This window comes from Hemitrygon akajei, chromosome 2 (genome assembly GCF_048418815.1).
Source record: "Hemitrygon akajei chromosome 2, sHemAka1.3, whole genome shotgun sequence".
Lineage (NCBI taxonomy): Eukaryota > Metazoa > Chordata > Chondrichthyes > Myliobatiformes > Dasyatidae > Hemitrygon > Hemitrygon akajei.
Window position 1 is genome coordinate 125,958,422 of NC_133125.1, and position 72,089 is coordinate 126,030,510.

A 72,089-nucleotide genomic window follows, 5' to 3' on the forward strand; every position below is an offset into this window, starting at 1 on the left:
AAATGAACAATGAACCCACAAGTACTATCTCATCATTTCATCATTTTCCCTCTCTTTTTGCACTACTTATTTTTATTTTTTGATATGAATTTATTGTAACTTATTTTTTATTTTGTAGTGAAATGTACTGCTGCTGTATGCAACAAATTTCACAACATATGCTGATGATATTTAACCAGAATCTGATTCCCCTGTAAATGCCCACAAGAAAATAAATCTCAAGGTAGTTTACGGTAACTTATACATACTTTGATAATAAATTTAAGTTGAACTTTGAACTTTGGATTGAAGTAGGGGAAGGGCAGTTGGGGGGAAGGGTTTTTGATAATGTGGAAAAGCAATGGGGTTAATGTAGATGTGTGCGTAATTATCCCAATAGATTCTGTGGGCTGTATGATTCGATAGATGCTGCTCAGAGTATATCAAAGTACATCAGACTAAATTAAGATTCATCAAAATGAATAAAGCTACTCAGTGCATAAAGGCAAGTTACATATGGGGAGTGTCTGTACTTCCAAAAGGTCACCTTTAAGAGTTTGCCCTGGAGTTGCAGTCAGGAAGGAGCCAGCTGACTTGCAAATATGTTGGCTCCCACCTGAATGTGTTTCAAGCAGTTCCTGCTCACGTCATCCAGTATCATTCACACCTCACTGCTTCCTGCCTAACACCCCTTCAAAGGGATTATGGCAATGGGAGGTCATGGCTTGAAGCAACAAATTCCTGTTGACAAACACTACTGCACACGAGGTGCCTGCTTAATAGTATATCCCTTAGAGGAAAAAAAGGTGACTAGTCTTAGATCTCTCAGCTTAAAGAAATCATGTTACAATGCAAACTGCCCTATAAAACATAATGCATTAAAATGAAAGCTTATCTTTTTTATTTTTCAATAGATTAATTCAAAAGTAATTAGAAGGAATGCAATATTGAGAGGAAGTGGTTCTAATCATTTACCGATGTTTAATTTTAATTGATCAGTATTAGCAATAAAGGAGTGAAAGCCTTTCTTTAGGATTAGTTTAAGAAAATCATTAATGCAACATCATACAACATTTAAAAATGTTGTTCCCTGCCAGATGGTTTAATGTTTACTGCAGTTTTTTTATGCAGAATATGCTCCAGTGTTGCAGATGGCATTCACTGATAGGACAATTAGGGATCTACCCTATGACCTGGCAGGTTTTGGTGAAATGAGCACTCTTAAATTAGGATATTCGGCCCTGTGGATTTTCAATATCTTGAACAGGTTAACGCAGCTGCACTCACAGAACTGAGAGTGGCAAAACAAGGCTTTCTTGTTGACAAAGAGGGCTGCAGATGCTGGAATTTAAAGCAACATATGAAATGCTGGAGGAACACAGCAGATCGGGGAGCCTCCTTGGAAGGAAATGGGCAATTGACATTTTGAATCCTGAAAACATCAACTATTCATTTCTCTCCATAGCTGCAGCCTCACCTGCTGAGTTCCTCCAGTATCTCAGCCATTTTTTTTCTCTGTGCTAATTGTGTACAGGTTTGGCCACAGGAACCCACTCCATTTTAGTCAGTCAGACTGACAAGCATTGACCAGGTATCCAAGCCTTGGAATTTCTCATCAAACTGCCAATGTTATTCTGACTTTGAGGTGCCTACAATTAACTGAAATTTGGGCATTCATTTTCTTTATATTGGACACAAATTTCAGTACATAAATGCCCATTTTTAATATCTGTCACCAACATGAAGCAAGAAATGATTTTATATATAAAACTAATCAGCTAAGCAAACTTCATAACATGCAGATGGAAAATTGTGGGATTGCTTTTTGTCCACAATGAAAGTCAACGACTTGCTTTGGACAGCTTTATTCATATACCGAAATATTTATCATCTCCATGAAAAAGAGAACTAAATTCTTTGCATGACTTTTTTCCCCCCAAGCAGGTAAACTTTTATCTTTGTCATTCAGCATTCTCTCCATGTGCCCCAAGAAGTGAGGTTGGAGAGCTTTGCTTTCAAATCATTCCATGATGATTCCCTACTCTCACCTCATAAATTCTTCCCACCATACATTAAGTCCTGCCATTTTCTCTCTATAAACACAACAGTGCTTCTCACTACCTGCTCCCATCACTAGTGCTGTGTTCAATGCTGTTTATGTCAAGTTCATTTCCTCTTCAGCATATCCACTTTACCACCCCACCTTTTCAAGCTTTCTGAAGATCATTCCCCTACAGTCTGATTGTATTGTCTCATATATTGATTCCTGCACATCAAGTTTACTGGTTGTCCACTGGACCCTAAAATGGAGTCTGAGGTATCTACACCTTGACCACCTCCATTAAAGTGAAAGGTTTTGTTGATGCAACAAGTTAGTTCCACCATTTCTAATCAAACTACAGAGTACAGCATTAATGACATGACTCTTAGCAGTGTGCAGGAACAGAAGGATCTTTGGGACCATGTCCATAGATCCCTCAAAGTTGCCAGGCAAGTTGATAGGATGGTTAAGAATGTGCACAGTGTGCTGGCCTTGAGGTAATATTGCAGCTCTACAAAACTCTGGTTAGAACACACTTGGAGAGTTGTGCTCAGATCTGCTTTTGCCTTATTATAGGAAGTACGAGTAAGCTTTAGAAAGGAGATTTGCCAGGATGCTACATGGTTTGGAGAGCAGGTCTTTTGACTTGGCAAATCTAATGATTGGGCTTCATTATTCAGGGGATTGAGTTCAAAAGCCGTGAGGAAATGTTGCAACCCTATAAAATCCTAGTTAGAACAATCTTGGAGTATTGTGTTCAGTTCCAGTCACTTCATTATAGGTAAGATGTGGAAGCTTTAGAGAGGGTGCAGAGGAGATTTGCCAAAATGCTGCCTAGATTAGTGAACATGAATTATGAGGAAAGGCTGAGTGAGCTAGGGCTTTTCTCTTTGGAGCGAAGGAGGATGAAAGCTGATTTGAAAGGGGTGTATAAGACAAGAAGAAGCGTGGATAATGTGGCCAGCCTGCACCATTATCCCAGGGTGGAAATGGCTAATATGAAAGGGCATAATTTTAAGGTGATTTGAGGAAAGTATAGGGGGGATGTCAGAGGTAGGATCTTTGCATGGAGTTAAGTAGGTGCATGGAACGAACTGCAGACTGGTGGTCAAGGAAGATACATTAGGGACATTTAGGAGACCCATAGATAGGTGCATGAAAGAAAAATGGAAAGCTATGTAGGAGGGAAGCATTAGATTGCACTTGGACTAGGTGCAATGATAGGTCAGCTCAAATCATGGGCCGAATGGACTGTATTGTTATGTACTGTTATATGTAAACCTAATTTTCTAAAATGGTTGAATTGCAGTGAAATGAGAGCCCACGTTAACCAAATGAATTGGCTAAGTTTGCTCACTAAGACTGCAGTAGAGGAAATTTGGAGCACTAGTTGTCCATCGTAAGTCAGGTAGATGACCATAAGACACAGGAGCAGAATTAGGCTATTCAGCCCACTTAGTCTGCATGGCTGATTTATTTTCCCGCTCAACCCCATTGTCATGCCTCTCCTCCATCACCTTTGATGCCCTTACTGATCAACATCCTATCAACCGCCATTTTAAATAGACCCAATGATTTGGTCTCCACATCCTTCTGTGGCAAGGGATTCCACAGATTCACAACATTCGGGCTAAAGAATTTCCTCCTCATCTTCTGGTCTAGTGGGTTTCTTTGCGTTCTAAGGCGAGTCGCCTGGTCCAAGACTCCCCCACTGTTGGAGACCTCCTCTCAATGAGAAGAACTGTGAAGTCACCAGAGAAAGTGTGAACAGCTTGGCTGTGGTGAATAATGTGGAACCCACTCAGCCCAGCTAACGTAAATTTGAAATTAGTAAGTCAAATGCAACCCAATTATCAAGATGCTCAACAGACAGGAGTAAAAACTGATAAGGAAGGGGAAAAGCAATCTGCATAAATTTTATTGGGAAGACAGTCAAGGAGTTTGCTGAGAGGAATGTAAGCAAAAACAAAAAAATGTGCTAATAGCAAGACGTAAGAAAAAACACCCAGAATGAATATGGCCAATGCTAATCCAATACAAAATCAGTGAAAGGACAGCAAAGAGATAAGAATGAGAATAAAAGCAATTAGAGCCAAAGCAGAGGGTACACACAAGATAATCAATATTCTGTAGGATTACTTCCTCCCTTCTCCAGCAGTGTTTACCGAAGTAGAATTAAGGGCTTCAGTTTGAATGAGCCACAGGAAGTAGACAGGGTAAAGTTCCTCAAAACTATTCATTGGGGACTGATGAATCTCAGAATTTTGGATGAATGTAGAGGAAGGAAAACAGAGCACTGATAAGAATTATTTGGGATCTTCTGCTAAGTATTAACACATTCAAAGTTCTCTTATTCTAGGCGTAGGATATGATGAAAAGTTTTCTGAGGTGCAGGCTCATAGCTGGAAAGGAAGACATTAGAGATCTAATCTTATAGAGGTATATGAAAAATAAATAGCATGAAAATGTAACTCTGCAATGTTTATTTAAAAATGTGAGAACAGAAGAAAGAGATTTGGATTCAGGATTCAAGATTCAAGAGAGTGATTTCAAAGCTGATAACAAGATATTTTTTGAACAAACTGTGATGAACACCTGCTTGTCAGGAGACCAAGTCAAAGACTTGAATGTCAGCAAGGCCCTGGAATTGATTGTGGGTTTTGACAGTTATGGAAAGGGAGAGCAGATTCAAGTTCATGATGTCAACATCTTGCAGGATCTATCTTGGGACCCAACACATTGTTGATGCTGAAGAAGGGATTGCCAGCAGCTTTACTTCATTAGGAGCTTGAGGAGATTTGGAATGCCGCCGTAGATTCTCACAAATTTCGACAGATGTACGGTGGAGAGCATTCTGACCTGCGGCATCACAGCCTGATATAGAGGGTCCAATTGTAGGATCACAAGAGGCTGCAGAGCCAGATTTATCACAGGTACAACCCTCCTCACCATTAAGGACATCTTCAGGCGTGCGTGTCTCAAGAAGGCTGCATCTATATCAAAAGATCCTCACTATATAGCACATACCTTTTTCTTGTTATTACAATCAGGGAGAAGTACAGGAGTCTGATGAGCCACATTCAAAGTTCTAGGAATAGTTTCTTCCCCTCTGCCATCAAATTCCTGAATAGTCCATGAACATTAATTCCTTCTTTGTACTATTTCCTTCTTTTTAAAACTGAGAGTAATTTTATGTCTTGCACTGTACTATGGCAGTGAAGCATCAAATTCATAACTTACATATATCCATAATAATAACACGAAAATACAACTGCAGATGCTGTGGATCAAAGAATACGAACACAACGCTGGAAGAACTCAGCAGGTCAGGCAGCATCCGTGAGAAAAGAGTAGCCAACGTTTGAAGGGTCTCGGCCTGAAACGTTGGTTACTCTTTTCTCACGGATGCTGCCTGACCTGCTGAGTTCTTCCAGCATTGTGTATGTATCCATAATAATAAACCTCATTTGAATTGAACTGAATTGACTTTATTTCTTATGTCCTTCACATACATGAGGAGTAAAAATCTTTACGTACAATTGTATCAGCGTGAATTAATAAGTCTGATGGCCTGGTGGAAGAAGCTGTCCCAGAACCTGTTGGTCCTGGCTTTTATGCTGTGCAATCTTTTCCCGGATGGTAGCAGCTGGAACAGTTTGTGGTTGGGGTGACTCAAGGTCCTTTGGGCCCTTTTTACGCACCTGTCTTTGTAAATGTGCTGAATAGTGGGAGGTTCACATCTACAGATGTGCTGGGCTGTCTGCACCACTCTCTGCAGAGTCCTGTGATTGAGAGAAGTACAGTTCCCGTACCAGGCAGTGACACAGACAGTCAGGATGCTCACAATTGCACACCTGTAGGAAGTCTTCAGGATTTGCGTACTCGTGCCAAACAATTTCAACCACCTAAGGTGAAAGAGGCACTGTTGTGCCTTTTTCATCACACAGCTGGTTTGTACAGACCACATGAGACCCTCAGTGATATGTATACTGAGGAATTTAAAGCTGTTCACCCTCTCGGCCCCAGATCCATTGATGTCGATAGGGGTTAGCCTGTCTCTATTGAGGGCAACAACCAGCTCCTTTGTTTTGTGTCATTGAGGGAGAGGTTGTTTTCTTGACACTACTGGGTCAGGGTAATGACTTTTTCTCGATAGGCTGCCTCATTATTATTTGAGATTAGGCCAATCAATGTAGTGTCATCAGCAAATTTAATTAACAGATTGGAGCTGTGGGTGGCGACACAGTCATGGGTATACAGAGAGTAAAGGAGGGGGCTTGACAAGCATCTGTGTTGAGGGTCAGAGGTGAGGGAGCCCACACTTACCACCTGCCGGTGACCCGAGAGGAAGTCCAGGATCCAGTTGCACAAGGCAGGGTGAAGGCAAAGGTCTCTGAGCTTCTTGTCAAGCCTGGAAGGAATTATGGTGTTGAATGCCGAAATGTAGTCCAAGAACAGTATTCTCACATAGGCATCCTTCTTTTCCTGATGTGTACAGACAATGTGTAGAGCTGTGGCTATTGCGCCGTCTGTCGATCGGTTGTGTCGGTAGGCAAATTGTAGGGGGTCAAGTGTGGGCGGTAGCATGCTGCAGATGTAGTCCTTGACCAGCCTTTCAAAGCAATGCTTATTACTGGGGTGAGTGCGACAGGACTCCAGTCGTTCAGACCTGTCACCTTGGCCTTTTTGGGTACTGGAAAAATGGTGGATAATTTGAAGCAGGAGGGCACTGTACACTGGGAAAGAGAGAGGTTAAAAATGTCTGTAAACACACCCGCCAGTTGGTGCCGCATACATCCTGAGCACCCACCCTGGGATGCCGTCCGGTCCCGCAGCCTTGCGACTGTCCACCCATTGGAAACACCTGCGTACTCCAGTCTCAGAGCTGACTAAGGTGCAGGTCACTTCAGTGGCTCTCCTCGGGGGCTCAGTGTTGGCAACATCGAACCAAGCATAAAAAAGATTTAGCTCATCTGGGAGAGAGGCAGTGATGTTGGCAGCACCATTACACTTAGCTTTGATGTCTGCGATGGTGTGCGGACCATGCCAGAAACTGCGTGTGTTGTTGGTGGAGAGTTGTGTCTGAATTTTGTCTCTGTATTGTTGTTTCACTGCCTTGATGACGTTGCGCAGATCATAGCTGTATTTCTTGAGCTCCTGCTGAACACCGGCAATGTAAGCTCTGTCTCGCGTGATAAGTGCTTTTAACACAGAACTGTTGATCCAGGGTTTTGGGGTTGGATAGACCCTGACTGATTTCTGGGGGACAACATCCTTGATGCACTTCCGGATGAAGCTCATGACAATATCCGTGAACTCGGAGATACCCTCATCACGAAAGACAGTGCAGTTGACATCATCAAAGCAGTCCTGTAGCTTGGAGACTGATTGGTCAGACCAACAGTGGATAGTTTTCACTATGGCTACTTCTTGTTTCACCTTCTGCCTGTACATTGACAGAAGCAAGATGGAGGAGCAATCCGACTTTCCAAGCGGCAGACGGAGGAGCACTTTTTAAGCATTGTGGAAGGGAGAGTAGCAGTGATCAAGTATACTATCTCCCCATGTGCTTATTTGGTTGTGTTGATAAAGCTTCAGAGAGACTTTAGGCAGCAATGATCTATTAAAGTCTCCGGCGATGATGAAGGAAACCTCTGGGTGTACAGTCCCCAGGGTGCTGACGGTCTTGTACAGTTCCTTGAGAGCCAGGTCAGTATCAGCCTGTGGCGGAATGTACACCGCTGTGATAATAACAGCCGTGAACTCCCCAGACAGCCAGAAAGGACTACACAGCAGCACAATCTACTCCAGATCAGGGGAACAAAAGGATTTGAGGGCATGCACATTCCGGGGCTCGCACCAAGCATTATTGACCATGAAGCGTGCCCCGCCTCTTTTACTCTTCCCAGAGGGGTTTTCAGACATGTCCACCCGGAACAGGGAGAACCCAGAGGGCTCAATGGCATGATCCGGTATCTCCTCCATCAGCCAGGTCTCCACAAAGCACAAAACATTACATTCCTTTGTTCCTGCTGGTGGGAGATTCTTGCTCTCAGTTCACCCAGCTTATTGCTCAGGGACTGAACATTAGCCAGGAGTATGCTAGTGAGTGGCAGCCAATTAGCCTGCCATCTCAACCTCACCAGGACACCAGCCCTTGTCCCTCACCTCCACCACAGTTTATGACCCCAACCTACACCTCCTCCCTCATTACCATTCAGGGTCCCAAATAGTCCTTCCAGGCGAAGCGACACTTCACCTGTGAGTCCGTTGGGGTCATATACTGTGTTGGTGCTCCCGGTGTGGCCCCTTGTAGATTGGGATTGACCGTAGATCGCAAGTCTGCTTCGCCAAGCATCTACGCTCTGTCCGCCAGAACAAGCGGTATCTCCTAGTGGCCACCCATTTTAATTCCCCTTTTTCTCGTTCTTCCATGGCCTTCTGTGTTTTTCACCATTCAACTTTCTAGCTCTTTGCTTCATCCCTCCCCCTCCAAGTTTCACCTATCTCCAGGAGTTACCTCATAAATTTTTGCAGCTATGTTGGAAATTCCCTGTATACAACTTTAAATTAATTAATATTTTGACCCTGAATGATAATAACTGTATATCTGATGTCTATTTTTGAGTAGGATGATACAGGGGCTAATGAAGTAAATTTCAATGATTCCATCATTCCAGCTAACTGAGTGTGCAAGAGTGCTCCCTCCTCTGGACATCTGCATAATAGCAGTTGTATTATTCAAATCGGAAAGTTGACCATAGAAGGAATTTGGGAATTGCTACTAAATACATTGCACCATCAAAACCATCAAAGACTTAAATCTGACCTGTAAGTTACTATGCTAATAAATTGCTTCCAGTTTGATGTTTTGCATTGCTTCTGATCTGAAAATATTGAAAGCTAATGTGTAAGTAATAAACCAGAAAAGATGGACACTAATTTAGAAAACTATTTTCAGATATATTATTTGCTATAATTTGTACTTCTTGGACAAAATGGCACATGGAAACTTAGAAATTAGTCTATCAGCCTGAATGGTCAAGTGGGCTCCTTGTCAAGTAAAAAGCAAATTTCACAATGAATAATGTGCATTTCCTTTTAAATTATTCTTTTTCACCTACTCTGCAGTTTCATTTGTTATTTTAATACGGATTCAATTGGTCTTTTAATGCTGCATTATCTCTCGAATTCAAGATCCACCTTCTATCTGATGTTCTACATAATTCATAGAATATGAAACCTCGATGACAGCAAGAAGAAATTCCTAAGCATGTGACCTTCACATACTGTATTTTTGTCCTGGGGCATGAAAAAAAATTACTTATTAAAAGAAGTATTTTAAATGCTGCTTGAAACTTGAAAGATTTATGTGTACAGGATGCAGGGTGAATTTCAGCTTTAGGGCCACATTGGAAGGAATATTACAGCGTTAAATTTCGTTTGAACCTTTTGTCCTTGATGCATGTGTTTCCTTTTTTTAAAATAACTTGATCAGACACCTTTGACTGCATAGAATCCAGTTGAGCAAGTCTAGGGACTACTTTGGTTAAAAAGACTGTTTTGCTGCTGGGATGATGAGCGAGACTAAAGCAGACTAATTCTAACATTTTGCACAAAGTTAAGCGACTTTTTGGGAAATCCTTTTTACAAAGTGTGATTTGGGAATCAGCACATCGTCCGTGACTTTCCTTTCGGATCCTCCAGGCAGTTGTGGCAGAACAACAGAAGGTCCACAGAACAGCAGCAAGATCCAGCAGTATACAATACAAGTTCTGATATCCTCACTGATGCATCTGTGGCCTGTAGTGCTGTGTGCTACTGATGCAGAAGCAAGCTTTTGCAAGACAAGTTAGGCCTGCTCCATTTTTAAAGAGGGCTTGCCTATGCAGGCCCCAGCCTGTGAATCCAAAACTGGGAACCACATTCAGCTAGGTTTCCTTTAACTTAAAAACAAACTCACCTATTGCTGTGTCTCTCACTTTGACAACTCCTCTGCTGCACAAGCCACAGACATCTTCATGCCTGAAGCTGGCCTACCACCTCCCCTCACCCACAAGCATCTCTCCCCCATGCTTTATTGTTTAATTCCCCTCAGTCCAAGTTCGTATAGCCAGACCTGTGATCCATGTGCTTTGGTGGAACAAGTGAAGGGCTTTGAGCAAGTTAACCCATGAAATTCTTCAAACATTTGTCACAAAGCCACGGGATTTCTATTTTGTACCTTTGGGATATAAAAACACCTCAATATAAGGTCACACACACAAGAAGGAACTCAGCATGCCAGGCAGCAGCTATGAAAAAGAGTAAACAGTAAATGTTTTGGGTGGAGGCCCTTCATCAGGACAATATAAAGTAAATTTTATTGCAGGTGATGCATTACAATTTGTTTGAAACGATAAAAATTGCTGGTCTTTCATGCACTACCAGTTTAATGTCACTTTCCAGCACTGAAAAATTCCTAGAAGTAAATACTTCCGTGAAAAAAAATAAATTTATTATGATTTATGCATCTTTATGCCTATTAGTGAATAAATCATTCAACGAGCTGGCAAAACAAATGTTGCATGTTCTTTCTGTTCCTTAAGATATTATGATTATCATAGTTACCAATCCTCCAAGAGGACCACAACCTTGACATTGGGTTTGGAGGCTTGTGTGCATCAAGGACCTGGAGAGCTATGCTGGCTGGAGTCAGGGATTTATGCTTTGGCTCTTGGGAGGGTCACCCCATGCCAAACAGGTCAAAGGGGAGAGGCCAGACTAACAGTGGTCCACCAGTCTTCCAGGTTCCGGGGTTCAGCTCAGGACTAGTAACACTGACTGGTAAAACAAAACTGTTACGGAAACAGCAATGAAGAATCCTTCAACATCTTTGTGCGACAGTATTCCTGGGTCTCTACTCAGCACATGCATGACAGACATTACTGACAACCAAGAGGAAGCTACCAACACGATGAAGGAAGCCCTGAACACCACCTGAGATGGAGGACCTTCACTGCTGCCCTAAACGCCAGTGGCCCAGTGACTAATAAGTTGCCAGAACGGAAAAAAAATCTCATCTGAGTAACACTGGATTAGGAACTATCAGACTGTTGTAAAATCCGCTCTGATTTCAGCAACAGTCTTCAGAAAAGGATATCTATGGCCCTTATTTCCCCTGGCCTATTTGTGATTCTAGAGTGTAGACCATTCATTGTGATTATCCATAACACTTCTCTGAAATGTCTTCACAGGCCATTCATATTTCAAAAGCTCCCATGTTGTCCACTGATGGACTTCATCACTGGATTCCGATTCATTAAACTGTTTTCAGTCAGGTTCATCTTGAGAAGTTCTCCCCACATGCTGTTATGGGAGGGCCATCACAAGGATGCTGCCTGGATTAAAGAGTATTAGTTATAGGGAGAGGTTGGATTGACTTAATTTGTTCACTCTGGCGCATCAAAGGCTGAAGGGAGAGCTGACAGAAATTTGTAGAATGGCACAGATATAACAGCTAGTTGGAATCGCCTTCCCAAAGTAGAAATGTCAAATACTAGAGGGCACAGGTCTAAGGCGAGAAGGGGAACTTTAAGGGAGATGTGGGGCAAGTTTTTACACAGAGAGGGGTAGGTACTGCTATCAGGTGTACAGACGGAAGCAGACATGATAGTGGCATTTGAAGCATTTAGACAGACACATGAACATGAAATAAGGATATGGTTCATGTGCAGGCAAATAGGATTAGTTTCAGCTGGTGTCATACTTGGCACAGACATTTTGGGCCAAGGGCCTGTTCCTGTGCTGTACTGTTCTATGAAACAGTCAATCAGTGGCCTAACATAGCTGTACTCATAGAATCGTGTCATACTGCCAACAGTGTCTCCATTATAATATCCATCACAGAAACTCTGTATAGCCTGGCCGTTAGCAGGAAAAGCCCATCAGAGGATGTGGCACATGGATCACAGGTGTGAAGGATGTTGCAGCTCTTCAAAGAATCTTCCACACATGCTAAAAAAACAAATCCATTGCACACTAGACAGTAGGAAGCAATCTTACAACCAGCGGGTAAGATTGAAGTTCAAAAAGATGGTGGACAATTGGACAATTAACAGGAGGAGAAACTCAACAATATTTGCAACTTGAACAATGGTGGAATGCAGCAAGTAAGTGTCAAAAGCAAGGCAAAAACAGTCACAAACACTGTCAGCCAGAAAAGCCAAGTATTAATCCTCCTTTTCTTCCTCCTAAGAAACCTACCAGGAATATTCCTTTCAATTATCAGGCTCCTAAACCAGTGTGGATAACTTCACTCACCTCAACACTGAACTGATTCCACAACCTATGAGCTCACTTTCAAAAACGTTACCACTCATGTTCTCAGTGTTATTTATTGCGCTGTTTGGCTATTTCTCAGTCTTTATGTGTAGTTTTTCATTGATTCTATTGTATTTCTTTGTTCCTGTGATTGCCTGCAAGAAAATGAGTCTCAGAATAGTAATTGGTGACATATACATACTTCGATAATTTACTTTGAGCTTTGAACTTTGAATTCGATTAATTGCATGTAATATCACAAGTTAGTAAAGATCATAGGATACAACACAGTCGCTGGGATCTTCAGTATTACAGCCCCAACTGTAATACTGATGCTTAGTGCTCTAAAACTAGCCACAACACTAGCCAATATTTTCTAATTCCACACAAATGACATCAAGCTGACAGAGCAGAAAATTGCCGTGGTATTGCAGGACAATTTTGATCCAACTAATTACAGTCCAAAGAGATGACTTTCAATCATATCTGCAAAGTGATGGAAAATCATCTCAAAAGTGCTATGAAGCAGTACTAATTCACCAGTAACCTGCTCACTGTTAGTTAGTCTGGGTTTCTCAAGGCTCCCTCAATTCAAGGTCTCATCACAATTTGATCCAAAGAGGAACTAAAGTGCTGAATTCTAGGGATAGCACGCGGCCAAGTGAGGAGGTAGGTTGCTCTGGATGGAACTGTAATCAATGGGTATAAAGGAGAAAACAAGCTGAGTCACATCTTACACAACAAAGATAACAGTGGTCATTGGAAGTTAGTCATCTCATCCGCAAGGTATAATTTCTGAATTCTGCAGGGCAAAGTGCAAGGCCACATCATCAGTCACTTCCGTTCCATCATAAGACTGGAGGTGAGGATGACTGCATTTCAGTTTAATTGAAAGCTCCTTAGAAATGCTGAAGTAATAAGAGGTAGAAAACTTTTAAGTTACATTTTTTTTTACCAGTTTGCTGTAATTCCAACTTTAATTTCATCTGCAAGTGTTGCAGTAGAATTTTCAGCCCACAGTCCAAAATATGATGTGTTCTGAGAAACGAAATGAATTTGAAATAAACTTCTAGGGCAATATAGGTGTGAACATTTTATGATACAAAAATGCTCATCTTTCACAGTTCTTTAGGGATAAGTTTTTCTTTGAGAAATAATGCAAAGTACATACTAATAGATCTAATAGGTTGGGGGGTTGATGGTGCTTCTACTGGTGCTAGTGGAGAGGGAGGGAGGGTGGATGCTTTTGCTGCTGCTTGTGTGAAGGGAAGGGAGAGGGGGACTTCGGGAGCTTCGATGTTCCTATCATTCATTCCATGGGGTTATCGTTTTGTGGATGTCTGTGAAGAGTGAGAATTTCAGGTTGTATATGGTATACATCCTCGGATATAAAAAATCTTTGAACCTCTGTACCTTTAATTCCACTCTATACACACGGTGCAAGAGATGAGCACAATTGGTGGCCAATCCAATTTCCCCAGTTTTAAACTAATAGCCAGTGTAAAATGCTTTCCATTGTATCTGATCAACCTGTCAATCTTCCAACCCTATTGCTTTCTGTGATTACATACAGTATGTCTAAAGTTTTCTAAAGATACCTTATAAGGTAATCTGACAATCCATTGATTCTTTTTATCAATTTAATAACTTTTTTAAAAAGATTATCAAATTTTGAACAATAAAAGCTACACAATAGCTGACTTAATCAAATTCATATATTTCTAAGTTTATCCTAATGTATAAATGTATAATGTATAAATGTATAATTCTACTTTAGAAGATTGAGGGGGGATCTTATTGAAACGTATAAAATTCTAAAGGGATTGGACAGGCTAGATGCAGGAAGATTGTTTCCGATGTTGGGGAAGTCCAGAATGAGGGGTCACAGTTTAAGGATAAAGGGGAAGCCTTTTAGGACCGAGATGAGGAAAAACTTCTTCACACAGAGAGTGGTGAATCTGTGGAATTCTCTGCCACAGGAAACAGTTGAGGCCGGTTCATTGGCTATATTTAAGAGGAAGTTAGATATGGCCCTTGTGGCTAAAGGGATCAGGGGGTATGGAGAGAAAGCAGGTACAGGGTTCTGAGTTGGATGATCAGCCATGATCATACTGAATGGCGGTGCAGGCTCGAAGGGCCGAATGGCCTACTCCTGCACCTATTTTCTATGTTTCTATGTTAAATACAAAGCAAGGGAAGATACTCCTACGTGCCAGTATTAAGTTAGGTGGAAGTGATGCAGAAATCCATGGTAGTTATACTACATTATATTGGATTAAACAGTGAATCCCTTAGTTAGTCCTTTAACTGGTGATTTTGCACAGTTGGCCTATAGTTATCGATGGATGAAAATATCCTCAGGGTTCTCTTTCTTCAGTGTTGTAGATTTAAGAAAAAACTCATTTATACAAAGAAGTTCCAACATTCATGACAAAAGTGTTAACTATTTATGTCCGGTTCAATGTTACTATGTCTGCGTATGGCGGTCACTCTCTGGTCCTGAAGGAAGTTCCCTGTGTTAAAATGGTCTCTCTCTCCCTTCAATATTTTTGTACATGAGGGGGTATGTTTGATGGTTTTCTTTTAACAGATCCCATGTTTTTACTTTGTTTTGCAGCTGTCTGTGGGAAAGATGAATCTCAGGGCTGTATACTGCTCAAAGCTATCTGTGAAACGCTGTCTGTGACTGGATGTTCTTATATCCAGGACCTCAAGCTGATGCACTGAAGATTGGTTCAGCCTCCATAATGATCGATGTGAAAGGCCACACAGTGTAAGCACTTGTCAACAATGCACACTGACTGGATGGAAAATGTTTGGAGCTTTCACTTAAGAATGCATGTAAAATTTAAAAAATGATGTGGTGTCATGTTGATATAATGTAAACCAGAACAATCTGCATTGGACTGTAGGTGACAACATACTAATCTAACATATTTTACATTCTTAATTTTAAGAATGTATATTTTTACAGTAAGATTGAGGGACCCTATCCCTGTATAAAGCATCTTTGTGAGATCAGTTTGCAACTGATGGTAGTCCATGCTTTACTGCCATCTCACAATGAAGCTTCTTAAGGGCCTTCTGGGAAACTGTCACCCAAAAGACAATCATGACAAATAGTATTTACCAGTTCACTGTGGAGCCTGGCAAGGTACCGACTAGAATCAGATACCAATGAAAACATCTGCAATTTAGTAGTCTCAGCTTCTGTTTATTATTTGTCCAACTAGACTGCAATGATCAATGAAAGGAAAGCTGAAAAAATATGAGGGTCCTTTGGCCACAAAGTGTTTCAAATACTGGATTTTTTTCTACTCTTAATCCACACACATAGTCTTTACTACTCATGCACTCTTTTATTCAATATATCACATGTAGGCTGATCTAGGTTGTCACATAATCCATATTGTAAAAAGCATCTCTTCCTATTGATGAATCACAAAATGGATAGACCAGCCATCTAAATGCCATGGCTACATAGACTGAGTTTTCTATGACAAATGGTTCACTCCCAGCATTCCAAAGGACGTCCCAAATCTGTAATGGGCAGCAAGAGTTTTATGGAATTCCCACAATGAGTGCAGCACATGGAAAAAAAATGGGTCTCTGTCAAAGTCCTTGTGAAACTGGTTGTGAGCCACCTTATTAACCTCTGCAATCCCTCTGGTGAAGCTGCGATCACAATGCTGTTGGGTAGGGAGATCCCAGATTACATGCACCAACAATGAAGAAATGACTAAATACTTCCAGTTTAGGAGGATGCTTGCCTTGGGGGTGGTGGGTCTTTTGCTAACTGCCTTTTGGGGATAACACAAAATAGGCCATGTAAACAACTGCAATGTATTTTGTGCAAGGTATTTTCCAAGTTTAACCTTGGGAAGAGATCCACAGGCAGATAGCAGGAAAGATTAAAGAATATGCTCAAAATTTCCTTGAAGAAATGCAATTTCTCACTGACTTCTGGCTCTTACCTGCTTAAGGTTGAAAATGGATTTGGGATAGTATTGAGAACCCTGAGGATATAAATCTAGACACATAAGTTCTGCTCAGAAGGAAGGAATTATCTCACAAACCAACCACCTGCTTCCCCACACTCCCCTCACCAATGTATGAATACCTGTGGTTTCTACTTTGGATTCATTAGATATCCCATAACGTTCAAAACCTGACTGAGGGTAAACCATTCACAGCCTTGAGGCACTCTCTAAAGCAGTGGTTCCCAACTTGGGAATACTGGACACCCTTGCTTAATGACATTGGTCCATAGCATAAAAAAGGTTGCGAACCCCTGGTCTAAAGGGAAGAAGTCAGTGTTAGCATTTGTGCACGTGAATGTTGAAGGGAGTGATTCATGAGATTTAGAAATCAGGTGTTAATTAAATTATTCACATTCTCCAGAATGGAGATAAGTTTCTTGAGTCCTGTTGAGGTTGCAGTTCCATGCAAACACAGAATACTCCACTAAACTCCTCAAATGTCTTACAGATTGTGAAAAGTCACTAGGAATCCACTAAGTACATTGCTCAGCAAAGAATCCCCACTCTCTGACATACTCTTGCATTCACAGTATATATATGGATGATCCAGACTGGGTTCTGGCCAATGGTGACTCCACATGCATGCAGGAGGGCTCAGAAAATGTAACACCTTTGAATGATACAGGGAGATGCATGGACTATCTCTTGTTGGACTTCTTCAATGAGTGTCACCTGGTGCGGCACATGTGCTACTTGCCACCTATCAACCCCATCAGAATGTTATCCAGATCTTACTGACTACAAAACTTGGCTGTTTCCTTTGCTGACTAACAGAAAAATGAATCGACCACTGGGCAATTATTAACAAATATCTCCAATTCTGATAATGTGATGAAAGGAAGGTCATGTAGATCATGGGGCTGGGAGCACTACTGTAGTGAAGCCCTATGACTGAGATGATTACCATTCATTAACCATGATCATTCTCTTTTGTGCAAAGTATGGCTCAGCCAGTGCCATGCTTTCCCTTTGATTTTGGTATTATTGAGTCTCTTCGATGATATATTTGGTCAAATACTGCTTACCAGATTTCCGTTACTGATGTGCAGAAAATTTTAGGAAGATTGAAACCATTCTCTTTGAACCCACCAGCCCTTAGTAGCTAACCCCATCTCTTCTCCTAACAACCATCTGAAAATGAACCAGACTTTCTTCGGCCTTGATTCACACTTTGTGCGAAGGTGACTTTCAGACCACTTTTCTGTACTGGCTCAGACCTCCAAATGTCATCCCTACTGTTGTGGTGATTAATGGGTTAACCCTATGCCACTTGGTTAGCCGCTCCCACATGGGAGGAGTTCACATACTGTACAAGCAGCATTATCAATAAAGGTCAGTTGAATAGCCTGCATGCGGGTGTGTGCTCAGCACTCTCCCTTACTATCTAACTCAAAACCTACCTCAGCTCATTCACCGCTGAAGCCCTCATCCACATTGTTCTACCTCTGGAAATAGCAGTTCCAATGCACTCTATGCTGGCCTCCCTTGTTGCACGTTCTGTAAACTTCTCAACTGCCCTCATCCTAACTCATAACACTCAGTTCTCCCATTACTCCTGCACTTCATTGTATACATCTCCCTCAGTTAGGCATTAGTGATTTTAAAATTCTCGTTATTGTCTTCAAATATTTTCAGAGTCCCACTTCACCCTATCTCTGCAACCTCCTCTAGTTCTTTAACTCTTCGAAGTACTTGTACTAGACAAATCCTGATACTTGGAAGATTTCTGCATTCAGTTCCTCCATCACTGGTCCAGAGTCTGGAAGTCCTTCCTTAAATCTTTCCAGTTCTTTACCACAATTTTCCTGTTGTTGACCAAATAATGAACAATCTGCTCAAATAACAGTATTTATGATAATTTTTTATTTGATAATGTTCCAGTGAAATGCTTTGCTTTGAAAATTGAAGTTGTTGTTTCTGCATTTCCTTCCTCTCACAACTAACACAGTAAATGTTGGAAAAGTCATTCAAATCTCACCTCATGTAATTAATCACAAAACAGAACATTTGAATCCACTTGTGGACACACTAATAGTGCAACAGAAGCAAGCAGAGGAATTACACGGTTACCCAAATGCAATAACTCTTTTTGATACTAATGATTTAAAATCAACTATTTTTTACATTTGCTCTTTGTTGCCCAAGAACAGGAACTATTTTAAAGTCTGCAGATTTTTGTGATATCCAGTGAATGTACATGTGTTGTATTCCAGCCCAAGTTTTTTAAAGATATAAATATATTTAGCAGAGTTTCTGACTGGAATAAATAACCAGTCCTCCATTGGGTCTAAATGTGGAATTATTCAAAATACTGAATCCTGATCTAAAGATGCCTTTGAATGCAAATGCATCTTCTGATGAACTAGGCAAAGTAAAAGGAAATTATTTCATTGTGATAAGGAAAACGCCCAAATGCAAAATCTGATGGGCATAATTCAAGCAAAAATTTTTAAAAGTTTAAAACAACAATTGATTTGGATATTTATTATTTTTTTCTTAGCAATACAGTGCAGATAGGCCCATCGAACCCTTTGAGCCACGATGCTCCAGCTAACCCACAACCCCAATTAACCCTAACTTAATCAGCGATAATTTACAATGACCACTTAACCTACCCGATCTGTCTTTGGACAGCGGGAAGAAACTCAAGCACCCTGTGTAAACTCACACATTCCACAGGGACGGAGTACAGAACGGCACCGGAATTGAACTCTGGAACGCCCTGAAGTGTAACAGCATCGTGCTAACCGCTATGCCATGATGTATGTCATGCAAGTAATGTAAATAAAGAGAGCACAGTATTCCTACACTAATGCTGCGAATAAAATCAATCAATAAAAGGTTTTACATTACTGACAGCCTGCTAACTCAGGGAGCGAAGTGTGATAGTTGTAGCTCCCAGTCAGAGGATTGTTTGTCACTTGAATCCGCATAGAGTAGGCTTGACTTGGTGACAGGTGACAGCAATCAGAAAGCACATACAGCAGATGTTAGAAACATGAAATCGAAATAGAAAACGTTGGAAGCGTTCAGCCAGCCAGCCAGCGCCAGAAGTGGATCTCAATGCAAAATTCCAAAAGTTAAATTCTTTAAATTTTATTCTCACACTTTATTGAACAATATTTACAGCATTGTCTATAGTCATATCAACAATTATTTGTTTTCAACAACAAAGCAATTCCAAAACGAGCTATAGATCAGAGGATTGCAGTTAATCATTCCTTCCATTAAATAAGATGATATTTGATAGTACAATTACAAATGTCTCTACAAGAGAGCCTCATTTATGACAGATGAAAACACATGGCTATGATTAGCCTTGAGTGAAGTTATTTATCTCCTCTCCTCTTTCCCACGTTGTTTAAGCTATTAATGTATTTTAACAATCTAACTTAATGTATGGATTTCTTTTACTATAAAGCTTTCTTAAATATACTAGAATTTATGTTAATAATTCCTCTACCATTGTTACATTTTGAACTAGATATGCTGCCCTTAATATCCTTGTTATTTATAATATTAGGCTTCTTGAGAACAATATTTCCCCAATTAAGATAAACTCTGAGAGAACTGTTAAGGTATATTTTGGTCTTAAGGTGTATAGCAAAATATTAACTTCATCAACCAACCTATGGACCTGAATGTGGGTTGTAGGTTAAAGTTAAAATACAGCTCTGGACAATAGTTTCCTAGATCTGCAGTTAATTGAAAATAACAGACAATGTTGATTAATGTTTATTTTGGGTGTCTGGAGTACAGTTGTGAAGAAGAATGTGCGAAAGTTATATGTAATTCAAAGGAAGCATGTTAGATGCATTGTAAATATATAATTGTCCTTTGATCTTTAGCATATAAAATGTCCTGCAATTTTGGGTTAAACAGGCCTCTTCCGTCAGAGAGTGTTTCATTTTTGTCAAATAGAAGACTACTTCATATCTACCAGCTGCATCTCTCTAGTGACTTTGTTCATACTACAAGAAGCAATATCACTAAATTTGTTTCCTTAAAGGTGCAGTATATGATATAATAGTAATGCCACTTTTCAGAAACAATATTAATCAGTGTTGTTTAACAGTATACAAATCCTGACTGATGGAAATTAGATTTGGCAAATTGTTAACAGTAAAGACTGAAATCCTGGGGAAAAAAGTGGAGCTAACAACTGATAAATATTTTTCACAAACCCCTAATTAAAATAACAGTTCCAGTTTGTAGAAAGTAACTCTATTCATTTAGTAAGTGCAATTAATGCTCAATTATATGAAAAATAGCTTGCCATGCTTATTAATAATTTAATTATGCCTCTGATTACTTAATCCATAAAAAAGAAATGTGACTTCTGTCAGAATCCACAGAACATAATTTAAATTATGATTGTTTCTTCATCACCAGTTAGTTAGGGTTCCAGCCAGCTTTTATTTAGTTCTCATCACCTTTCTCTGGGAAGATGTTGAATCATGCTGGAGTGCAGTTTGTTGGTACTAACAAGCCTCCAGTATGTTGCCTGAGGGGACTTCTTGAATGTGCGAACCTCAATAGTAGTGCTCACAAGATATTTGAGTACAAAGAACAACACAGTTGAGTTTGAACATGTCCCCAACAAACTTGCACACTCTACAGTAAGAAGCCTTTGAATGTAATCACAAGTGGGAATGTGCCCTATAACTCACAGCAACCTAGGCGCATTGAAGCCAGCTGTATTATTAGTTAATAAAAGAGCAGAAATTGAACAGAGAAAAGGAGGATTTACTTTATATCTTTCACACTCCTTTCAGAACATTGTAAGTTTCTTAGGAGCTAAGGAAGTGTTTATAAAGTAGAGTCTGTGAAGTTACGTAAGAAACAAGGCAGTTAGTTTGTACAACAATAATATAATAACGTCCAGGTACTTTATTAGGGAATGTTATCTGAGAGATAAATATGGGCTAGGGAAAATCACGCTGTCCGGAATTGAAATCACACAATGGGATCTTTTATATCCACCTGAGAAAGGAGAGGCGGTCTCAAATTAACACCAGCTTTTAACTCGCATCTCCAACATAGCTGCGCTCTCCAATAGTGCAGTGAAGTGTCAGTTTTGATTTTTAAGTTCAAGTCTCTGGGGAGAACCTTAATGCAAAACCTATAAAAATGCTTCTAACTAAACCACAGCTGACCTCAACCTGTTGTATCTGTTCTACGTGGTTCTGTGCTGCCGTGCAGTGCAATTGCCCATTAAGCCCTACAAGGAAAGGATTACTCCAATATTTTTTGCTATTACTTTTAATGTAAAGACTATAGAAATTACATTTGTATCTATTTTCCTATACTGAGCATAGCAAGTAACATGGCAGTAACAGCTGTCGACTAAATACATCACTCAATTCCTAATAGCACTGTAGCCTGTAAAGTCAAGATTTTTTTTTAATGTTCGAAGTAAATTTATTATCAAAGTACATATATGTCATGATATACAACCCTCAGATTCATTTTTTGTGGCCATACTTATCAAATCTATAGATTAATAACTATAGCAGAATCAATGAAAGACCACTCAACTGAGGCATTCTACCAGAGTCTGCAGCCCACAGAATGCTGCCAATGGTAACCGGTGTCAACCTGACCTTTACATGAAATGAGGTTAAACAGTGGCTCACATTGAAGGATATAGGGAGTCGGAGGAGGAACCAGGTAAGTAACAAGTAGTAGGGGTGCTGCCTTCCCATTCCAGTGATCAATATTCAGTCCTGACTCCTGGTACTGTCCTCAGTGTGGAGTTTGTGTGCACTTTATGTAACTGTGTGGGTTTCCGGTGGGCTGCTCACTTTTCTTTCACATCCCAAAACATGTGACTCGCTCAGTTAACTGGCCACTGTAAATTTCCCTTGGCATGTTCAAGTGTGGTTGAATCTGAGGGAACTTGATGGGGATACAGGACAAATAAAACGGGATCAGTATTTTACTTACTATTATTTATTGTGCTACACCGTGGACTAAATCCTTCCGGCAGTTTGAACCTAGCAACCCCCGATTTAATCCTAGCTGAATCATGGGATAATTTTGGACTGTGGGAGGAAACCAGAGCACGCGGAGGAAACCCACACAGTCACGGGGAGAACATCTTTCTCCTTACAGAAAGCGGCGGGAAATGAACCCGAGTTGCCGTACCGTAAAGTGCCGTGCTAACTGTTACGCCATCATGCTAGTCAGTGTAAGTCAGTGGCTGAAAAGGAGGACATGTGGTAATTGTGAAATATATTAGAAGTAGATCAGTCTAAAGGAAAAACGAAAGAGGATGTAAGTAGTATTGCATGAGCAACTGGACGAAATGTGTTGGAGGTTAGGTGAAAAGTATTCTGAAGAAAGGGGGGGAAATGGAATGGAAAATATAGACAATAAGAACTTAAAGGTGGCACATTAGTGTGGCTGTCGGTGTAACGTATTTACAGTGCCAGCAACCTGGGTTCAATTCCCATCACTGCCTGTAAGAAGTTAGTACATTCTTCCCTTGACTGCATAGGTAGGTGCTCCTGTTTCCTCCAAGGTGTGCCAAAAATGTAGGGGGTAGTAGATTATTCAGTCACATGGGTGTAAACGGAAGGCACAGTCTCATTGGTTTGAAAGGCTTTGTTTCCATGCTCTATGTCTCTAAAAACAAAGAGGAAGGAGCAGGAGACGGTCCTTTGCCCACTTGAGCCTGCACCACCACTCAGTACTATCACTACTGATCCAGTATTGACCTCATCTCCCTTATTCCTCCCTGTCCTGTGAGGAGGGAATGAGATGACATCTTGGTATCTGATGTTGGGGGGGAGGTGTGGGGTGTGGGTCTGGAGTACTGTACCCAGTGGGTAATGGGTTGGGGTTTATGGCCCAAGCATGCAAGGTGAAAGTGGGGTGGGTGCAGGCAATTGTGGTCAAGACCATTGCTGGCATAAACTCTGTGTGCCAAACGGCCCACTATCGACATTCTTTGATCGAAATGTTATACTTGGCTGACATCAGGTCCTTCATATGCTGAGTTCTGTTAGCTATGGATAAGCAAAGATCAATGCCATGTTTATTTGTTCCTAACTGCACCTGTCTCTGGTTTCAACTGCACCAACTCCTCATTTGTTCCCTCATCACTACCACCACCCTGCTTCCTTCAGTCCAAATAACTCCATCCAATCTTCTTCCTTGACATATACCACTGTGGTCTAACTTCCCTTTATGTGGGTGACCCTTTCCAGAATGACTCTAGTCTATATCCCTACCTGAATCCAAAGTGTGACTCTTTATTACTAATTATTTCCACTCAACACCATTGTTAAGGGGCATTGTATTAGTCACTCTGCAATAGTTCAATAGTTCCAATTAATATGAGAGCCCATTGGAAAGTTTCCCCATAACTACTTTTTTTGCTGACTTCCATCCTTTCTAAAACCCATTTTCTTCTACCTCTCTTTGTCGTTGCCCATCTCGTGAACACTCTTCCTCTCTCCCTGTCTCCTCTCACATTTCATTTTGTTTTAGGAAAGTTAGAAAACACAGGCAGCTGTTAGGCTACTTTTACAAGTAATCATGCACCTTAAAGTACAAAACTTGTATAATTACACTGCCGTCTTACTTTTAGTCCCTCCGCTTGAATAATTTAGTTTTAATCAACTTTCACAAATGTTGCCCATTTTATGGCCGTGTTGAGCTTTGGTGTGAACAGGCAATACACTCGAAGTTGCACACACAACAAAGGGTTAACAATTCATGGCTGGCCACTGGAAATGTCTTCTGTGTTTATATTAAAATTTGTATTTGGCTTGTATTCTAAAGAATTTTCTTTATATTCAGATAATATTCGCTTTGATACTTTCAAGTATAGAAAACATCAACTTAACTACTGTGGCAGGTTTTAAAACCAGCAGGCAAATCTGTGCATTGCAGTGTAAAAAGATTTGCTCTGTACAGCATGCTGGAGCGGTACGGGACTCTCTTTCCTCGCACGTAGTGAATATTCTCCCCTCTCGTCCTCTTCTCTTCCCCCCCCCCCCCCCCCCCCCGTTTCTCTCACTCTAATGAATTTGAGCCGAGAGCCAATCAGCAGAGACCGGATGCAATATATCCTCTGGGACAACAAATGCTCTATTCGATCCCATGCAGATGACGCCATTTACCCATCAGCTACCACTGGAAAACTTAATAGCAACTCGAGCAGATCTGCTTCTTTAAAGCACTTTGCAAACTTCACATCTGTCGGAAGGTCTGTGGAGGCGGAGGGGCAAGCGGCACTGCAAGCGTTTGCAAGGGAAGGTCCACTTGTGAATGAGACCAAGCGCCCGATTTCCTTCTGCAAAGTTCCTACATTGACAATTTTTTTCCATAGCTGCGTATGTGCGCGCGCCCGCCCTCGTGTCTGCTTCTTGCTGGCTTCATTCAGAAAAAAAAGAGGAAGGATTTTTCGAACTTCACTTCTACCTGTCTCTCCCCCCCCGAGAAAAAGAAATTTAACCCCCGGACTACTGTCTGTCGATCGGCTGCTGTAATCGTCGATCGCACAAGGTCCCATACCTTGCATTCTCTACCCTCTCCCTCCCCAACTACCAACCTCCCCCCCCCCAGCTCGTCCATACATACGACCCTTAACAACCCCCTCCTCTCCGCTGGATGCTTTAACAGATAGCCCCGGCTGATCTCCGCCAGAATTTGGATGCGCAACTGTTTTTTGGTGGAGCTATCGGCTCTGAACTGCACACATCAACCGAGTGAGGGGAGAAAGAGCTACGCTGCGGCCACGGTGAGTTTAAAAAGAGACTTGAAAATTGCCTTGGGCTGGAAGGAATACTGTTAACGACGTTGATAAACTTTTATAAAGCGGCTAAGAAGGATTGGAGGGGGCTCTTGTTAACTTCAAAAGGCAGTGGGCGAATTTCATTAAGAAACGGAGACACTTAGAGAAATGGGATTGTTGGATCAGGAAACCTGATTTAAAAATTGATGTTTTCGAAAGTAAGATGAAACTCCAACGTAAATACTCCCACAGCAACATGTTGCACCTTGGAAGGCTGATGCTATTAGCATTCGGCGACATTTAAACTCCTAAAATGATAAACGTAATATAATGTATAATATCCAGCTCCGCGCCATTGTATTGGATGGTTTAGGGGGCGTACAGTCGGGACAAGTTAGGAAGGGATTTTTTTTTCTCTCTCTCTTCATTTGGAAAACATTGTTGCATTTTCTTGTATTTTAGTTTAGTTATGCGATTGCTTGGTGTGAGATACAGACGGGGGGTGTATAACACACTGGAAATCTCGACAGGCTGGGCAATTGGAATTGAGTTTACACCATGGGTTATGGTTTCTTTAAAAAATAAATAACATTTTGTTGGGACGGCGTGAACAGCGAGGAGTGGGAAGTTAAGGCGTTCGCAATTGCCACAAGCAGTTGATCCCACAGCATTTTAAACAGGGGCCGATTATGATGCATGGAAAGACCACGGATGTATTTTCCTTTAATGTTAATAAACACAACTCTGGTTTAGGAAGCGGTTTTGACCTGCGATTCCCCGTCCTGTGTTGGGACTGAGAGCGCGAATTTAGCATGGACAGATCATTCGCTTCTATTTGTCCACCCGGACCCCTCGGTGTCCCCTCTTCCCTCACGCCCACCGTGCTCTCTCTCTGTCCCCCCACTTCATCGGCCCTTGCTCCCTCCGCCCTGTTCCTCTCCTTGCTGGACCGTTTCGCACCTCTTAGCCCTCCTTAGAGTAGCTTTTGCCCTTTTTCCACCTCCTCCCCGCGCTTAAACCCCACTCCCCATCCTCTTCGCTCTCTAACCTGAGTAAGTGGGAGTGCACCATACCGTATTCCAAGTCTCACCTGCGATTGGAGCTGGTAGTGGCTCCGTCTAACCCCCCCCCCCCCCCCCCCCGTCCATTCACCAACCCTTTATCCGGTTGCATGTTTGCAAAAGGAGCGGGTGCTGCTCAAAAGTTTCCACGTGTTTGATGTTATTTGTTATGAAGAGGACAAGGGAAGGAAGTCAGACTGAACCAAAAGAAGGTCATTTCGATTTCTTGCATAATTTTTGTCTGGAGTCTCTGGAACTGTGTTGGCGCAAGAGGCAGATAGTAATCCCATTTACCGTCAGCTCTGCTCTCCAGCTGCATGGAAACCCTGTTTTCGTGGTATTCCACTCGTGCATAGAGCCTCACCCAGAATATGCGTTATGTTAAGAGTTTGAGCATTTTGCCAAATTATGATTAAATATGTGTTGGTAGATTGATTATACCCAAGTTATATGTCCTGTAACTATTAAATTGTCACCTCTTTCCCAGTCCTAGCTGAGTATAATGACACAAAAGTTGTAACAGAGAACCCACAACTTTCAGAAGGTATTCCTCTGCAGGCAGGATTCTGGGCTATATGGCTTGTGTCCCTTCCCAACGTGTGCATTGTGGCTTTATAGTACTAGAGAACATAATTTTCAGTGGCTCTGGACTCCTCCTCTGTATTTCTGACAGAACCAATTAACGTTTTAAATTTGTTTTTGTTATTTGCCTCTTATAGTTTCATATTGCCACTTGATCTGAGTTGAAGTTTGTCTTGTGTTGAGGTGTGTCATTTTTATTATGGATATGATTGAAATTGCTTTCATTGAAAATTTAGGATTCTGCTTTTCAGTTGAAGTTAAAGATAATGGTTCATTGATTGGTTACTGTGACATGAAATGGATACGATAACCAGCAACAAATTAACTAGTATTCATGTTAACGAATTAACATGAAACAAAACTAAACAGAAATTGTGTTTTTTTTTGGTATTGCATTTAGTACCCAAGTTACATTCAAATTTTCCATTTTGTTTCATTTAGATCTTTAAAAATACTTTTTTTCATTAGTTTCCTCGTCAGATACTAGTCTGTTTTCCTGCATGCCATTCCTCCCCTTTTTACCCTCCCTCCCCTCCTGTTAACATTTACTTCAAACCATTGCATACACCTGGAGGGGGGAAATAGTATCTTACATTAGCAGAGAGGTGAAGGAGTAACGAAATTTTTGTCAGGTAGAAACCCTACAGACCAAACGCCTTAGAAATTCCAGGGAGGTAAGGAGAATACTTACATATTTTTTATGAATATTAACTCACTGTAGCTTGCTTGTATTTGGTAATTGGTAAGATGCAAGTCTTTACAACTCTCTTTGGGCAATTGTGCTTCTCCATCCAGACTGCACCCTTCCTGACAGAAGTATTGTGCTGTATTTTGTGCTTGCTGTGGTACTCTCAAGGTCCTGTTCAAGAGTTGTGTTTTTAATTAGCTCTGGTAGAGTTCCAGACTCTGCACACTGGAATTGCATTAAGTCTGAAGAACATTTTAGACTTTTTTTTCGAGTGAAGAGCTAAGTTTTTGGCAAACTGAGGATCATCCATTGACATATCTGTTACTGGTTCCCCATCCAACTATCAAAATGAAAATCTGTAAGTCTTCAAGGCACAAGAACCAATTAACATTTATTATTTGTTTTTGTTGTTTGTATCTTATAATTTCATATTGCCACCTCATCTGAGTTGAAGTTTGTCTTGTGTTCTTACTATGGATATGCTTGATTCCCAAATGCATACCATTATTTAAATGTCATTGAAACTTCCAACAGTATCTACAGACTTTGAAAAAGAATGGAATAACCTTTAGAGCTGGAAGACAATGCTTTTGTGTTGGTTCTCTTTATCTGGGCTATTTTTTATACATTGCTCTGTCTGTACTGACTGTCAATAATTTTCAGAAACATAGACTTGGTAAGTCAATGTGCTGTTATTTGAAAGGGTGGATGGGGGGAGGGTGGTAGTTGATGGTAGGGAAATGGGATCGTGAAATTGCTGAAGGGAAAATGAACAGTGTTAGAACATGCCTCACTTATTGTTGGGTTTTGTTGCATGCAAAGGTGAAAATACCTAGCACTTGTGTTAGTTAACCTTGGTGTTCCCAAAAATTTTTTTTAAAAAAAATCTCTTCTTGTGTTGTTTTAACACAAAGTGCTGCCTATTCTTTTCCAATAAAATACTGAGGTTCTCCTCTTCTTTCTGACAGGACTTCAGATGTGTTCTAAGCCTGCTGAAGTGATCACTCCTCATTGTACAGATGGATACGCGAACTCAAAATGGCGGTGGTTCCCCAGCCCTGCTACAGTTGCTGCGTGACAGTGGAAGGCAACACATGGAACCTGATCCCAGGGGTGTACAGCCGCAGCAGGTTCAGGTGTTGTCGCTCGATCAGATCCGAATCATAAGAGCCACTAATGAGTATACGGAGGGACCAACTGTTGCCCCAAGGCCTGGGAGCAAGTCTGTATACCGACCATCTTCGCAACATAAAAATGATAGGATGTCTGGATTAACAAGCGACCAAGACCATCAACGGCTTAACACCCGCAGTCAACACCATCATGCGCATTCTTCATTGAGGGCGCCTTTAATCCGTTCAACTAGCACTGTGAGTACAGGTTCCCGGAGCAGCACAAGGACAAGTACAAGTAGTACATCTTCTGACCAGAGGCTTCTGGGACCTCCTTCCTCGTTGCCACCTGGCCACGCCTCTGATCGGATAATCAGGGTGCAACCCAAACCGGAATTTAAATCTGATGAACTAAAACCTCTGGGGAGAGAAGAATTTGGCAAGCACATCTATCGGTGTGAAGATTGTGGGAAATGTAAGTGTGAGGAGTGCACTTGTCCGAGGACTCTACCTTCCTGTTGGTTCTGCGACAAGCGGTGCCTCTGCTCGGCACAGAACACGGTGGAGTATGGGACCTGCGTCTGCTTTGTGAAGTGTGTCTTTTACCACTGCTCAAACTATGATGAAGAGGACAACTGTGCAGATAATCCGTGCTCCTGCAGCCAGTCGCATTGCTGCGTCCGGTGGTCAGCCATGGGCCTTATGTCCCTCTTTATGCCCTGCCTGTGGTGTTACCTGCCTGCCAAGGGCTGCCTTAAGTTGTGCCAGGGGTGCTACGATAGGGTTAACCGTCCTGGGTGCCGTTGCAAAAATTCAAACACTGTTTGTTGCAAGGTTCCCAGCTTACCTCCTCGGAACCTTGAGAAGCCCTCCTAGTTGCAAGGGAGAGGGTACTGTTTCAGAGCTAGCCCTCCACACTTCTGTACCTTTGGTAGTTTGAGTGGAAGAAATGTATTTATAGTGCCAGCATTGAGCACAATGTTGGATCGTTTATCTGTATGCCTTAAAAGGAGTAAGCCACACAATCTGCAGCTATTAAAGATGATCCTTCTTTGTTAAAAGAAAAAAGGTATCTCCCATTGTTCTTGGGCTCATCTTCTAGTTGACCACTCAGCATGCCTTATTTTTTTCTGTGTAGTAACTCTGGAATTTAGGGGGACTTCTATGGTTTGCAGTGACAACATTGTTGACCCCATTTACTCCATCTCGCTTAACCAGTGCAGACGAGGATTAAAAAAAATCCAATCAGTTAGATCAAACAGGATGATACACAGTATCCGTTGTATTTGAGGTGACATAAGCTAAGGGTAATGCAATGAGACTCCCTGGTCTTTTCTGTATTGTATGTGAATACTTCTTGCAGAATTTGTAAATTGGCAAATTGCTCTTTTTTTTTGCTGCCAGAGTTAATTTGTTATATTTTTGTATATACAATAATATTAAGACTGTGAAAATTGTGCCATATAAATGGCAGATTTACAGAATATTATACTAATATGTTGTACATTCAGCCAAATGTGAATCAGTCAATCATTATGTTTAGGCTATATTTTACCTTACAAAATTCACCATTATGTCACTCTTGATATCATTGACGTCATGTATATTGTACAGTTACCATAAATTTGGTCTTTATTTTCTAATTTTTCAACATATTGTTTAGTGTAAAGAATATTTATTTGAAGTTTTATTATTTTATAAAATATTTATTTTAAAAGGCATCTTACAAATTCACCCTTTAAAAAAACAATGGGAGCATCATAGTTACTCAGAATGAGGGTGATGCAAATCAGATGCATATGTTCACTATAAAATAGAAAATATATTAACGTTTTGAAATCAAACTGTGTACTACTTTGTGTTTTCTGCTCTTTTTAATCCTGTGGTAGAAGACAACTTTTGCGTTTTGTGTACAACCTTTTGGTTTTCAAATGTACTTTGACATTACACATATGTTGGGGGAACTTCTTGAGTGCTTCCTTGTATGTTGCTATATTAAGTATGAGCCTCTCTTGTGATAGAGCTCTCTAAAGTCATAAGGACAACCTACGATATTATAAAACACTTTCTCCTTGATTCTCTACTGTGGTATGCTTGGAGAATGCTGCAGGCAATACTGGCAACTAGGCAAACTTGTATAATACACAATAACAGCAATGAAGTAGGAAACTTGTACTGGCATTGCAAACTCCCAATATCATCTTATTTTGTCTTGGCCTTGTCACGTCCCTCCGACCCCCCCCCCCCCCCCCCACTCCTCTTCTCCCAAACGGCTCCTTTTAATATTTGCATCTTTTTACCTAATTCATAAATGCACATAGTTCCAAAGGCGCCAGTAGCCCTTAAACTTTGTAGTAAACCAGGGACCAGTGGATGTCAGTGGCCTTTCCTGAATATAGATGCATATTAGAAGTACCCACTGACTGAATGCAAGATATAGATGGATTCATTTAAAATATTTAACGTGGTATCACTGACACTTGCTATCTGTAGACCAGAGATTTTTGGATCTTAATGTTGCTTTAATAGAATAACGCTGTGGTCTGTTTAACTTGGAAATACAGTGAGGGAATAGATGCTATAATAAAGAGAAATTTATTATGCAGTTATTTCATTTACTTTGACTTAATACCAGTTTAGTTAATGGTTGCTAAATTTATTAATGCCATATTTATATGATCTATTATTAAATGCTGCATAGTTATACACAATTACATTTGATACTTTAATCATACATTCAGTAAATCAGTGCCGATTAAGAGATGACAAAATGTCTATTTTTCTGAGATAAACTTTTAAACTCCTGCTAATTGTTACCTGTAGCTAATGAGATGTAACTTGGAGATATTATCTTTTCTGGTGTCTTTTGTTTTCCTGTTTATATTTTCTGGTTAGACTAAGTCCAAGTTCTGCTGTGGTCAGACTTCATTTCTACCATACCATCACAAATATATAAAGTCCTGGTTAAGTTAAGCTAAGATCAAACTCCCTTCTTCTAAACTTGAATGATTTTGATTTTTAGTAGGACATTGAACAGTCAAATAAGTTGTGCTGAACGAAATAAGCAAATAGTGCCCAATTAATCTAATCTCTTCCACCTGCATGTGTCCCACAGACCTGCAGTCTCTGCATATTTATGTACGTGCCCATCCAAAAAGCCTCTTAAAACACCTCTGTGTCTACCAGCATCACCAACCCTGGCAGTGCTTTCCAACCACCCGCCACTCTGACTTACAAAACACACACACTACTGCTTTGAGTTTACTCCCTCTCATCTTAAATGCATGCCTTCAAGTATCAGAATTTTGACCTGGCGAAAAAGATACTGGCTGTCTCTTTGCCTCTCACAATTTTATACTCTCCGGAACTGAAGTCTGGGTGTTTCTCAGTGTACACTGCAGAGAAAGCATTTTTGAAATGTTTGCAACTTGGCAGTTCCAGACACTGCTATTATGGCTCAGTACAGGTAATAGGAGAGCCAGACCCTGATCTTGGAATCACTATTAAAATGTGTTATGATTGCTGAGCTCCAGGGCATATAGTCTGTATTTTGGTGATAGAGGAAGGTGACGATGTGCAGAATGGCCAGCCAAAGTGATCCTTGGATTAAGCTATAGCCAAGCTGCTGTGTAAATTAACACCACAGGTAAAGTGAATATATCCATCCTATTCATCAAACATTTCCACACAAAATACTTCATCGTTTCAAATGGAAAGCTCATAGAGTGAAATATGTGTCAGTATGTATGCTCAACTTTTGTTAGCTTCATATTAATACTTCCTTTACTTCTGTTGGACACAATGTGTATCCACTGCAAATACATAAATTAAAATTACGTCTTAAAGCCAGTTTTAGCAGCTTTAGACCAGATTTGATTGCAACCGTCACATTTTGGATGCTTGCAATTCGAAATTGCTCCAGTTTTCTGTTCAGTAAAGTGTGGCTCTTGGCATGATATATTTAAGAATAATTGTTAACTTGGGAGTAACAAGAGGAATTGAGACTTAAAATTGCCAGAGTACACAGCTGGGCAATCTGTCTGGGAAGAGAAGTCAGGTTTAATGGTTAGAGTACTAGTGCTTCAAATAACTGCAGGATGCAAAACAATAACCCTTCCTCACTCCCTCACTCCATGGTGGTGTTAGTTAGTTTCTGCCATTTTCATTTCTCAGTTTTAATTGGCAGTGCTTTTCTTCCATTTTCTATACATAATGGGGTGTAGCCTTTGAGGAGATCTAAAGGTTCAGGGAAATTAATTAATCCCAATGAAAATACAGTTACAAAATCAGAATTAGAGCTTATTTTTCTATAATTTTAGACCCCCATGTTTGGCAATTGAGTACCACCTGATGCTTCTTACCATCTTAAACAGAAATATAAAGTGTCACGACTTTAAATTTTTATTTAGCACGTAGGTTGCTGAGATTACTTAACCTTATTCTGCATTTCTGCAGGAGGGTTCAAACTGGTCAAGCACAGCTGTGCTTGTAACTTTCAAAAAGAATGTCCTGCATTTATACCACAAGAGTATTTATTTTATTTGCTGCACTGCCAACTATTTTGACAACATACTCCAGGGATCCAGTAAGTTTGATCATAAAGTATTACAAAAGAATGTGGATATTTCACCACTACTTCCAACAGGGTGTCAATCTTAAGATTTGTTTTTTTTTATGATCTGCCATTTTTCATAGCGAGTATTATAAAACCTTTCATTGTATTGCACTTTTGCAGCAATAGTCAGTATCATCCATTCTACACACCAGGCATTACAGAAATCCTGTGTGCGCGCGTGATAGGGGTGTTGGGGGGGGGGGGTTGAAATTCCATTTCACATCTGGAAGCTGTGCAATGCTGAATGATTTTGCAGACTTGCATGGAATAGATTTGAACACAGGAGCACCATATGTTTCACTCGAGTTGTGTGCCATGGCTGAACTTGCAGTACTGTATACCAGATGTTCACTGTGCACATAGGCAAACCCAGCTAGTTCTTTCTGGAATGCTGCACTACCACAAATCTTCACTGTCTGAGAATCTTTGCACGTAAGAGCATATTTTCAAGTAATTTTGAAAGCAAAAAGTAATTTGAAGATTAAGCATTGGTATGCCAATTATTATGCCTATCCCAACAATGAAGGGTAAAATGGAGGTGTACACTGAAAATCAATTAAAGCTAGGCTGTTTGCTCTCCCATCTAATTCTGGCAGTCTGTCAGCTCAACTTTGGAGTGATCATCATTGTAGTCATAGTTATTTGTAATATATCTTCAGTTATCCTTGAGTTCTTTCTGATTAGCTGTACAATTTTCAAAACATAACTTGATTAATAATTCCATGTGGCTACCTACTAAGGAACAAATTTAAGGGCAGCCCTGGAAACCTATGGATGTTTTTGTAACTGCTGTTTAAATAATTACGACTGCCATGAATTTACATATAAAGCCTCGCATGGTGCATTCATTTCCTCTTCCACAATCCTAACATTGTCACAGTTTTTGGTCATGCTCTTCTATCAACACCTTTGCAAATTTATCTGTCGGTATTTCCTATGATTGTTGGTTGTGTCAGTTACTGCAGTGGAATTTCAAGCTGTGCTATTTAGCTAACTTTGCAGAGGAGTTTCTGGAGTCTTCCTACCCTGTCTTATCTGCAAAAATAGTTTGGCCAAAATGTTACAGGAGCTCCCTTTTGTTGAGAAGTTTCTACTAGCCTGCATTAACTTGGCCCATTGCAATTCCAAATTCGAAGTCTGCAAATTTTCTTATAATGGGATGAGTACCCAGTTTGTTTGCAGCAATACTTAGGTTCCCTGTGATGGTACATTAGTATCTTTGAACTTCTTTGAAAGTGGGGCACAGTTCTGTTGAATCTAATCAATGTTTGAAATGTTTTAAATACTTAAGAAATATTCTTTCTTCCATTGAGTTTCCTGTATTTGATTGGATTTTCTGAATGATAAGACTACTTCTGTGATGTTGGATACAATACATTGACCAAACCAGGTGGAAATTCTCGTGTAAAATCATTTCAGTCTGTCTGTTCTATATGAAGTTAAGACTGTAAAATCTGTCTGAACCCCAAATGCTGAACCAACTTTGTAAAAACTCAAATAAGAAAGAAATTCTGGGTTCTTTTGTGAAGAATTTATCATGCTTGCCAGCAACTGGCTTGACTTATGTTGAAAACGTTTATTTCAAATTATTTGGGAAAGTTATAATTATTAGAAATAGCGTGCAGCCACGCGATAATTGGTAATTGAGTTGAAAGATTTACTTGGACTTTCATCCAAGCTTGGTAACCTTTCAGGTCGTGTTTATTTGCATAATACGATTTCTGTCATTTGGAAATAGTTATTTCTCTACACCACCATTTACTTAAATGAGGTTTATACAGCATAAACAATCTATCACTGTCTTGAGGACCCGCCCCGCGCTTTGGGACATGGATTGCACTATATTAATCAAACTCCAAACTTTCAAGGTTTCTGTCCCTTGGACTGTTGGACAAAATCGTCAAAATCCTTATACACAAGGCACTTGATAGTGCCTGTGTCCTTAAAACAACTTTAAGTGAGTTACTGTCTCCATAGGTAGGTGATGTCACATATCTCTACCTGTTCCGCATATAGTCGAACAAATGGGGTGCAGCGGTGGGGAAGGTAGTTTAATCTTGAGATGATAACTGGAAGGAATCTGCAAAACTGGCGTTAGCAATCTTTGTATTCCTTGAAATTTTGCGGCAGTTTGAAACAGCGAGGGAGGAGGATGTAAGAACCAATATTAGCCTATCACTGAGTACTTTATGGGAGTGAAACACGATTTCTTTACCGCTAATTGACTATTGGAAAAGGAATTGATCCGAGTTTGGTTTATGGAAAGATGCAGCAGTGGGACAATCGCAGATCTAATAATGGTAACGCTAAGGAAATTGAGCCATACGAACAAAAATATGTAAATTCGGATTAGAAAGTAACCATAATTTTCTGCACTTAGCTGCAAGATGGGATCTACTGAGCACGTCATTGCAGCTGGGAACTTAGACATCACAGCAATATTTGGACTTTCTGTAAATTAAATATCTTCATTCTTTACGATATCCATCGTTTATACTTGTCTGTTTGCGGGTTCCTCTAACGAGGGGCTGTCTGCTCGTGTGTTTCCTTTTTTCTCCGGTAATAAGAGATGAGTTTGTTGCCGAGGAGAACAGGAAGCTCTGAATGGGTAGGGAGTCGCACTGAATTCCAGTAATGAATGCATCTCGCACATTTCCACAAAGTGATTAAATGGGAAAATGACACCTTCGTGAGTGGCTGGCTATTTATACACACCTTGCGAGCAAACAAACTGGGCAAGCCTCTGGAACTGCTGGAGTCCGAGCAGATGTTGCAGGTTCCACGCAATAACTGGAAATCGTGGCAGCATGTGAACACGGAGGATGTAGAGCAGCAGGCTTGCTGAGTTTTTTTTATTTGTTGCCTCTCTCTTGGTTCCACCCCGTTGTAAAACGTCGGGTGTCTACCTTGAAGTCGTCCGAGTTAAGATTTGTAAAGATCGCATCGGGTACTGTTGGTCGAGATAATAAATTGCACAGCTTGGACCCAGACACGGGTAAATCAACAGGTTTAGGATTCTGGAGCCCATTTACAGTTCTGCTTAAAGAAATCCCGCAGGGATTTAAGTGCAGGACTGCCGAAAATTATTTACCGCTCAAGTTAATGTCCTACACGGGGTCTCTGTGGCTTCGGGGCATTTTGATTACCCCTGCGCTGTCCGTTTAAGTTTCACTTCCACTATAAGTAATTGGAGGAGTGGTTCTGATTGCCTGCTCCTATTCGGGTGAAATGTCAGGGTTTTCTTCACAAGTGTGGCTGGTTTAATTTGCTCTCCTTCCTTACAATTTCACCCCCAGATTTCTTCCATACGCCCGCCCCCCGCACCTGTTCAACGTCTATTTCATTTATTGCGCCCGCTCTCCACCCGCCTCTCGTTAACTTCCCAGAGGTGCTTGGATTTCGTGCGGCTGCCGTCCTTGCACAGCTCATTGGTTTGCCGCCGGGCAGCTGGAGCTGCCTCAGAATGACTCTTTGTTGATCTTACTCGGCGGTGGTGTTCGGTGTTGCCGTGGAGCAGAAATGGCATTGAATTTACTCAGCGAGGCAGAACACAGAACAGGAAGGAAGGAAGGAAGCAACCATTCTTTCTGTATCTATTGTCTGACCACCAGGCTTAAGCAATCAAACAACTCTGCAGACTGGGGTTGCAAAGGGTGCTGTCCTGCCTCTTGTCAGTGGGGGGTTGGATGGGACGGGTTGCTAATTCCCCTCCATATCACCTTTCAACGTGCCTCAACATACTTCAGCTCCGCTCTGTACCGTTGTTTACAGGTACCAGGCCTAAAGTCTACTTTGAGGTCAGCCTTCATATAATTTTAGTTATTTGTTTTCATTCATCGCAAATCAAGTGTCATTGTTGAGGAAAATAAAGGTCGTCTCGGTATAACTAAGGCTTGGCTTGTTATGTAGTACTTGGGTGTGCCCCAACTGGAAAGACTCCGTGTCTGCAGTTTTATTGTCTGAATGCTCTTTATTCTGGAAAAAAAAGTAAACTTAATCCCGATCTCTTTTAAACTGCTCTATTTTATATATATATATATATATATATATATAATCACGACCATTGAAGAGAGCAGCGACTGATTGAATAGGAAGGATGCGCCCAAGTGTCCTGTTTCTGGACTGTTTGCCAAGCCAAGATTTTTTTTTGAAAATGATACTTCCAGCTAGACGAGCTCACTGAAGATGCTTTCTGTGATAACCCTCTTGTCTATTCTAGACTAATCTGAGTTTCTATTTTAAGACATGCCCAACCTTGCCATAGTAGACCAACCTTTTTGTATACCGAAGCAATAATGAACTTCCTGTGTCTGATTCTGCGGTAAGGCAGAGATAATGCGGGTGATGGAGGGACGGGCTCCTACTTGACTGGGGTTTGATTCTAACCACCAGTAAGCGAGTACAAGGAAAAAATAGGAATGGTCAGTGCAAAATATTTGTCGTGCTCTTCATGTAAAATTTCTTCAGTTAACTTTATACTTCGAAAAAGTACAAGCCACATTGGGAGAAACCTGTTTAAACTGTTATCGGGTGAAACTGCAGATGACGGCAGGGTTTCAAAAAGTAATGCAACTTAATGCAAACCAGCATATCCCCCAGGGCAGAGAGCTCTACTTCACCAAGCCAAACATTCATTGCTGACGAGAGGAAACTAAAGACAGGAGTGTGCAAAGAACAGCTAGGTTCTAGGAAAGGAAACAAATGTAAAGATCAGCAAAATGTGAGAAAGGATGGAAAAGGCAGGATGAAAAAGTAACCTGATGCATTTCAAGGTTAACATTTTTTAAATAATTTAGTAGCAAAATGGTAATTGGTGAAAATATGGCTTCTTCCAGAAACAGATGTGAATAATTTTGTAAATGAAAATAAGGAAATGTTCAATATAGCTTGCTCAATATTTACTTTGTGCCATTCTTTATGGTAGAGGAACTCAACAGTACACTTACATTCAATGGAAACCAACAGTAAATCAAAAACCAGAACACATTGAAATGAATGCAACCTCTCTATTTTCTTTGACACAATGCTCATTCAGCCTTTCTCCACTCTCACCCAGCTGAGTGGGAAATACCCTATATGGTTCCAATTGTATCTATCATATAGAGAGAATGACCATTAATGGCTCCTCTGCCAGTAGCCTCATGTCCCTTAGGGATATACAATTGCAAGAAAAAGTTTGAAACCCCTTTGCATTTACCTAGCTTTCTGCATTAATTACAGTACTCAAAATGTGATCTGATCTTCATCTAAGTCACAATAACTGTGTTTGCCTATTATTGTGCCTTAGATGAAGATCGGACCGCATTTTATAAGTAATTAAAGCAGAAAACTGCAAAGGGTCACAAACCTTTTCTTACGCTGTATCCTTGGAACATTTCTGCTTCCTAACTACGTGTCAACATTATTCACAAAATCAACAAAGCCTCGTTTCAAATATATGGTGACATCACCCAGACCTACTTCATTAATGCTGTTCCTGTCACCCACCACTACCTTTCAAATGTCAAATTACTTGCTGCTTATTGAGTATTGGGTTAGCAAAATTCCTCAATGTTGTGAAGGCCAGTGATATCTAAAGTATTTTCTGTCAGCTTTCTCCCTGAGGAATCAGAACAGGAGTGTATGCAACCTTGATATTGTGTCTTCTCACAAGATGAGGTTCAGCTCACATCTGCTCCACAATTATAATTGTCTACCTCAATTTTGGTACTAAAGTAGTCTCGCCAAAATAATCCGGGCTGATCTTCCTCATTCTGCTCTCCCTAAACATAATTCCATATGGCTGCCTTTGTCCTAATACTTGTCAAATTCGATACACCAATCCTGTACCTGTTGGCACAGTGACACAGCCTCAGAGCAAAAGACTCCAAGTTCAATCAAACCTTGGGTCTTGTCTGTGTAGAGCTTGAATGTACTCCTTGTGAGCACGTGGATTTCCTCTGTGTTCCTGAAGAATCAAGGGTTCGTATGGAATTGGCTCTGTAAATTACCACTAATGTTTAGGTGAGTAGCAGAATTGATGAGAATGTATGGAGAATAAAATAAAAGGATTAATGTAGGATTGGTATAAATGGACAGATGATGGCTCAAGGATTTGATGGGCCAAATGGCCTGTATCTGTGCTGTATGTCTTTATTACATTGGCCCTTAGTTAAGAATAGCTTGCTATTAAAATTCTTCCTTGTTTTCAAATCACTTCTTGGTCCTAAAACCTTTAAAATCTAGCTGTTGGAGAGGGTTTAAACTAAGGTTTCAGTGGATGGGAACCAGAGTGATAGGGCTGAGGATGGGGCAGTTGGTATATAAGTTGAGGCAATGGGTAGTAAGACTGTGAGGATGGACAGACAGATGTTAGGGCAAAATTGCAGTCATTGGGTGATGTGAAGTGTAAAATGGGGGTAAAAGCGAAAAGGGTGATGAAGGTGTTATATCTGAATGCATGCAGTACATGAAATTAATTAGGTGATCTTGTAGGACAGTTAGAGATTGGCAACTATGATGATGTGGGCATCATCTAGACATGTCTGAATTAAGGTCATAGTTGGGAACTTAACATCCAAAGACACATATTGTGTCAAAAGGACAGGCAGGTATACAGATGGGGGTGGGGTGGCTCTAGTAGTAAAAATTTTATCAAATCCTTAGAAAGAGGTGACATCAGATCAGAACATGTAGAATCCTTGTGGGTAGAGTTAAGAAACTGCAAAGGTAAAAGGACCCTCATGGGAGTTATATACAGGCCCCCAAACAGGAGACAGGATGTGGGAAATAGAAAAGGCATATAATAAGAACGATGTTATAATAGTCATGGAGGATTTCAGTATGCGGATAGATTAGGAAAAACAGTTTGGTGCTGGATCCCAAGAGAAGGAATTTGTAGAATGCATAGGAGGTGTTTTTTAAGAGCAGTTTGTGGTTGAGCCCACTGAAAACATAGAAAAATAGAAAACCTACAGCACAATACAGGCCCTTCAGCCCACAAAGCTGTGCTGAACATGTCCTTACCTGAGAAATTACCTAGGGTTACCCTTAGCCCTCTATTTTTCTGAGCTCCATGTACCTGTCCAGGAGTCTCTTAAAAGACCCTATCATATCCACCTCCACCATCGTCACCAGCAGCCCATTCCACGCACCAACAATTATACTAGTGCTTAAGAAGAATAATGTGAGCTGCCTTAATGACTATCACCCAATAGCATTCACATCGACAGTGATAAAATACTTTGAGAGGTTGGTCATGACTAGACTGAACTCCTGCCTCAGCAACGCCCTGGACCCATTGCAATTTGACTAACTCCCCAACAGGTCAACAGCAGACACAATCTCCATGGCTCTTTGCACGGCCTTAGATCACCTGGACAATATAAACAACTATGTCAGGACTAGTTCATCGACTATAGCTCAGCATTTAACATCATCTTCCCACAATCCTGATTGAGAAGTTACAGAACCTGGGTCTCTGTACCTCCCTTTGCAATTGGATCCTCAACTTCCTACCGGAAGACCACAATCTGTGTCGATTGGTGATAACATATCCTCCTCGCTGACGATCAACGCTGATGCATCTCAGGGGTGTGTGCTTAGCCCACTGCTCTACTCTCTCTATACACATAACTGTGTGGCTAGGCATATCTCAAATACCATCTATTAATTTGCTGATGATACAACCATTGTTGGTAGAATCTCAGATGAAGATGAGAGGGTGTACAGGAGTGAGATATGCCAACTAGTGGAGTGGTGTCACAGCAACAACCTGGCACTCAACGTCAGTAAGATGAAAGAGCTGATTGTGGACTACAGGAATGGTAAGATGAAGGAGCACATACCAATCCTCATGAGAGGGATCAGAAGTGGAGAGAGTGAGCAGCTTCAAGTTCCTGGGTGTCAACATCTCTGAGGACCTAACCTGGTCCCAACGTGTCGATACAGCTACAAAGAGGGCAAGACAGTGGCTATACTTTATTAAGATTTTGAAGAGATTTGGCATGTTAACAAAAACACTCAGAAACTTCTATAGACGTACCATGGAGAGCATTCTGACGTGCTGAATCACTGTCTGGTATGAGGGATGGGGGGGCTACTGCACAGGACCGAAAGAAGCTGCAGAGGGTTGTAAATTTAGTCAGCTCCATCTTGAGTACTAGGCTACAAAATAACCCAGAACATCTTCTAGGAGCGGTGCCTCAGAAAGGCAGCGTCCATTATTAAGGACCTCCAGCACTCAGGGCATGCCCTTTTCTCACTGTTACCATCAGGTAGGAGGTACAGAAGCCTGAAGGCACACACTCAGCAATTCAGGAACAGCTTCTTCCCCCAACATCTGATTCCTAAATGGATGTTGATCCCGTGAACACTACCACACTTTTTTAAAAAAAATCTATATAATTTCTGTTTCTGCACAATTTTTAATCTATTCATTATACATATACTGTAATTTATTTATTTATTATTATTATTTTCTTCTATATTATGTATTGCATTGAACTGCTGCTGCTAAGTTAACAAATTTCATGTCACATGCTGGTGATAACAAACCTGATTCTGATTCTCAAATGTCATTATCCGTGGGCCCCAGATCAGGGAAGCTTGTGGTCGAGGCACACAAGGGATCCAGGTGAAGAGGGGAAGGGGTGGAGTGGTATGGTCAGGTAGGAAGGAATGGCAATATGCCTTGGGAAGAATAAAACATGCTGCTGACTACTTTTACTGCTGGACTTCCTAGGAGCAGCTCAGGTACTACAGGTTTTAGCACTCAAAGTAACATGAGCAAGCACTCACCATCTGCAGTTCCTGCAGTAGAAGACTACAGTTAGTTATAAAAGTTACTTATGCAGGCATTCAAATACCGTGTTAAAAATCATGAAGTAACGTCAATGTTAAATTGCGTATCAATTGACATCATACAAATACATCCAGCAGCCTCGGTTTCTTATTTAAAACCATATTCATGTTGTACACGATGGAATTGCTAGTGCCAGAGAGTGCAGAGCATGGGAATCCAAAGGAGGAGATGACTAAATCTGTACACTACATATTTATTTATTTATGTATTTTATTGTAACTTATAGTTTATTTTATGTATTGCCCTGTACTACTACCATGAAACAACCAATTTCCCGATATATGTCAGAGATACTAAATCTGATTCTGATTTCGATCTGTGCTGGTGTCTCAGACTAATGTATTGATTATGCATTTAAAAGTCATATATCCAAATTATGAATGACACAAAGCTTAGTGAGGTCTGGGTCATAATATTACAATGAGACCTTAATAAACTGAGTGGACAATGTGCAAGTACACACCAGAAGAGGCAGATAAGGTAATCAATTATGGATGAGTAAAGCTTAGTTCTAAGATATTTAAGTGGTGAAAGTGAATTCGACAGTGGAGACCCAAGAGAATTTGAGTGCCATGTACACAGAATGTACATAAAATCTAAAAGAATTTGATGATGATGGCTGATTCTTCACTTGTGAAGATCAGGAGGGTACTCCATTGCTGTAGGACTTTTCGTCTTGCCTGCACTGGGCAGGTTTATAGAGAGCATTGGTGCGCACGGACCGATTCCTCCCCTTAGGCCAGGGGACGTTCCACAATGGCACAGTGAACTGCGACGACCACAAGGCTGTAGGTTGGGTATCAGAGTTTCCCTTCTCCGAGACAGACTGCCTGGTAAGGCTAACAAGTCCCATCCACCCGGGTTTGGGATCGGAGTTGTCCTTCTCCTAGGCTGGCTGCCAACTAAGGCTGATGAACTCAGCCTGCCCGCTCAGTTATACCACTGGACACTCGGTTGTGCCTTGACATAACAAGCTCAGAAAGAACAGGGATGCTGTGTGACGGCATCGCCACGGGCACAGTCGTGTATATGTGAGTGACTCTTGTGTGGCAAACCAAACAGTGGTCCTGCGCCGATCACTACACCTGGAAAGGAGAGGCCCTGGGAGACGCTTCACCTTCCTTAAGGGAATTGGACCTCTAGCCCAGGACTCACCCATCCCCCTAAAGTGTCCTCACCACTGAGCACATCACACAAAGTGTTGTCACAGGAAAGCAGCAACCCATCATCAGGAACCCCCAGCCACCCAGCTCATACTCTCAACTCGCTGCTGTTATCAGGAATAAATTACAGGAGCCTCAGGAGTCACACCACCAGGTTCAGGAACACTTATTATCCCTCAAGCATCAGGCTCTTGAACCAAAGTGGATAACTTCTCTTGCCCCATCATTGTAATGTTCCCACAACCTATGGACCCTCTTTCAAGGACTCTATCTCACGTTCTCAATTTTTATTGTTTATTTTTCTATTTGTAGTTTGTTGTATTTTGCACACTGGTTGCACGCCCAAGTTGGTGTGGCCTTTCATTGATTCTATTATGATTACTATTCATTTATGGATTTATTGAGTATCCCACAAGAAAATGAATCTTAGGGTTGTATGTGGTGATACATATGTACTTTGTTAATAAATTTATTTTGAACTTTGAACTTTTTAAGTGTTGATTTAATGGAAGGTTGAAAGGAATTGATCAAACAGTTAGACTTTTTTCAATTGGTGAGGTAGTTGAGGAAAAGGAAATGGTAGGGTGCTCTAAAACAGGCGAGAAAATACTTATTAATAAAAGGAATATTAAAAGTGTAAAACTATCGCACAAACAGAACCATATTTGGTACCTCAAATAATAACCTTCAGTTTGAAATCATTACATTTTTAAGGACGTTCAAAGAGCATTCAATTCTAGATGAAATAAAAAGGAAAAAATCTGCAAGTTAAGAAATGAATGTGGAGAGGGACACAGAATTAAAAATTCAGATCAATATCAGATTTATACTACTGGAGGTGCTAGCTACTTGAAATAAAATTGCTAGCGTCTCCAAGGGGTGGCAAGGTAGTGTAGTGGCTCACACAATGACTTACGGTACCAGCGGTGTGGGTTCAATTCTCGCCGCTGTCTGTAAGGATTTTGTATATTCTCCCCGTGACCGTGTGGGTTTCTTCTGAATGCTCAGGTTTCCATCCACAGTCCAAAGATGTACCGTTCGGTGGGTTAATTGGTCATTGTAAATTGTTCAATGATTAGTCTAGGGTTAAATCGGGGATCACTGGGTGCTGTGGCTTGAAGGGCCTATTCCACATTGTATCTCAATAAATAATAAAAATAAATAAAATGCTGGTAGTACTTAACAAATCTATCCTGCATTTTCTGTGTTATTTAGTTTATGTTGTACTGTTTATGGGTTCTATGTCAAATAAAGGATATTGTAGGGATATATTATCAAAATATCAGCATGACTTTCAATATTACCTTGGGAGAATTTGAGTTCTAGTTGAAGTAAATGATACTCTTGCACACTATGGATGTTTGTCTGTTTGGTATGCAGAGTTTCAACAATTCCTTTCTCCCAACATGCTGCTTGACCTGCTGAGTTCCTCCAGCAGACTGTTTGTTGCTCCAGATTGCAGCATCTGCAGTCTCTCATTTCTCTCCGAGGTTTGGCTGTGTTGTGAAAACTATATTAAAATTCACCGAATGATGTGAGCTGTTGCTGCTTGATTCATTGGACGAATTCCACCTAATTTTTAAATTCCTGGTTGAAAAAATATCTTTCACTTCATAAATAGTTAAGTTATCCTGTTTCTTCTCAGTAATTGGGTTTGTATAATTCATTGAAGAAGTTGGCAATGATTGTAGTTCCATTCCTTCACACATGACTATCACGTATCAAAGTAAAAGCATTTGCCAACCCGTTCTGATGAAGTAACTTTATTCATGATTTATAGGGTTTTCTGAAAAATTATAAGTATCTGTTAAATTGTATCATAGATTATATAAAAAAAACCTGGACTGTGTTGGTATTTGGGGAAAAATAATATTGCTCTCTTGCCCTTACCCTTGAAAAATTAAAAGAACACAGAGTATATTTTTAATGCATTGACCAGTGTTTTTGGTGTGGACTATTCCCATATCAGGAAGGAGTTGTATTTACATAGCAACTTCTCAAATCCTCATAATGGAACAAAGCATTTTTCAAAGAATGGATTGCGTTCAACATGTACAATAAGTATTGTTGTTGTGTAGCCAAACATTATGCTCCATAGTGGACATGTGACCATTTTATAAACAACAAATAAATTAATATTTATTTTTTAATTAATTATCAATTATTAAATTAAATTATAGAAAATTCAACAAATAAACAGGGGGGGGGAACGGCAAAAGCTTCGGACACACGAGACTGCTGATGCTGGTATCTGGATCAACAAACACTCTACTGGAGGAACTGAGTGAGTAGAATGGGATCTGTGGGGGGCTGAGTAATTGTCTATGTTTCAGGTCAAAACTGTGCATCAAGACAGATGTAATGGAGAAGGAGTTGGGAAGTGGTACCAAAGAAAGTTTGAAAAGGGACTGCTTCAGGTAGCCAACAAGAAGACAGGTGTAGCTTAGGCCTAGGCTAATGCTACATGGAATCCTTCATCTCAGGCCCTTGACCTTTCGCGCCCACCTGGCTTCACCAATCACCTTCCAGCTATCCTCCTTCCCCTCTACCCACCTTTTTATTCCAGCATCTTCCCCCCTCCTTCTCAGTCTTGAAGAAAGGTCTCAGCCTGAAACATCAGCTATCTATTCCTTTCCGTAGCTGCTGCCCATCCTGCTGAATTCCTGCAGCATTTTGTGCGTGTTGCTAATGCTACACTTTTGCTCTGTGAGAAATTAGGGGAATCAAAGTGAAGTTGTTCAGGAAAGAACAATTTTACCCAGGCAGATTAGACAGTTGGTGGAAGGGAATTGTTTGAATCTTTGTAGCAGTAAAAGGTAAAGGGCTTTTAATGCATTCCTGATTGGTGATGGAGGTAGATAGAAACTGGATATCCATAGTGAAAAAGAGGTAGTGGAGGCTGGGGAATTAGAAATTGTCAAAACAGTGCAGGGCCTGCATACATGGTAAGGAACAGGACAGGGTCAAGTTAAGAAGTGAGGAGATAAGTTCAGTGGGATAAGAGCAGGTAGAAATGGTGGGTCTACTGGGTCATTCCTGTTTGTGAATCTTGGTTAACAGCTGGGACTGGGCAGTATGGGTTTGGGGCACTGTCAGGTTGGGGGCTGTGGGGCGAGATCTCCTGATGTGATGAATTCTGTGATGGCATAGGAGTCTTTAGCCTGGTGCTCGCTGGAAGGGTCACAGTCCAGAGGTTGGGATTCTGGCATTCAAAAGCTACTGTCTGTCCTGATGCAGGATTTTGACAAAAAACTGGATTTGGATAGATAATCTTTCCCCCTTACAACCCCACCCTCCAACAACCTTAACCCAATCAGTTCCCTCAGCAGATTGTTTGTGACATCAGAAGCTATTGACTAGGGGAGGAACCATGCCGCAAACATTAAACAATGGGAAAATAACGATTTAACAGAATATGTTACTATTTTTTCTAAAAGGACTCTTTAGCAGGATGAAGGTACCTCTGATTACACTGTGCTCCCCATCCTGCTCTGATTCACCAGTATTAATGTGTGTTCCAGACCCCAAAGCTTCCCCACTCTGGGTCAAATCTGCTAGGTTACTGCATTTCAAATATTCATTCTGGCAAAAAAGGATTCTTCCCCTACAATGATTTAATGCATCAAGTTCCAGAATCCCACTCTGCTCTGAATAGGATAATTCCTTAATTCCCTGTTAACTCTTCTGCCTATATATACTGTACCTTTAATTCCATGACCTGTCCTCTCTGTTGAGGATAATGGGTCCATTCTATTTACCCATTCTGCATATTTCTGCAGATCTTCTTAGTTTTGTATTCACCTGCTCATTAGGAAAACACATTCCACCAGCATTTTGTGTGTGCTACATTACCAGCCTAGTCAGGTTTTCCACAAAATATACATCTATTACCTGGGAGCCTTTCTCACACATCTCCTGTGTACACTCCTACAGCCTTTCTGTCATATGTTAAGCAGAAGACAGCACTGTAGCTGTGATCTATCTAGTATTTTATACAATTCCAGCATGGCATTTGTACCATTAAACACTGTGATTCAGCCATAAAAGAAGTATCCCATCTGCCTTCCCAGCCACCCTTTCCTTCTGGCTTGTCTGTGCACTCAAAGGTTCCTTACTTCCTCTGCTTGCTTTGCAGTCCCACATGGCACTGGGTCAGAATTTAAGCTTAATACCAAGTCATCCACACTTGCTAATACCCTCTGAATAAGAATTGCACTTACCCTTGTATAGCTCTATCTGGTGAAACTATACAGAGTAACCAGCTCTGTCCATTGCAGTCAGGTTTTACAGTGCCGGGGTTTCCATACATGGTGCTTGATAAATAAGCTCATTCCCGTTGTTTAACTGGCCAGCCAATTTGTGTTGGATGTATCAAGTATTCAGAAATAGTCAATCTTTTAAAAAATCTAGATAAAATGCAACCCTTATATAAGAAAAGTATTACGGGCACAAAGCATTTTTTGAACTTTGTTTTTAAATAAAATTATTGACGGTAAATCTAAATGAATTTTATCCACATCCCTCTCACTGACTTATTTCCACTGAAATGAATGAAGATGCCGACCTCTAGACTTCCATAGAAATCCTAAATTTGCCGACAATTACAGGAAGAAATTTCAGTAAAAGTGCAGGGATCTGCCAATAGTTCCTTTAAAAATCTAGGTCATTACCTCATATTTCTCTGAATTGAATTCCAATTGTAAATTTTGGCTTGCAATATCTTCTCTATTTATGATCTAAAAGTCTGGATCTTTTAATTCACCAGCTGGTCCTTTTGAAGATAAAATACCAACAGACTTTTGGACGAACAGTAATAGAAACATGCTTGTATAGATCACTAGTAACATATAAAAAAGGGTCGCCAAGGAGATATGATCAGAAAATTGGACAACAGATGAAAACTATTAAAAGTTGCTTTGGTCAAGAGAAATTTTAAAGGCGAGTTATGTAAAGGGGTTCAATAGTTTGTGTACTTATTTATTTATTGAGATACAACATGCAATAGGTCCTTCCAGCTCTTCATTTTATGGTGTCCAGCATTCCCCCAATTTTATGTAAGGGGCTCCATTGGTCAGAGTTGACCATAGATATTGTGTCCCAGCTGCCTAGACATGCAAGATTTAATCACCCGATTTAATCCTAGCCATCTCATGGGATAATTTACAATGACCAATTAACTTACCCACTGGTACATCTTTGGACAGTGGGAGGAAACCGGAGCACCCAGAGGAAACTCATGCCGTCATGAGGAGAACGCACAGACTCCTTTCAGGCAGTAGCAGGAATTGAACCCAGGTCACTTGTACTATAAAGCGTTGTGCACAATGTGTTGAATGTATGACTGTCAGCCAAGGGAGAAAGGTAATGAAGATGCCTAGAAGACTGTTTGTTGAAAGGTTTATATGAGATAGGGAAAGGTTACATTAAGATGATATTTTAAGACTTTGGAGGTCCAGGTGCCAATGTAGTCTGGTGAACATCAGGTAAATGGATTAACAGAAGCTGTACTGGGCAAGATAAGTGTGGGCAGGGGAGATACAAATCTGGATCTTGAAATAGTCAATTATGGAGAAGACAATGCCATAACTCAGGGTTTCATCAACTGATAAGTTCACATAAAGATGAAAGTGCATCATGTTGCAAATCAGTGGGATTTGTGAAGGAGGGGACACGTCCAGAAGCTTTTGGTAATGCAATTGCAAATAGTCTGACTTAGCCTGAAAGGAATGGAATTATTGGCTGTAAATTGGAGTGTATGATTGGACTGGGTGTTGGGAATAATAGCCTCAGTCATTTCAACATAAAATTTAAATTTTATAACTGTTTAGTGTTTCTTTCATTTGGCAAATCCATGAGCCCTGAAGGCAGTGAGAGAATTGTAGGAATACAAGTTAGAGTCATGATTTGGGTGAACCTTGCAGAAATAGTGTGTCCCTATCCCAAGGGACTTTGGAGAAACAGTATTTGTTTAATAGATGATAGAAGTAGTTTCATGCATCCAGGAACACTTGCGGTTGGCCCATTGCTAACCTTTCCAAAAATGTTTCCTATTTCAGCATCCGTCATTAAAAACCGTCACCACCCAGGACATTCCCTCTTCTCATTACTACCATCAGGGAGGATGTAGAGCAGCCTGAAGGCCTACGCTCAACATTTGAAGAACAGCTTTCAAATCTCCACCATCAGATTTCTGAACAGCTCATGAAAACCACCTCACTATATTTCTCTCTGTTTTGACTTTTTATTTATTTTATTTCTTATTGTAATTTACAGTAATTATTATGTCTTGTGCAGTATTGCTGTCTTGGGGTTAGTGGATGGTATATGTCCACGAGTAGAAGGAAGGAATGGGGCTTGTTTTTCTGTTGTCATTTTGTTGTGTTGCTTTGCCAAGCATCATTTCATGGTACGTTTTGGCAACAGACACAGAATGCCAGCGGACGAACTCAGCAGGCCAGGCAGCATCCACAGAAAAAAGTAAACAGTCGACATTCCAGGCCGAGAGCCTTCATCAGGACTGGAGAAAAAAAGTGAGGAGTCAGAGTAAGAGGGTTGGGGGAGGGGAGGAAGTAGTACAAGGTAGTAGGCGATAGGTGAAACTGGGTTGGTGGGGGTGGGGGGGTGAAGTAGACAGCTGGGAATCCATTGGTGAAAGAGAAAAATAAATGTGATAAATAAACTTGAATTGATTACTTGGACGAAAACAAGGAAGTCCGTACAGTAATCATGAAGAAAACTTGTTCCTGATATTAATGACCTATTCACCAATGTACCATGCTGTTGTAAAATCAGTGCTGAGGCATTATTAACTCTGTTTGGCAGACCTCAGATAAATCCTAACTTCTGGTCACGGTCTCAATAAAGGCCAAAGTTATGAGGACTAGTAGATTTAATGGGAATGGCCAATATATGACATTGAAAAGAAACAGAAATTAGTGCTGTCTCCACACTGTCTGGTATCTAAGCAACTCCAGCTGCTGTGATTTAGTGCTTCACTAGTTTGATGCACCCATTGCTCTTGAACACGGTTGTCAAATATTTGATTTTGGCCTCCAGCACCCAAACTGCTTTGTCTTAATGTATGGGAGCACATGTCCTTTGCCAAGAGTCCAAGTTCATGCACAGATTAACCTTGTAATTCTATGCAAATCATATTTGCCAACTCTAATTGGACGTATTCCTGGAGGTTTTATCACATGATCCCCAAAATCCCCACCCAGTCAACTAGCCCTTTTCACCTCGTCTGCACTAAACAATGAGAAAAAAAATTATGTCATTCATGATTACTTGATAACTTATTTCCCTATTTTGCTTTTAGCAGTGTACAAGAGATTAATCTTCCAGTTCAGAGAGAAGCCCCTGGCCACATAGGGTTGGGCTCATAGTTCAAATTCACTTGAGCCCACCGCCCAACTCTGATGATAGGTTGGTTGAATCTGCATTAAAAACAATGGGGGCTTTCTTTCACCCAGTATTCAGCATAGACAGACTGCTTTGTAGGGAAGCAGTTGCTTGCCATTTTTTCATAGGACAAATGAGATTCGAGTTGGGAGTTAGGGGTAAGGAATGTGTCAGCAGAAAGATGGTGGGTGGTCTCTCCTGGCACTCAGCTGAAACAAGAGCCCTCTATTGATGAATGCCCTGTTTAAAATGTTATATACTGGCCTCAAGATAGGTTGTGGTGCATCTCCAGTTGGAATCTGGTGAGGGTGGCGCAGTCATATGGCACTGAAGCAGGCCTTCAGCCCTGGTCATGCACACCAACCAAGATGTCCATCCTAGATAGCTCCATTTGCATGCATTTGGCCCAGATCACTCTGCACCTGGTGTGGAAAAAGTTGCCCCTCAGCTCCACTTAAATCTTTTCCTTCTCACCTTAAATCTATGTCCTCTAGTTTAAGACAGCCTGAGGGAAAAAAGACAATAACCACCCACGTTATCTATGGCCCTCATGACTTTATGTGTTTCTATAAGGTCACTCATAGTCTCAGATTCTCCAGCTTCTCCTTATTACTCAAGCCTCATTGTCATGGTAAAGTCCTTGAGACTGTCTTCTGCACCCCTTTCAGATTAATGACATCCTTTCTTTAGATGGATGAAACAATGGTGCACAAACTCATCAGTGAATTGAATTTGAATTGACGTTATTACTTACATCCTTCATCGACATGAGGAGTAAAAATCTCTATGGTATGTTGCTGTCTAAACGTGCAATGTGCAATTGAAAGTAGTTTATAAAATAGTATGTACAACAGGATAGTCAATATAACATAGAAATACACATGTGTCAGCATGAATTAATCAGTCTGATGGCCTGGTGGAAGAAGCTGTCCCAGAGCCTGTTGGTCCTGGCTTTTATGCTACGGTACCATTTCCTGGATGGTGGCAGCTGGAATAGTTTTGTGGTTGAGATGACTTGGATACCCAATGATCCTTTGGGCCCTTTTTGAACATCTGTCTTTGTAAATGTCCTGAATAGTGGGAGGTTCAGATCTACAGCTGTCCACACCACTCTCTGCAGAGTACTGCAATTGAGTGAAGTACAGTTCCCATTCCAGACAGTGATGCAGCATGTCAGGATGCTCCCAATTGTGCCCCTGTAGAAAGTTCTTAGGATTTGGGGGCCCACACCAAACTTCTTCAACCGTCTGAGGTGAAAGAGACGCTGTTGTGCCTTTTTCACCGCACAGCTGGTATGATCAGAGCACGTGAGATCTTCGGTGATGTTTATGCGAAGGAACTTAAAGCTGTTCACCCTCTCAACCCCAGTCCTTTGATGTCAATAGGGACTAGCCTGTCTCCATTCCTCCTGTAGTTCACAACCAGCTCCTTTGTTTTTGCAACATTGAGGGAGAGGTTGTTTTCCTGACACCACTGTGTTAGGGTGATGACTTCTCTGTAGGCTGCCTCATTATTATTTGAGATTAGGCCAATCAGTGTAGTGTCGTCAGCAAATTTAATTAGCAGATTGGAGCTGTGGGTGACGACACAGTCATGGGTATACAGACAGTAAAGGAAGGGGCTTAGTACACACCTGTTTTGAGGATCAGAGGGGCAGAGGTGAGGGAGCCCACTCTTACCACCTGCTGGCGATCTGACAGGAAGTCCAGGATCCAGCTACACAAGGCAGGGTGAAGGCCGAGGTCTCTGAGCTTCTTGTCGAGCCTGGAGGGAATTATGGTGTTGAATGCTGAATTGTAGTCTCAACAGCATTCTCACATAAGCATCCTTCTCCAGATGTGCAAGGACGGTGTATAGTGCTGTGGCTATTACATCATTTGTCGATCGGTTGTGTCGGTAGGCAAATTGTAGGGAGTCTAGTGTGGGTGGTAGCATGCTGCCGATGTAGTCCTTGACCAACCTCTCAAATCATTTGCTTACTATTGAGGACAGGATGCCAGTCGTTCAGACATGTCACCTTGGTCTTTTTAGGTACTGGGACAATGGTGGATGTTTTGTAAAATTGCAAACTGTCGTCCCAACAGTGAATATCAGCTATAGCCTGTCCTGGTCCCAGTCCTGGTGTTGATGTCACAGCCAAGAAAGCTCACCAAAACCTCTGTCCCCTCAGGAATCAAAAGAAATTTGGCATGTCCCTATCGAGGATTACCAACTTTTATCAATGCATCATAAAAAGCATTATATCTGGATGCATAACAGCTTGGTGTGGAACTGCATTGCACAAGACCACAGACAGTTGTAGACACAGCTCAGCATATCTGGGAAGCTAACCTCCCCTCAATAGACTGTCTATAACTCTCATTGCCTCAGTAAAACAACCAACATAATCAAAGACCCCCACCCACCCTGGACATTCTCTCCTCTCCCGTCAGGTGGAAGATACAAAACCCTGAAAACACAAACCACCAGGCTCAAGGACAGCTTCTATCCCACCATTATCAGATTCTTAAATTAACCCCTTGTACAATGAGATGATGACTGACCTCACAATCTACCTCATTATGATCTTGCACTTATTATTTACCTGTACTGCACTTTCTCAGCAGCTTTTACACTTCATTCTGCATTGTTACTGTTTTACCATGTTCTACCTCAATGCGCTGTGTAACGATTTGATCTGTATGAACAAGTAAGCAAGACAAGCTTTTCACTGTATCATGGGACATTTGACAACAATGAACTAATATCACTACCAATTTCAGTACTCAACCCCCTGACTGATGGAGGCAAGAATACCGTCTTCTTCACCCTATTTCCTTCATTGTTTACAAAGATTAAAGGTTTGCAGTTGTTGTCCTGGTATAGGAAGACTGATGACACTCTGGGGGACTGGGGACCTGATAATGACACAGAATTGACAAGGCGTCAGATTGTCTGACTGTGAGGAAAAGGCCCTGAATCCACGCTGCTGTATGGATCCACAGACCACTTGTATCGTGCCTCTAAATATATACTGCAGAAAAAAAACAAAGTACAAGTACATACTTTTGCCCATTATAATACTGAACCAAGTAAGCTAATGACCTCTAATTGCTTCTATCTTCACAAAGTCCAGGCCCCTCCATTTTCTGCATATTCATATATGATCAGAGGCATTTAAGAGCATATCTGATCATATCTGCCTCCACCACTCCTGACCACATATTCCAGATTCCTACCACTGCCTGTGTAAAAATCCAAGCCCTGCACATCTCGTTTGAATATTCATTCCCCCCCCCCACCCCCAACCCCAGTTTAATAGCAAGCCCTCCAGTATTAGACATCTCAAAGTTAGGAAAAAAGTGCTGAAATGATGAAAAAAAGTGTTTAAGAAAAAAGAAATTATGCTTCTTATAATTTTACAAACATCTATCAGGGTTCCTCTCAGCCTCCACTGCTTTAGAGGTAATTAGAAACATAGAAAACCTACAGCACAATACAGGCCCTTCGGCCCACAAAGTTGTGCTGAACAATCTTAGAAATTACCCAGGGTTACCCATAGCCCTCTATTTTCCCAAGCTCCATGTACCTATCCAGGAGTCTCTTAAAAGACACCATCATATCCGCCTCCACCACTGTCACCAGCAACCCATTCCACGCACTCACCACTCTGACATCTCCTCTGTACCTACTTCCAAGCATCTTAAAATTGTTCCCTCTTGTGTTAGTCATTTCAGCCCTGGGAAAAAGCCTCTGACCATACACACGATCAGTGCCTCTCATCATCTTATATACCTCTATCAGGTCTCCTCTTATCCTCCGTCGCTCCAAGGAGAAAAGGCCGAGTTCACTCAACCTATTCTCATAAGGCATGACCTCCAATCCAGGCGATATCCTTGTAAATCTCCTCTGCATCCTCTCTATGGCTTCCACATCCTTCCTCTAGTGAGGCGACCAGAACTGAGCACAGTACTCCAAGTGGGGTCTGACCGGGGCCATATATAGCTGCAACATTACCTCTCGGCTCCTAAACTCAATAAGACGATTGATGAAGGCCAATGCACCGTATGCCTTCTTAACCACACAGTCAACCTGCACAGCAGTTTTGAGTGTCCTATGGACTCGGACCCCAAGATCCCTCTGATCCTCCACACTGCCGACAGTCTTATCATTAATACTATATTCTGCCATCATATTTGACCTACCTAAATGAACCACTTCACACTTATCTGGGTTGAACTCCATCTGCCACTTCTCAGCCCAGTTCTGCATCCTATCAATGTCCCGCTGTAACCTCCGACAGCCCTCCACGCTAACCACAATGCCCCCAACCTTTGTGTTATCAGCAAATTTACTAACCTATCCTTAAACTTCCTCATCCAGTTTATTTATAAAATTCACAAAGAGTAAGGGTCCCAGAAGAGATCCCTGAGGCACACCTCTGGTCACTGACCTCCATGCAGAAAATAACCAGTCTACAACTATTCTTTGCCTTCTGTGGGCAAGCCAATTCTGGATACTCAAAACAATGTCCCCATGGATCATATGCCTCCTTACTTTCTCAGTGGGGTACCTTATCAAATGTCTTGCTGAAATCCATATACACTACATCTACTGCTATACCTTCATCAATGTGTTTAGTCACATCCTAAAAAAATTCAATCAGGCTTGTAAGGCATGACCTGCCTTTGACAAAGCCATGCTGACTATTCCTAATCATATTATGCCTCTCCAAATGTTCATAAATCCTGCCTCTCAGGATCTTCTTCATCAACTTACCAAGCACTTAAGTAAGACTCACTGGTCTATAATTTCCTGGGCCATCTCTACTCCCTTTCTTGAATAAGGGAACAACATCCACAACCCTCCAATCCTTTGGAACCTCTCCTATCCCCATTGATGATGCAAAGATCATCACCAAAGGCTCAGCAATTTTCTCCCTCACCTCCCACTGTAGCCTGTGGTACATCTCATCCAGTCCCAGTGACTTATCCCACTTGATGCTTTCCAAAAGCTCCAGCACATCCTCTTCCTTAATATCTACATGCTCGAGATTTTCAGTCTGTTGTAAGTCATCCCTACAATCACCAAGATTATTTCCCGTAGTGAATACTGAAGCAAAGTATTCGTTAAGTATGTCTGCTATCTCCTCTGGTTCCATACACACTTCTCCACTGTCACACTCAATAGTCTTATTCTCTCACATATAATCCTCTTGCTCTTCACATACTTGTAGAATGCCTTGGGGTTCTCCTTAATCCTGTCTGACAAGGCCTTCTCATGGCCCCTTCCGGCTCTCCTAATTTCATTCTTAAACTCTTTCCCACTAGCCTTATAATCTTCTAGGTCTCTATCATTACCTAGTTTTTTGAACCTTTTGTAAACTCTTCCTTTCTTCTTGACTAGATTTTCAACAGCCTTTGTACACCATGGTTTCTGTACCCTGCCATCCTTTCCCTGTCTCTTTGGAACATACCTATGCAGAACTCCACACAAATATAACTCTATATAACCATATAACAATTACAACTGGCCACCTCGGCCCTTCTAGTCTATGCAAGATGCATACTCTCACCTAGTCCCACCTACCTGTACTCCCCTGAACATTTGCCACATTTCTTCCCTACATTTCCCTGAGAAAATCTGTTTCCAATTTATGCTTCCAAGTTCCTGCCTGATAGCCTCATATTTCTCCTTACTTCAATTAAATGCTTTCCTGACTTGTCTGTTGCTATTCCTCTCCAAAGCTATAGTAAAGGAGATAGAATTGTGATCACTATCTCCAAAATGCTCTTCCGCTGAGAAATCTGACACCTGACCAGGTTCATTTCCCAATACCAGATCAAGTACAGCCTCTCCTCTTGTAGGCTTATCTACATATTGTGTCAAGAAACTTTCATGAACACACCTAACAAACTTCACCCGATTAAATGCCTCGCTCTCGGGACATGCCAGTTGATATTTGAGGAAGTAAAATCTCCCACCACAACAACACTGTTATTATTACACCTTTCCAGAATCTGCTTCTCGATGTCCCTGTTACTATTGTGTGCTCTATTAAGAGCACCCAGTAGAGTTATTGACCCCTTCCTGTTCTGAACTTCCACAGACAGTCTCTCCTTAAGCAATCCCTCCATGACTTCCTCCTTTTCTGACACTAACTCTAATCAACAGTGCCACGCCCCCACCTCTTTTGCCTCCCTCCCTGTCCTTTCTGAAACATCTAAAGCCTGGCCCTCGAAGTAACCATTCCTGCCTCTGAGCCATCCAAGTCTCTGTAATGGCCACAACATCATAACTCCAAGTACCGATCCTCACTTTAAGCTCATCTGCTCTGTTCATAATACTCCTTGCATTAAAACAGACGCATCTCAAACCATCGGTCTGAGCACATCCCTTCTCTATCACCTGCCTATCCTCCCTCTCGCACTGTCTCCAAGCTTTCTCTATTTTTTGAGCCAACAGCTCCTTCCTCCGTCTCTTCAGTGCAGTTCCCCCCCCCAGCAATTCTAGTTTAAACTTTCCCCAATAGCCTTTGCAAAACTCCCTGCCAGGATATTGGTCCCCCCAGGATTCAAGTGAAACCTGTCCTTTTTGTACAGGTCACACCTACCCCAAAAGAGGTCCCAATGATCCAGAAATCTGAATCCCTGCCCCCTACTCCAATCCCTCAGCCACACAATTATCCTCCACCTCATTCTATTCCTATACTCACTGTCACGTGGCACAAGCAGTAATCCTGAGATTACTAGTTTGTTCAACGATTTCTAATCCCAACAACGCACTCCAGACATTACCTAACTCACCGGAGGTGAAAAAATTCTCCAATTTACAGTATTACTTTTGGTACTTTTGTCAATCACCTTTATTCTGGCTCTATGGTTCCTGATCTCTCTTCCAATCAGAACCATTCGTACTTATGTGCCTTTCGCCTATTCTACCATTTCTAGTGTGTTTTCCTCTACCAGATCTGCTTGTAACTTCTTCAGTTCCAAGGAGACCAAATCCAGTTTCTCCTGTTTGCTCAGAGAACTAAAATATCTGCTCCTTGGAATAAGAAATTTGTACATTCTCCCTGAGACCGCGTGGGTTCCCTAGTTTCCTCCCACAGTCCAAAGATGTACCGGTTGACAGGTCAATTGGTCATTGTAAATTGTCCCATGACAAGGCTAGGATTAAAACATCATTTGCTGGACAGCGTGGCTCAAAGGGCTGGAACGACCTATCCTGCACGGTATCTCAATAAATAAAAATTAAATAAATATGAGAGTTATACAACACAGAAACAGGCTCTCAGGCCCAATTTATCTGTGCCAACCAAGCATCTTATTCCATTTGCTCATGTTTTACCCATATCATTCTAAACTTTAAATGCAATGAGCTGTCAACAGAAGAGGTAGAGGTGGGTAAAATTACAAGTCTTGTAAGATGTTTGGACTGGTATATGGTTGAAGAAGAAAGCCCTTAACTCCGAGTGGAGTCATCGGGACGCTGTCGTGACAGCGTTGTTTTTTAGCAGGCTTTCTTACTTTTACAAGGCCAAGTTGCTAGCTCGATGCTCAATCCAGCACGGATTGAAAGCATGCAGGGGAGCCAGCTGGATTCGAACTCGGGTGTATTCGCTCCAAAGTCCGTTGCTGATGCCACTACGCCAGCAGCCGGCAGGTTCATATCCATATACCAGTCCAATTGTCTTACAAGACTTGTAATTTTACCCACCTCTACCTCTTCTTTTGACAGCTCATTTTATTTACCCACCATGCTCTGTGTGTAAAAGTTGCCCTTCAGGTCCCATTCAAATCTTCCCCTTCTCTCCTTAAACCTATGCCCTATTTTGCATTCCTTCCTAAAGTGTTGTGCACAGAACTGGACGCAATATTCTAAATTCAGCCAAACAAGTATTTTATAATAGTACACCTCAAATTCCATGCTCTGGTACTCAGTTCTTTGTGTGAAGTCCATGATCCTATGTGCTTTAACCACTTTCTCAACCGATCCCCTTACATTCAGTTCGGTCAGTTCAAATTGGCAACACCTTCTGCACAATTCCAAAAACACAGGTGCATCACAAAGCTGTGTGCATAGCCCCCTGTTCTACTCGCTTTATACTTATGACTGTGTGGCTAAGCACAGCTTCAATACCATGTTCAAGTTTGCTGATGACATCACTGTTGTGGAGCAAATCAAAGGAGATGATGAATCAGCATAGGGGAGGGAGATTGAAATTTCGACTGTGTGGTGTCAGAACAGCAACCTCCCACTCAATGTCAGCAAGACCTGATTATAGACTTCAGGAGTGGGAAACCAGAGGTCTATGAACCAGTCCTCATTGGAGGAGCAGAGGAGGAGAGGATTAGCAAATTTAAATTCCTGGGTGTTACTATTTCAAAGTACCTGTCCTGGACCCAGCACTTAAATGTAATTGAGAAGAAAACACAGCAGTGCCATTACTTCCTTAGCAGTCGATGGAGACTCAACATGACATATAAAATTTTGATATACTTCTATAGATGTGTAGTGAAGAGTATATTGACTCTTTGGTATAGAAACACCAGTGCATTTGTACGGAAAATCCTTAAAAAGATAATGGAATCGGCCCATAACATCATGGGTAGAACCCTCCCAACCACTGAGCACATCTATATGAAATGCTGTCATAGGAAAGCAGCACCCATCATCAGAGATCCCAACACCCAGGTCATACATCCTCCTTGCTGCCATCAGGTAGAAGGTACAAGGGTCTCAGGACTCACCCCACCAGGTTAAAGAACAGTTACTACCTCTCAGCCATCAGGATCTTGAATAAAAGGAGATAACTACACTCACTTGCCCCATCTTTGAAATGTTCCCACAGCCAACTTTACAGACTGGTTATCTCACTATCTCATGTTCTCGTTATTTATTGCTGTTTATTTATATTTGCATTTGAACAATTTGTTATCTTTTGTACTTTGGTTGATCTTTCATAGATCGTATTATAGTTACTATTATATAGAGTGGCAGAGTATACCCACAAGAAAATGAATCTCAGGGTTATATATGGTGACATATATGAACATTGATTTAAAAAATTTACTTTGTCTTTGACTCCAACTTTCAATGAACTAAGTACATAGTTCCATAGATTTCTTTGCTGTGCAATTTTTTACAGCCATGCTTTCAGTTTATACTGCTTCTTGTCTTTATTTGGATCAGGAAGTATCATTTTATATTTCTCAGCAGTAAATTACATGAGTCACCCATCAGGCCATTTGAGCAGCCTGTCTGAATCTATTTGAAGTCTATTACTATAGCACTTACAGGCCAGTACATCCCCAAGTGTATTGTCACCTGCAGATTTGGAAACTTGGCCAGGTACACCCAAATCCATGTTATTACTTGAAGCAACCATCCCAGTACCAACCACAGTGGAATTCTAATGTACTCTTCAGTTTGAGAAACAACTGTTTGGCATGGCCAATCCTCTGCAATCTTTCTCACTCCATGGTCTTCATTGTTCATAACAACCCCATCAAGTGAAACTTTCGGGAAGTGTCATTCACACTGTAACAACAGTGTTTTTCTCAATGACCCTCTCTCTAACTGCCAAAAAAATTATCAAACTAATTTAACATAGATTGCTTTTAACTAACTTATGCAGTTGGATTTGAAAGGAATGGCTGCCCCAAGGATCTTTCAAGATTGCCGGAAAATAATTAAATATTTGAAATACATTTACAAATATAAGTGGAAATAACATATGTGACATTCTTGAATAAAATCAAATGGAACCGATTTGCTGGCAAATTTGCAGAGTAAACCAAGATTCAAATTCCTTGAAATTAACTTCTCTTGATGACTTTTTATCCTAAACAGATAGCAGTGCTACAGAAAATGAACTGACTACTACTGGATACCATCACATCTATTTTTGTCCCTTAAAATAACTTAATAGGACTTCTGACAGAAAACGTGGCAGGTTGCATGATGAAATGTATGCCTTACCTGTCATGCCTCTGTTCGCTAAAGATGAAGTCTGCATGTGGAGCAGAAAGATCAATCACCCTGTTCCAAAAAAACAGTTTGAATGAATTTCAGGATCCTTTTCCAGGGTGGATGACTCAGTTCTCCAAGAAGACTAGTTAAGTGGTTAGAATCCTACTGGAACCCCTTTCTCTGAAGACAGTATTTTTGAGCTTTTGGAATCATAGAGAACTGCTTGACCCTCACTTGTAGACCCTAGTCAGTTTGGATTGGCAGGAACATTTTCTCCATAATCGGAATCAGTACAGGTGCGCACAAGGCTGCGTGCTCAGCCCCCTGCTCTACTTAGTTTATACTGATGACTGCAGAAAATGAATCTCAGTGTAGTATTTGCCAATGATACAAAGATAGGTGGAGGAGCGGGTAGTGTTGAGGAAACAGAGAGCTTACAGAGAGACTTAGATAGTTTAGGGGACTAGGCAAAGAAGTGGCAAATGAAATACATTGTTATAAAATGTATAGTCATGCATTTTGTTGGGAGAAAAAAGTGGGGAGACTATTATTAAGATGCGGAGTGAATTCAAAATGCAGAAATGCAATGGGACTTGGGAATCCTTGTGCAGGATACCCTAAAACTGAGTCAGTGGTGATGAAGGCAAATGCAATGTTGGCATTCATTTCTAGAAGTATTGAATATAAGAGCAGGGATGTGATGTTGAGGCTCTAAAAGGCACTCGTGAGACCACAAGGAGTATTGTGTGCAGTTTTGGGCTCCTTATTTTAGAAAGGACATACTGAGGGTTCAGAGAAGATTTATGAGAATGATTCCAGGAATGAAAGGGTTACCACATGAGGAACATCTGGTAGCTCTTGGGCTGTATTCCCCGGAGTTCAGGAAAATGAGGGGGGATCTCATAGAAACATTCCAAATTGTCAGGGTGCTGGAGCAGGGATCCAATCACAGACCCAGTACTGTGCACACGGTGATATTAAGGATACCAAGGTGCAAACAAAGTCGGCGTCAAAGTTCAGGCAGAGATCAAAACATCCAAGGAAATTCAAAAACCATAATCGGGAAACAGGCAGAGTCAACAGACAGACATGCTGGAAAGGCTCAGGAAAATTCACTGGCACGATCAGGTGAAAACACAGGACTGAAATACACTGAGGAATAAACAGAGAGGCAGATGATAGGTGGAGTACAATGAGACAGAAGTGGAAGCAAAACAGGTAATAATGAGAAACAGGTGAGGGCGGAGTATTCAGTAATACAGGGGTCGGAGTAGAGCAGGACAGGAATAGGAGCACATGGGGCATGAAACCAAACAAGAGCATGTGGCAATACAAAACCACAGACTGACGGCTAGGGGGAAAACACACAAAAAGACAAAGTTCAACTAGAGGTACTGACACAAATGTTAAAAGGCATGAACATATTAGATATGGCAAAGTTATTTCCCATGGTAGGGAAGTCTAGGACAAGAGGGCACGACTTCAGGATTGAAGGACGTCCATTTTGAACAGAGAGGCGGATAAATTACTTTAGTTAGAGGGTGGTATATCTGTGGAATTTGTTGCCATGAGTGTCTGTGGAGGACAAGTTATTGGGTGCTTTTAAGACCAAGATAGAAAGATTTTCGGTTAGCTAAGACATCAAAGCATATAGGGAGAAGGCAAGGGAATGGGGGTGACTGGAAGAATTGGATGAGCCCATGATTGAATGGTGGAGCAGACTTGATGGGCCGAGTGGCCTATTTCTGCCCCTATATTTTATGGTTTTATGGTCTTATTTCACCATATTCCACCCTGAGATTCATTTCATAGAACATTTATGGATATAAATGGGTTCTTTGGTCCAGAGAGTTGTGCTGAACTAATTAAACTAGTAGTTAAACACCTAATTAATCCTTTCTACCTACACAATGTTGATATCCTTGTATTCTCTGGACGTTCATCTATCTACCTGTGAGCACCTTCAATACCACCCCTAGTAGTGCAATCTACACAGGCACCCACCACTTTTTGTGTAAAAATACTTGCCCCACACATCTCCTTTGAATAAATGTCCTCTAGTACTAGACAATTCTCTTCTGTCAGATCTCACATGGCAGCCTGGTTTTCTGTCAGCTGCATACTGACCCCAAGTGCACAGGTTTTTCTTTGCTGCTGAGAGAGATGTTATCATATAACCCAGATCACTTTGTTAATGGTGTTGAAATACAGCAAACACAGGAGACTGCTGCCAACATAACTGCAGCCAGGGCACTGTGCAATGCTCGCGTGATTTGTTTTACAGGCCCATTGGATGTAGAAGTGGAAGGTAATCAAAATCAGGTTTAATGTCCAGTGCTGCAGATCCCGATAATATACCAGGTCGGGTTCTGAAAGACTGTGCATCCCAGCTGACAGAGGTGCCGACAGATATATTCAACGTCTTCTGGAGCAATCCAATGTCCCCTCGGTTTTCAAGGTAGTAACCTTCATTCCTGTATCGAAGATGGCAACAGTAACCTGCCCAAATGACTACCGTCCGGTGGCATTAACATCAACCATTATGAAAAGCTTTGAGTGGCTGTTCATGGAGCACATTAAAGCATTTCTCTCGTCTACGTTGGACCCTTTCTAGTTCAGTTATTGCTCAAACCGATCCACTGACAATGCAATAGCCTCTGCCTTCCACTCTGTCCTGTCCCACCTAAAAAATGGGGTCTCCAATGCCAGACTGCGGTTTATAGACTTCAATTCAACACTCAACACCATCATTTTTTTAAAAATCAAAATATACTTTATTCAAAAATAAAATTAGGTACAATAAACCATTCCATGACTCTCAGTCCTTTACAAATGTTTCCATTACAGTCTTTACATTCCCTCACTTTGCCACCCAGGTGGCACTCTGTTATTCCATATTTACATACAGTGGTTTAGGGGTATACACCCCGCCAACCACCCCTCAACTCCCACGGGAGAAGGACCCTAGACCGTGGTCCTTCCCCACCGGGCCCTTGCGGTGGCTGCACCGAGTTTGAGTGCGTCCCTCAGCACGTACTCCTGCAGCCGAGAATGTGCCAGTCTGCAGCATTCCCCCACGGATTTCTCCGTGTGCTGGTAGACCATCAAGTTTCGGGCCGACCAAACAGCATCTTTGACCGAGTTGATGATCTGCCAGCAGCACCAGATGTTGGTCTCGGTGTGCGTCCCCGGGAACAGCCCATAGATCAGAGAGTCCTCTGTGCTCACTGGGTCTCAACATGAAAACTGGCTATGACCAATGCCTCAAAGCACTGCATCACAGTAGAAGTGAGTGCAACTGGGTGATAGTCACTGAGACAGCTCCCCCTGCTCTTCCCTGCACTTTGCTACAGGTTACCAGTAAATGAGAATAAAATTTACATTTTCTTTATTTTGAAGAAACAAAAGGACAAATGTCTGAGCACTTAGCAAAGCATTTTGGTTCAGTGCACAAAGGTTTCTATTAACTTCCAGTCTCCTGTCACTTTTAATTCTCGGTCCTACGCCCACTCTGACGTCTCTGTCTTTAGCCTCCAGTGATGTTCAATATAAGCTCAAAGAACACCAAGTCGTCTGTCTCCAGCAACCCTCAGGACATGTTACTGAACTTAACAATTTCAGATAGCCTCCCTTCCCCCCCCCCCCCCCCATCTCTTTCCACTGTCACAAAAAAACAACTCCCCTCCGTGGACTCTTTTCACTGTCTCAATGAAGCAGCCAACATCATCAAAGACCCTACCCACCCTGGACATTTTTCTGCTCTTCCTTCATCCCTTGGGCAGAAGATATAAAAACCTGAAAGCATGTCGTGCCAGGCTCAAGGACAGCTTCTATCCCACTGACTATTGAAAGATCCCCTACTATAATACAATGGGCTCTTGACCTCACAATATACCCCATTATGGCCTTGCAGTTTACTGTCTGCCTTACTTCACTTTCTCTGTGACTGTAAGTATTCTTATTGCTTTCCCTTGAACTATCTCAATGCACGAACTCTATGGATGACACAAATAATTCTATGCTGACTATTCTTGACCTTGCCTTAATGATCCAAATGATGATAGATCTTGTGAATCTAAGAAAGTTACTGAATTCCCTGCAGTAATTTCCCTACAACTGAAGTCATGTTCACCAACCAAGTTTCCCTGAACTTTATAGGTCTACCTTCCACCTTAATAGGACCATGCAGCCCCTGGACTCTTGATACGTCCCTTTCAAAAACCTCCCACTTGCCAAGTGTTTCTCTGACTTTAAATAGAGTCACCTGGTTGACCCCAGCTAGATCCTACCTAATACCCTGCTCCAGCTCAGGTTTTGACTTGTTTATGTTTTCCTCTCAACTTACAAAGCCATGTAGTTCTATGCCTTCACTAAATCTGGATCCCTGCAATGTTCCACTGGTGACAGTTCTCAATTCAAAAATAGCTTGTTCATTTCCACTCTCCACTTTCTGACCCTTGACCAATCCTCAGTCTCCAGCATTATATTATTTACCCCTAAAGATGGGATCTACACTCTGTGGCCATTTTATTAGGTACCCCTGTACACCTGCATATTAATGCAAATATCTAATCAGTCAGTCATGTGGAAGCAACTCTGCATAGAAACATGTTAACATGGTCAAGAGGTTCAGTTGTTGTTCACACCAAACATCAGAATGGGGAAGAAAGGTGAATTTGACTGAAATTACTGTTGGTACTAGATGGGGGTTTTGAGTACCTGAGAAGCTGTTGATCCCCTGGAATTTTCATGCACAACAGTCTATAGTTTACAAGGAATGGGGTGCATGAAATGAGAAACAGCCAGTGAGCAGCAGTTGTATGGGTAAAAACAATTTGTTAATAAGAGAGGTCAGAGGGGAAAGGCCAGACTGGTTCAAGCTGACAGGAAGTTGACAGTAACTTGCTACTCAGGTTGTGAGTACAGTTCCCCTTTAAGAAAATGGAAGCAGGGCAGGTGTGCTAGGCCTCAGGTGTAACTGAAATGCAAGAGGATTTAGACCCTCATTCCTGACTACCCTGCTGGCGAATGTACAATCTCTGTAAAGTACAGTATAATTGAAGACCTCAGAGCAAGACTGCATTATCAGAGAGACATCAGGGACTGTTGTGTACTGTGCTTCACAGAAACATAGCTAACCCCCACCATTTTGGATGCAGTGCTGCATACTGAGGGCTTCACCATCCACTGGAAAGAAAGGACATCTGAGTCTTTTGAAGGTAAAGGAGGTGAAGTATGTTTATGATTAACTCATCATGGTGCACAAATGTGATGGTTCTGTCTCAATCCAGCTCTCCTGACTTGGATCATCTAGCGATCAAGTGTCATCCATTTTATCTGTCAAGGGAATTCTCCGCCATCGTCCTGGTGGTGGTATACATTCCACCCCGGGCCAGCATCAAGCAGGCACTGGAGCAGCTGAGCACCGTGATCAGCAGTATGAAGCAGCACACCCTGGTGTCTTCCCTATGATTGCAGGAGATTTCAACCAGGCCAGCTTGAAGAAGTCTCTCAACAACTAAGACCAACATATCACCTTGTGGAAGCAGAGGAGCCAACACACTTGACCACCATTATACCACCATCAAGAATGCTTACTGTGCCATCCAACACCCATACTTTGGAAAGTCTGATCATCTGGGTGCACTTCTACTCCCAACGTACAGGCAGAGACTAAAAGCCACAGCACCAGTAGAGAGGACCAAGAATGTATGGTCAAGGGAGGTGGAAGAGCTCTTTTGGGATTGCTTTGAGTTGGTGGACTGGACAGAACTTAGGGATTCACCTTCTAATCTATCACAACTGTTCATGACTTCAAGACCCGTGTTGCCTTTGAGAACATACTGGACATAGCCAAACCAAAAACTATGGATGTTCAGGAGATTCATTGTCTGCTGAGGGCTAGATGTGTGACATTCAAAACCAGTGATCCAGAAATGTAGAAGTAGTCCTGATATGACCTACAGAAGGCTACTTTAAGAGCAGGAAAACAAATCCGGTTGAAGTTAGAGATAGAGTCAGATGCACATCAGCTCTTTTAGGGTTTGCAGGTCATTACTTCCTGCAAGACAAAACCTAACATCATGAATGGCTATGATGCCTCACTCCCAAATGTGCTCAATGCCTTTCATGTATGGTTTGAAAGGGAGAATAAATCTACACCTGTGCGAATCCCTGCAGCATCTGGTGACCCTGTGATCTTTGTCTCAGAGGAAGACATCAGAACATCTTTTGAGAGAGTGAACACTTGCAAGGTACACCCTGGTGGTGTACCTCATGTGACTCTGAAACCCTGTGCCAACTAACTGGTGGGAATGTCCAAGGACATCTTCAGTCTCTCATTGCTGAAGTCCAAGGTTCCCACCTGCTTCAAAATGTCAACAATCATACCAGTGCTTAAGAAGAGCAGGGTGAGCTGCCTCAATAACTATTGCCCAGATGCATTGACATCTACTGTGGTGGAGTGCTTTGAGTGGTTGGTCATGGCCAGAATTAAATCCTGCCTTAGCAAGAACCCGGAAACGCTACAGTTTGCCTATCACCACAATAGGTCTACAGCGGATGCAATCTTGCTGGGTCTCCTTTGGCCTTCGATCACCTGGGCAATAGTAGTACCTACAGTATGTCAAGCTGATGCTTATTGATTACTACACAGTGATCAACAATTTAGTACAAATGCAAAAGCTCCAACAACTCAGCCTCTGTACCTCCTTCTGCAACTAGATCCTTGACTTCCTCAGCGGGTGATCACAGTCTATATGGATCAGAAATAACATCTCCTCCTTGCTGACAATCAACACTGTGCACCTCAAGGATGCTTATCTAACTGCTCTTAACTCTTTACACCAATGGTTGTATGGCTAGGCACAGATTAAATGTCATCAACAAATTTGTCAATGACTCCACTATCCTTGGCAGAATTTCAGATGATCGGCTTATTGAGTGGTTCAAATTTCAAAGTTCAACGAAAAGTTATTATCAAAGTACATGCATGTCATTTTCTTGCAGGTATTCACAGTAGATCAAAGAAACACTATATAACCAATAAAAAACACACACAAGATGGACAAACTACCCTTATACAAAAGACAACAAACTGCAAGTAATAATAAAAATAATAATAAGACTGTAAGACCCCATAGGAGCAGAATTAGGCCATTCCGTCCATTGGATCTGCTCTGCCATTTCATTATGGCTGATTGCTTTTCCTCTCAACTCCATTTTTCCACCTTCTTCCTGTAACCTTTCATGCCCTGACTCATCCAGAACTTTTCAATCTCCGCCTTAAATACACTCAATGACCTGGCCTCCACAACTACTTGCGAAAACGAATTCCACATATTCACCATCCTCTAGCTAAAGAAATTCCTGCTCATCTGCATTCTAAATGAACATCCTTCTATTCTGAGGCTGTGCCCTCTAGATCTAGACTCTGCTACTATAGGCAGCGTCCTCTCCACGTCCAGACCTTTCAACATTTGATATGTTTCATAGAAACATAGACACATAGAAAATAGGTGCAGGAGTAGGCCATTCAACCCTTCGAGCCTGCACCGCCATTCAGTATGATCATGGCTGATCATCTAACTCAGAACCTTGTACCTGCTTTCTCTCCATACCCCCTGATCCCTTTAGCCACAAGGGCCATATCTAACTTCCTCTTAAATATAGCCAATGAACCGGCCTCAACTGTTTCCTGTTCCAGAGAATTCCACAGATTCACCACTCTCTGTGTGAAGAAGTTTTTCCTCATCTCGGTCCTAAAAGGCTTCCCCTTTATCCTTAAACTGTGACCCCTCATTCTGGACTTCCCCAACATCAGAAACAATCTTCCTGCATCTAGCCTGTCCAATCCCTTTAGAATTTTATACGTTTCAATAAGATCCCCCCTCAATCTTCTAAATTCCAGTGAGTATAAGCCTAGTCGATCCAGTCTTTCTTCATATGAAAGTCCTGCCATCCCAGGAATCAATCTGGTGAACCTTCTCTGTACTCCCTCTATGGCAAGAATGCCTTTCTTCAGATTAGGGGACCAAAACTGCACACAATACTCTAGGTGCGGTCTCACCAAGGCCTTGTACAACTGCAGTAGAACCTCCCTGCTCCTGTACTCAAATCCTTTTGCTATGAATGCCAACATACCATTTGCCTTTTTCACCGCCTGCTGTACCTGCATGCCCACCTTCAATGACTGGTGTACAATGACACCCAGGTCTCGTTGCACCTCCCCTTTTCCTAATAGTCCACCGTTCAGATAATAATCTGATTTCCTGTTCTTGCAACCAAAGTGGATAACCTCACATTTATCCACATTAAATTGCATCTGCCATGAATTTGCCCACTCACCTAACCTATCCAAGTCACCCTGCATCCTCTTAGCATCCTCCTCACAGCTAACACCGCTGCCCAGCTTCGTGTCATCCGCAAACTTGGAGATGCTGCATTTAATTCCATCGTCTAAATCATTAATATATATTGTAAACAACTGGGGTCCCAGCACTGAGCCTTGCGGTACCCCACTAGTCACTGCCTGCCATTCTGAAAAGGTCCCGTTTACTCCCACTCTTTGCTTCCTGTCTGCCAACCAATTCTCTATCCACATCAATACCATACCCCCAATACCGTGTGCTTTAAGTTTGCACACTAATCTCCTGTGTGGGACCTTGTCAAAAGCCTTTTGAAAATCCAAATATACCACATTTACTGGCTCTCCCCTATCCACTCTACTAGTTACATCTTCAAAAAATTCTATAAGATTCGTCAGACATGATTTTCCTTTCACAAATCCATGCTGATTTTGTCCGATGATTTCACCTCTTTCCAAATGTGCTGTTATCACATCTTTGATAACCGACTCTAGCATTTTCTCCACCACTGATGTCAGACTAACCGGTCTATAATTCCCCAGTTTCTCTCTCCCTCCTTTTTTAAAAAGTGGGGTTACATTAGCCACCCTCCAATCCTCAGGAACTAATCCAGAATCTAAGGAGTTTTGAAAAATTATCACTAATGCATCCACTATTTCTTGGGCTACTTCCTTAAGCACTCTGGGATGCAGATCATCTGGCCCTGGGGACTTATCTGCCTTTAATCCCTTCAATTTACCTAACACCATTTCCCTACTAACATGCATTTCCCTCAGTTCCTCCATCTCACTAGACCCTTGATCCCTTACTATTTCCGAAAGATTATTTATGTCCTCCTTAGTGAAGACAGAACCAAAGTAGTTATTCAATTGGTCTGCCATGTCTTTGTTCTCTATGATCAATTCACCTGTTTCTGACTGTAAAGGACCTACATTTGTCTTGACCAATCTTTTTCTTTTCACGTATCTATAAAAGCTTTTACAGTCAGTTTTTATGTTCCCTGCCAGCTTTCTCTCATAATCTTTTTTCCCTTTCCTAATTAAGCCCTTTGTCCTCCTCTGCTGGTCTCTGAATTTCTCCCAGTCCTCAGGTGTGCCGCTTTTTTTTTGCTAATTTATATGTTTCTTCTTTGGACTTGATACTATCCCTAATTTCCCTTGTCAGCCACGGGTGCATTACCTTCCCTGGTTTATTCTTTTGCCAAACTGGGATGAACAATTGTTGTAGTTCATCCATGCGATCTTTAAATGCTTGCCATTGAATATCCACCGTCAACCCTTTAAGTATCATTTGCCAGTCTATCTTAGCTAATTCACATCTCATACCTTCAAAGTTACCCTTCTTTAAGTTCAGAACCTTTGTTTCTGAATTAACTATGTCACTCTCCATCTTAATGAAGAATTCCACCATATTATGGTCACTCTTACCCAAGGGGCCTCGCACGACAAGATAGCTAACTAACCCTTCCTCATTGTACAATACCCAATCTAGAATGGCCTGCTCTCTAGTTGGTTCCTTGACATGTTGGTTCAGAAAACCATCCCGCATACATTCCAAGAAATCCTCTTCCTCAGCACCCTTACCAATTTGGTTCACCCAATCTATATGTAGATTGAAGTCACCCATTATAACTACTGTTCCTTTTTTGCACGCATTTCTAATTTCCTGTTTAATGCCATCCCCAACCTCACTACTACTGTTAGGTGGCCTGTACACAACTCCCACCAGCGTTTTCTGCCCCTTAGTGTTATGCAGTTCTACCCATATTGATTCCACATCCTCCAGGCTAATGTCCTTCCTTTCTATTGTGTTGATCTCCTCTCTAACCAGCAATGCTACCCCACCTCCTTTTCTTTCCTGTCTATCCCTCCTGAATATTGAATATCCCTGGATGTTGAGCTCCCATCCTTGGTCACCCTGGAGCCATGTCTCTGTGATCCCAACTATATCATATTCATTAATAACTATCTGCACATTCAATTCATCCACCTTGTTACGAATGCTCCTTGCATTGACACACAAAGCCTTCAGGCTTGTTTTTACAACGCTCTTAGCCCTTATACAATTATGTTGAAAAGTGGCTCTTTTTGCTTTTTGCCCTGGATTTGCCTGCCTGCCACTTTTACTTTTCACCTTACTACTTTTTGCTTCTACCCTCATTTTACACCCCTCTGTCTCTCTGCACTTATTCAATGAGATCTCCCCTCATTCTTCTAAATTCCAGAGAATATATGCCCAGAACCATTAAATGCCCCTCATATGATAGCCCTTCATTCCTGGAATCACATCCTTTGAATTCTTTCCAATATCAGTGCATTGTTTCTTAGATAAGGAACCAGGAACTGCTCTCTATACTCCAAGTGAGGCCTCTCCAGTGCCTTATAAAGGCTCAGCATTACATCCTTGTTTTTTATATTCTAGTCATCTCAAAGTTAATGCTAACATTGCACTTGACTTTCTCACTACCAACTCAGCCTGCAGGTTAACCTTTAGGGATCCTGCACGATGACTTCCAAGTCTCTTTGCACCTCAGATTTTGGAATTTTCTCTTCGTTCGGAAAATATTTTTATTCGTTTGAAAGGTACTGTAATCTATACTTTTATTCTTTCTACGAAAGACCACTCACTTCCTGATATTATATTCCATCTGCCACGTCCTTCTACAGCTTCTTGGCTTCCTCAAAACTACTTGTCCCTCTATCTATCCTCATGTTACCTGCCAACATGGTCATAAAAGCACCAATCCCATCAACCAAATCATAGACGTACAATGTATAAAGAAGTGGCCCCAACACTGACCTCCACAGAACACCTCTAGGCACAGGCAGCCAATCAGAAGAAGGTGCCTTTATTCTCATTATTTGCCCCCTGCCAATCTGCCAAAGCTCTATCAATGCTAGTATACAGTATTTCCTGTAATATTATGGGCTTTTTCTTGATAAGCAGCCTCATTTGCAGCACTTTGTCAAAGGCCTACTTGAAGTCCAATACACAACATCCACCTTGTTATTTCCTCAAAAAATTCCAACTGATTGTGTCAGGCAAGAGTTCCTCTTATGAAATCCATGCTGACTTTAGCATATTTTATCTTGTGCCTCCAACAACCCCAAAACCTCATTCTTACCAATTGACTCCAACATCTTCGGAACCACTGTGGTCAGGCTAATTGGCCTATAATTTCCTTTCTTCTGCCTCCCTCC

The 72,089-nt window shown here is 41.4% G+C and overlaps 1 protein-coding gene and 1 long non-coding RNA gene across 2 annotated transcripts; both read left to right on the forward strand.

Moving 5' to 3' along the window:
• Positions 1 to 24,440: 24,440 nt before the first annotated feature.
• On the forward strand, positions 24,441 to 30,392 carry spry2 (sprouty RTK signaling antagonist 2). The gene is made up of 2 exons (XM_073027422.1): positions 24,441 to 25,111; positions 28,405 to 30,392. Exon 2 carries the CDS (start codon positions 28,456 to 28,458, stop codon positions 29,422 to 29,424), a length of 969 nt encoding a protein of 322 aa, XP_072883523.1. The 5' UTR covers positions 24,441 to 25,111; positions 28,405 to 28,455; the 3' UTR covers positions 29,425 to 30,392.
• A 5,491-nt stretch (positions 30,393 to 35,883) lies between these two features.
• On the forward strand, positions 35,884 to 49,743 carry LOC140737665 (uncharacterized). Its single transcript, XR_012101220.1, has 3 exons — positions 35,884 to 36,960; positions 45,349 to 45,452; positions 49,225 to 49,743. It is a non-coding gene; the product is annotated as an uncharacterized lncRNA (long non-coding RNA).
• The last annotated feature ends 22,346 nt before the right edge of the window (positions 49,744 to 72,089 follow it).

Excerpts from the sequence above, each read along its gene's own strand:
- spry2 (XM_073027422.1), top strand. The coding sequence starts at position 28,456 with ATGGATACGCGAACTCAAAATGGCGGTGGTTCCCCAGCCCTGCTACAG.